Here is a 71,800-nt window from a genome sequence, read left to right as displayed (position 1 = left end):
CTGAGACACCACTGAGATTGCCTTCTGCTGACCCCATAGATCATGCCTGGATCCTTGCATCTCCCTCTCCCCTCCCCATTTTAGACCAATGGGAATTTCTTCACAGTTTTCCTGGACTTTCTTTCCCAGAATCATCCATGCCACACATTGAGGAAAATCCTTCCTTTGTGTTCCTCTATAGTGGCTTCAAGTTTTTCAGATTAATTCTTCTCCTGGAATAGGCTTACTCTAATTCTCCAAAGGTAGGAGCTCTGGTTATATCATGAGGCTAGAACCTACAGATATTAGGTAATCTATGGATAATCTGGCATAAACAAGAGGAAGAGAAAATCACAGACTTTTGTGCCACCTTTATAAAGTGGAAAGCAAACACACCAAAATGATTGGAATGCTGGTCAGAAACAAATCTTCCCTACTGAATCTCCCATTAGAAATAGTGTTCAGCAATGATACACGTATAACCCAGTTCAGGGAGTGGGAAAAATCATGAAACATGTAACCATGGGAAAATAGTATAAATAAATCATTTTTAAATAAAGTGTTCAGAAATCCTAATATTCAGAATCTTCATACCACTGGATTCTTCCAGACAAGAGACTTTGTCTCAAAATGGTACCCTGCTCTCCTCCAGCTTGGAGAGAAAACAAAAGTGTGCAAGAAAAACTCCTCATCCATTGGCACAGTTTCTAATCCTCTGGTCTCAGTTTGGTCCCTCAGACCCCTATTGAAATAAATTGTCTCCTGCCCACCTCCCCTTCAACTGTCAAAAAGAGTGGCCTTACCAGAGAAAACATGTTCAAAGCCACTGGAGTCGCCCTCATCATGGCCCCGGGAATACAACCCAAACCACATCTTCTTCAGGTCACTGACAAATTCTTGCTCTGAGCTGTATCTGTCTGGGGAAATGGAAATAAACATCTGGGAACTGATAGGGGCAGATTTAGTTGTCAAAAAATAGGATCTAGATTCAAAAAATAGGATAGATTCAAACCATTAAGATGTTAATCAAGCAGCAAATATGAATTGAAGGTATCCTATATAGCCAATATTATTTTAATTTACAGAAAGTAGGAAAGATGTATCTAAGAGGATTCTGCACTCAAGAGAGAAGATGAATATATGTAATACAATTATGAAACTATATCATATTATTCTAATTTATATTTATATGGGGTAGTATAGTGGGAGGGTGTCATAAAGGAGGTGGGACATGGGACGGCCTTTGAAGAATATAGTAGAATTTGGCCTGGGGTGGGGTGGGGGATTTAGTAAATATTCCAAGCAAAAGAAAACCTGAACAATGTCAAGAAGATGCATGAGCTGAGAAGTATGTATGTGGGACTAACCTCTTCCTAGAAATTATAGCTTCACTGTGTTTGAAAATCTTGCAATTTAAAAGTCATGAAGGCTATGGAACACATATTCTACCTGTGTAGGGACCAGCAAATGGTCAGAAAGGCTCCCAGTACAGGAATTTAGTGGAGTTCTTAACTTCACAGTGATTGTCTCAGAGGCAACTCAAACCACTGGTATGAAAACAAACTGAAAACCCCAGGCTATACTTGGTCATAGAACAAGCAAGATTAAAGGAACTCTGGGATTCTAGAGGAGCAAAGAGATTCAGATTCAATATTCAGCAAGAATGTGGAATGATAAGCATAGCATCATAGATTTAGAACTGAAAGGGATTATAGACACCACTGAATCCAACTCCCTCATAATTACAGATGGAGAAACAGAGGCACAGGAAGGTTAAGTGATTTATATAAGATTATATAGCTAGTAAATGTCTGTGGTGAGAGTTGAAGGTCTTTTAATGTCCATCACTATCCACAAATTAATCTGCCTCATCATAACAATTACAAGGACAAGTAGGGTCCTATAATGAGTAGACAAAGAAAGGCCCAACCTCAGAATCCAGATGATCTGGGTTCAAGTTTTGCCTCTAACATGTACAAGCTGTGTGATCCTGGGTTCAGTTAAGGAAACTTTTTAAGACTGCAAATTACAGGGGAAGCTGGGTAGCACAGTAGATAGAGCTCCAGGTCTGGAGTTGGGAGGACCTGGATTCAAATCTGACCTCAGACACTTCCTACTTATGTGACCCTGGGCAAATTACTTAACCCCATTTGCCTAGCCCTTGCCTCTTTTTTTTTTTTGTCTTAGATTTGATACTAAGACAGAAAGTAAGGTTTTTTTTTTTATAAATGACTGTAAATTACAAATTCCCAATATGCCTCAGTAAAAAGAGTTGTCCTATTAAGAGTTCCAAACACAAATGAACTCACAAGTCCAGATCAATAATAATAACTGATATTTAATAGCATTTTAAGGTTGACATACTATTTTTTTTTGTAACAACCCCATATGACAGGTAGTTTACTTTAATCCCTATTTTTACAGATGAGAAAAACAGTCTAAAAAAAAAAAGTACATGACCAAAGCCATGAAGTGGCTGGTGAATAGACTGCTGCACCAAGACTCAGAAAAAAAAAAAAAACATGAGTTCATATTCAGTCTCAGATACTTACCTAATACTTGCCTCAATCTCCTCAACTATAAAATAGGGATAATTATAGCATCTACCTCACAGAATAGTTGTGAAAATCAAATGAGATAATATTGGTAAAGTGTTTAGTATAGTGTCTGGCACACAGTAGGTGCCATATAAATGCTTATTCCCATCCTTTTTCTTCTTCCATGCAGTTAATAAGTGAATGAATTGGTACTCAAATGTAGGTCCCCTTACTCCAAATCTGATATTTATTCCATTGCCCAATGCTGAAAGAAGAGGATATTATTTGGCAGACCTTAAAAATGGAACCCATCAAAGTGGAAGGAAAAGTTGTCCTGATGGTAACCACTCAGAGTGGGCTTGTGTACTACCTTACCATAACAGTTGAGGAGACAACTCTCGGAGGCAGGAGTATCAAGATAAGTAATGGCTAATGAGTTTGTTATTTTGAAACAAAAAAAAAACCCAGGAAGGACAGGGAAATGGAAATAGACTTCTGATTTAAAGTAAGACGACAGTCTACCAAGCCAAGAAGTTGTGCCAACCAAAAATACCTTTGGCTTGATTAGGCTTAGTTTGTATCAGGAACCTGTACTGTGGAGGAGTTTCCTTCCTGTGTCTTTGTTGCTTTTTGAAATTGCTGCCCCCACCCCCACCCCACCCCAGTTTCCCAGTAAAAGCTTTCGCAAATTAGAACATCTCTTGTAGAAGGGCTTCCTGGCGGGTTAGTAAGGGAGGTTAGTAAGTCAAGGATAAGCTGGCGGAATGTGGTGTTGGCAGTCAACAAGTCAGTGTCAGTTCCAAGTCAGTTAAAGGATTCCTCAAAAAGAGTAGAAAGGAAGGAGGGAACCTGAGACGAAAAAAAGATATCCTTTTCTTCATCAGATTCTTTGGGATTTAGTTAAACATTCCACCTCCAGACTATTCTCATTTGATAAGGCTATAGAAATTCATGAATATGCTTGGAGGGGAAGAGTTTAGGAGAGAGAGAGAGAGAGAGAGAGAGAGAGAGAGAGAGAGAGAGAGAGAGAGAGAGAGAGAAGAAGGAGAAGAGGAGAGAGACCTTTTAAGCATTTGTTATGTTCCAGGCACTGTTCTAAATCCTAAGAATACATATATAAGCACACACCAAAAAGACAATCTCTAGCTCAAATAGCTTACATTCTAATGGAGGAAGAACATACTGATCATTGAAGATTCTGAAAAACAGACAATTTTCTCGGCTCTCTAGGATGTAGTTATTATTGCATTCTCCATCTTCTCTTAGGCCCTGTCCCTTAGATCTTTGCTAGAGTTCAGGTGCTTTGAGGATCCCCATGCTCTCTCATAATCCTTCCCCATTCCCTCTCCAAATACTCTCTCCCATCTAACAAAGGGACTCACTCACTTTTTTGATGGAGGAAGCCATAGAGTTCTTTCATGACTGCTGTCTTCATTATCTCTCGAAGAAAAGTGTCCTGTTCCTCAAGTTGCTGAGAACTGAAGTGTTCCCCCTGACCTGTTACCCGGTGGTAGTTATTGAGTAGACTGATGAATGCAGCATAGGTTGGTTTGGAGAAGAGTTCTTCGTTTACATAGCTGTAGAGCCTGAGTAACAAGAGAAATTGGAATTGGGTCCCTTGGCAGAACAAAAATAATGGTCCTAAGGCAGAGAAAGAAGGGGCTTAGTACTGTCAGTATGGAATCCAGAAGTCCCCAGTTTATTTAGTGGGGAGGTAGAAACCCCAGGTTTTGACCTTGTCACCAGAGAGTTTTCTCCCAGAGGGAAGGTCCTACTTCACCGGTCTCAGGCTGAAGAGCCAGCTCCCAAACCCCTTCTTTCCCCTCCCTGACCCCTAACCCCAGAAGTTCCTGTCCCTCCCCCTCCTGACATATGCCAGGAGCCATAAAGACCCTAACCCCAGGAGTTCTTGTCTCTCCTCCTCCTGACATATGCCAGGAACTGATAACACCTCAGCCCTAGGAGTTCCTGTCTCCCTCCACCCCAGGAATTCCTCTGCACTCCCTCTACCATAAAAGTGTATAAAAAGCCTGCAAACCCCAGACTCAATGCCAGCCATTTTTGAGGCTGAGCCCAAAGAGCAGTTTGCTTTAATAAAATCCCTCTTGTGTGTTACATTGTTGTTCTGGTTTCATACTTGGGATCATAAACGGGAACTTCATATAGGGGCTCATCCGAGATCCCATGAAGGAAACAGAGTATGACCAACAGAGGGAGGGGACCCCTGTCCCAAGGCAACTTGGGTCAGTGGGATCCAGAACACATCACATCTTGGTGGAGGGCCCAGGGAGTAGCCTCTGGAGGTGTTGAATGAATGTGTGGAGAATGTTGTGTGAGAGTGTGAGGGTACGGTCTCCTGAGTCATCGACATATGGCTAAGTGGCTAACCACTGTCACCAACCTGTGAGTTATTTGGGATGGCCTATTGCCAACTCGGACTAATTCAGGAGAACTGCCCACCTATTTCTGAGTGTGGACCGGGAAAGTATGCAGTTTCTATTTCCTGCAAGGGGATAGGTCAGAAATCCTGGGAAGCGTGTGGACAAAGACTGTGACACCCCTCTTGGCTATCTTCACCTAAGGATACCTGACTCCCTCTCCCTTGGATGGGCTATGGGAAGGATCTGTTGTACTCGACTCCCTTAAGCAGGGTATTCTGGCCAGCTGATTTTAGTCGACTTTATTTTTGGGGTTTGAGTCCCTACTGCAGGGGTTAGAGTCCCCAGTTCCAGATGGTTGGAGGCCCCCTATTGGAATTCAGGGTGGTGAGAGGCCCCCTGGTTGGAACTTGGGGTGGTTAGAGGACCCCCAGTTGGAAGTAGGAAACCCAGTGGACACACTGAAGGAAGAGGGTGTGGCCCCGGGGGAAACGTAGCCACACCACTTTATTTTTGGAACCACTCACCCCTAGCTCCTTGGGGTGAGTAGAGGAGCACATCCAGCCCAACGTTCATATTTGTTGTGTCAGTCTTGACTATCCATTCCATCATGTATTGCCCTGTCTGTTTTTGTGTTGGGAAAAATTGACTCTAAATAGCTTGAAAAAAACTCATTTCTTTTAATGTTGAATGCATGTTACACCTTTGATAAGCAAAAGGCATGGTCTATCCATGGCACCCTAAAATTGTAATGCCATCCCCTACTTGGGTAGTAGCTGTGCTAGACTTCTCCCTTTTCAGTCTGGGAAGACTCAGGTGTGGAGTGGCTACCAAGCCTGAGGTCTGAGCCAGATAGGGACTAGCCAACCCAATTAAGACAAAGGGAAAAGTTTCCTCACAGGCCCTTCCTGTTGGGAAGAGATCAAATCTAAGCAGCCTGAGCGAAAATTCAGTTGGGTTTTTTGTTTGTTTGTCTGTTTTCTCTATTATTAAATAGCTGAGCACCATCAAGGGAAAATATGAGGAAATTGGCTTTTTGATACCCTAAATTATAACATCAGGTGGCAATTGGACATATTTTGCTGGAAAGAGGGCATAATATGGACAGAAGTCCCTTATTCTTTGCTTAGATTTTTAAGGCAAGGCCCCACCAAGAAATCCAGGCAGAGATGATAAAAAAGAAAGGAAACCAGGAAGCTATCAGTTAATTGATCAGATCTGCCTCCCTCTTCTGCTGCAGAGAGGAAGAGGTTTGATTCTGAACAGAAAGACAAATACTAAGACCCCAGTCTTGTCTCTTACTCCACAGTTAGAGGCACTTTTCACTTAAGATTAATTCTAAGGGTTGATGCATGCAACTTGGAAGGATTACTAATGATTTTGATATGGTACAAATGTAATTTCATGTATTGTGGTAACTGTTTGTCAGTTAAATGTAAAATGTTAGCCAGATTTTATTGAGCACAACAAAACTCACGGTTAGAAGTTTGTTTTTTTAGACCTTGCAATGAATAATGGTTTCAGTGAATTTGAGAATTGTCTAAATGTGATTGATAGCCAGTCTGAAACAGAAAGGAATGTTTTATTCTATAAGGACAGAAATTGTAATGGCTACTTTATAGATGTAAAAGTCATCCAGAAAAAGTTGTTATGTTGTTGAGAAGAACTTATTCTAGAATTTAAACTTGGGCTTTCTTCTAATCAAATGTTATTTTAATGTATGTGCTGTCAGAACTAGAAACAAGAAATCATATGACACACAAGAAGTTTTTAAAGTGGTTAATCTGTGCATGGGATGTAATAATACAAGTACTAAGAATTCGGTATTTTGCAAAAGAGGGAATTTCTAAACAGTGTTGTCTTTGACTATGGTTATATGAATTGTTTTTTTTAAAATGTGTACAATGTATAAGAAGGAATTTGTGATCTAGAGATGAACATGTATTCAGATGGTAGAACAACCTATTACTTATTCTGTTTTGGGGGTAAACAGGGTTATTCCTATAAGAAGACCTGACAAATCGCCTTTCTCTGTCTGTTAGCCAGAAGGAAGTAATGCTTAAATCTCTCTATTAGAGGTATTTATTGGTATTTTATTTCAAAATTGTGATCATGTACATATGTGGGTTTAGAAAATAACATCCTGATTTTAATTTTGTCAGACAGTGAAATTTCAGTCTGTATAGAAAAGCCACAGATAAGTTTTGTAAAACAGTTTTTTAGCAGTATAGCCTCAAGAAGACTGTGTTCCATCATTATCTAATCTTTCCATCATAAGAGATTTAAAGAAAAAAAATGGGTTTAAGTGTTTAAACTTACCAAAAATGGATTTTTGTTTAAAATTATCAAATGGTTTTCATCTCAATGGTTTTGGACTAACTTTATTATTACATTTAACTTCTTGGTCTCAAAAATAGATAATCAGCCTACTTGTCAAAAGGCTTGCTTTAAGGTCCTTAAACTTTAAAAGTTTCAAATCTCTAAATTTAAAACAGATCCCATAATACTAAATGCTTTATAAAATTTTCTGAAATATGTTATGTGAGTTGCTGCTAAAATATGTGTTTTAAGTATTGTTTGGATTTAAATAAAAGCTCATTGTAAACCTGACTGTACCATAGATTCTGTTCAATACTCAATGGTTACCTCAGTTTACCAATTTGTACTATGAACTGAAATTTATAATTAATGAAAACTATGCTAAATATGCAGTGGTTCAATGATGTAATTCTTTAAATCAGAATTCTTTTGGGTTACTGATTAGCAATTGAAGTGATACCAACAGTATGTTTGTTTGACTTAAGCAAGTCAGAGAAGGTGGGAAGGTGTGTTGGATTTGAATTTGGAAGAAAGGAACTTTGATCTAAAGATCTAAAGATCAAAGCTTGAGTATGCAGATTTGTAAAGGGAGAATGGAAATTGTTTTCTGCTTTTTAAGCAGAGGGTTTTGAAGAAAGAGAGTGAAAGAGAGAGAGAGAAAGAGAGAGAGAGAGAGAAAGAGAGAGAGAGGGAGAAGGTGAAAGAGAAAAAATAGATATTCTGCTCTCATAATTGGATCTTTAACTTAGGGATAATTCTAGAATTGATGTATGTGGTTTTGGAAAATCACAAATAATTCTGGAATTTTTTCTGAAATTCTTAGAGAGATTCCTGGTTGATCTTGTCTTAGTTCGTTCAGATGACCTGAGGCCAAGATTTGATCTAGCCTTTTTTGTATTTACTGTAGAGCTAATGAATTCAACATTCCTGTTCAGGTTTTGTGACTAAATAGTGATAAATTAATTATTACCAAAATATGTAAGAATAACTGCTATAATGTAGACTCATAGGCTTTAAGGAATACTTAGAGAGGATAAATAATCAGAAAAGCTTGTTTGAGGTATATGGAAATTCTTATTTGCTGATAAGCAGAACTTCTTTCAGCTGAAATGGATGAGACTTGTCTTTTAAGGAAAAAGAATGTTTCTGGGATCTAATGGTGACAAAGTACACAAAGGACAGAGAACATTCTGGGATGGTTACAGAGGCATATTCTGGACTCATCTGAAAATGGACCTTTTCTGACCATCTAGGCTATTAATGATATAATGTGATACAATGATGGCATGAGCCAGTGATAGCTTTGGCCTGTACGTGAAGCCCTCACTATGTGTCCCCTGGGACATGAGGAAATATTTTCCTGTTGGCCTTTTCCTTTGTGACAAATTCCCATAATCAGCACATAATGCCAATTGTAAAATTAAAGTTTCCATTTCCTCAAAGAACCTATTCAGTTAATAATTGAAAATTCTTAAATTGTTAGGGAACATACTTTGAAAAGTAGGTGAAGTTTATTGATAGGTGGCTTGTATTTGTAGCCTTAATTTACCACAGTGGAAGTTTGGATCTTGATCTTGAATGTATAGCTCAACACTTTCTTGAATTTCACCCAGAATCTGGGGTAAAGAAATACATCTGTAAAATATTGTTACTCAAGTGTTTATAAATGTTTATAGTTAATGGGAACTTTGCAAAAGGATATTCTTTAACAGAGACATCGCATACCAACTCTGCAAACAACTCAGGAATCCAATTTCCTAAAGGGATCATGTATTCCTGTCAGAAGCTAAGATACCCAAATGCAAATGTGTAATGTCAATTACTATTGTACAATGTTCTCTGTTTCTATCTGGTGTTCTAGTTTTTGCCCCAGTCCTGGTTTCTACACTTCTGTCTTAGGGGCTGACTCTCCCCCTTGTGACCTGTCTACCAATCAGGGGAAGCAGTTGCTAGATATCCTTCAGATCTCCAAGGAGGTTCCCACCTACATAGAACTCAGGATGCCCCTAAAGGCCTTGTGTCCACAGCCTTTCCCTCCCTGTTCAAGTTTTGGCTACTCCCCTGTGGGATATGTGAACCTTGCATTTGTAACCTTGTCACTTCTCTGGTTGCTTCATGGGAATCACCCAAATGCCACTGTAACCTTGGCAACTATTCCAGCCTGAAGCCCTGGACATTGCCTACAGACAATGCCTCTCTCCTGACAATAAGCTGGGACAGCTCTACAACCATTCTCAGCTCTGAAGAAGCTACAGAAAACTGAGACCATCACCCCTTTCCCTTAGATATTTGGAGAGAGGGGGAGATGACATGGGCATTGTACCCCCAGAAACTCAAGCAAACTATTATCAGGGAAATTCTTCTGCTCCCTTGCATCCTTCACCGGCAATATCAAACTCTGACTACTACTGAATTCCCATATGAGGATACGGTCTCATGAGGAAGATTCCTCATGTACAATAGAAGAAGTGGAGAATGAATAGCCAGCTCCCAAACCCCTTCTTTCCCCTCCCTGACCCCTAACCCCAGGAGTTCCTGTCCCTCCCCCCCTTGACATATACCATGAACTAATAACACCTCAGCCCTAGGAGTTCCTGTTCACTCCCTCCACCCCAGGAATTCCTCTGCACTCCCCCTACCATAAAAGTGTATAAAAGTCTGCAAACCCCAGACTCAGGGCCAGCCATTTTGGGGGCTGAGCCCAAAGAGCAGTTTGCTTTAATAAAATTCCTCTTGTGTGTTACATTGTTGGTCTGGTTTCATACTTTGGATCATAACTGGGCACTTCAAGGCTAACAATAGATAATCCACTTCAGGTGGGGGCTAAACCCAAGCCGAAGTTGAGCGACTCTTCATCAAGAACCTTTCCCAGTATATCACATATCACACCCTTCTTCCAAGGATTGAACTAGGGACCTTCAGCTTGTGAGACTGATGCGCTGCCTATAGCACCAAAGAGTCTTGTTGACAGGAGTTGTGGTCCTAACCCAGACTTCCAAAAATGTGACTCCTCTCCAGTTCAGTGGCTCAACAAACAGCCAGGGCACACCAGCTCTACACTCCCTAGTTCTCATTGTTTTATAATTATTATTATTATCTCATCCTCACCCAAGAATTCATTCATTCCTCTTAAAGTTCTCTCTGAACGAACTAACAAACTCAAATGCTAGACATAAACACTAGGCTTTGGTTCAGGTTCCTTCCTTCACCACGCCCAGGCTAGTTTCCATCTACTCTGAAACTAACACTACTCCAGAGGCAACTTCCTGAAACTTTTAAATAGATGTGCGGAAGAGCCCCAGGGAATCACTGGACCCTGACTTACTCTCACAGATTCAAGCACTTAAGGCATTCTACCCCTGTCCTTCTGCCTTGGAGTATCTTCATTTTTTGACTAGTATCAGGCTCCCAAAACCCCCGCTATAATAGATTACATACAAAATATGATACACTATATTCAGCCCTATAAAGGAAATCAATCAACATAAATTGTCATTCCCTGAAAGGCTACTTCTCCCTGCTGTAGTATGTTTGCCTGGATACATTGTGTTGTTTACCAGCTTTTACTACCATAAATTCCATTCCTGCCTCCCACCTTTCCCTTTTGGATGCAGTAGTCTGATTAACTAGAGCCTGATCTTACATAGCTAAGGTTTACAAATTGGACATTTATTTTCCCATCTACTTCCTGTCCCCCTCCCTCAAGAATAGGGACTGACAAGCCAAGAACTTTTGAGGACAGCTAGAACTCACCAAATGCAATTATTTTAGTACTGTCTAGAACCCCTGCTCTGGTGCAGTGATTGCCTTCAGACCATTGAAAGGAAGGGCAAAGACCGACTCAGAAGTTACCTAGGAAGGGGAGAGAGGAAATGGAGGAAGAAGCTGAATCCTAAATCCTACATGCTTTTTTCCCATCAGATTTCCTGGGGCTAGTAGCTTCTCCTCTCTCCCCAGGTCATTCATTCTCTTTCACTTAGTCACTAGGAAGGTTCTACACTCACTCCAGACAATCCTACGTCTCTGGTGGTTTCTTCCATCCTGCCCAAGTTATCTTTTATTATGTTTCACCACTCAAGTCAATAAGAAAACCTGTTAGCTATCTAATTACTATCTCTCCAGCTTCAAGACACTCTTAATTTCCTTTACATTCTTCACAACCTCCTTTAGGTCATACATTAAATACCTTCCCCTTCTTTCAAATTCATGTTACTTTTCTGCTTCTTGGGTGAAAGACTTGGAGATTTAAGGACTGGGTTAGACTCTGAAGTAATGGGAATAGGAAAGAAGCAGAAAGAAAAAAAAAGTCTGGAGAAGAAGGGAGAAGACTCACGGCTCAGGGCAACGATCCACTTGGTCATTTGTTTCAGAGGGAGAGACACGGTTCTGGCTATTGAGAATGATGTCTTCCTTTCTGGCTTTGTTGGTGTCTGCCTTGTAGATCTTTTCTGAGATAGTCAGGAGTTCATCCTTGGTGATGGCATCACTCCTTCGGGAGAAACCATCTAGGAGGAATGAAGGATGGAATGTGGAAGAGCTCCAGGGAGGAGTTCAAAGCAGGCAGACCTTTCTGCTCACTCTCCCTGGGGTACCCCCAAAAAGCAAGAAGGAGCAGGCAGGGAAGAGCTGGAATTCCTCTTTTTTTGGGTAGTGGAGTTTTCATGGAGTGGTCATGGAAGGGCTTACCATGAGCACATAGACTTTCATAATCTTCACAACAGTTCCCAAAGTTTTGACACTTTGAATTGCAATGGCATGGGTGGTGTTTGTCAAAAGCTTCGTGACAACGGCCATGGCAAGAATTAGGTGCCATGTACATATCTGAAAGGACAAGGAGGCAACGATTAGCTGTTTACAGGTCATCCCAACAAAACCAAGCTGATTTTGGTCCCGTGAACCTGACTAGAAGTCATTTCATCCCTTCCCTCTTACAATTTGACAGATAAGAAAGAAGAGGGTAAGTGGAATTGTTTCTTCTTAAAGATTTCCAGGAAATAAAACACTACTCAAATTTTGCTCAGACTCTTCACAGTCAGGGCGTTAGTTTTGATATCTAATGGCTTCTACTGATGCTCCTCTCCTTTAAGTAATGCCTTAATAACGAATGCCTCATTGACGCTATATGAAACTTCCTGGAATCTAACCCTAGAATTCTCACTCTGGCTCTGTCCTAGTTGCCTAAAATTTGTTCTATTTCAGGTCTCTGGAGGTCAGGACCCACTAACATTTTGCCCAGGGGCATATCTTTGGTGATCACCTCCAGCTCATTCTGGCCTCTTCCAAATTTGATAATGCTATTACAAATAATACAACCTCCTTTTTTATTACCCTCTTTAATTTCTTACTAGCCCTTAGTTTTCTCTCTCTTCTTTTCTAGTAGGTTTCAACATCCTTAATATCAAGGTTCAGAGATTTGGGATTTCTAAACTTTTAGAGAAATAAAGAAACCTACTGCTGGCTGAGTCTGCCTCTTCTTCCCATTCTGTCTCTGTCTCCATTTCTTTGGGCTCTTCTTGACCTAAAGGACAGAAAGACAAAATGAAAAACCATTCCTATTCCTCACCAAGAATAGTCTAGTTCAGTTATATATAAAAGTAAGGGACTGGGTATGGTTACCAAACATCAAAGAATTAAAAAAGCAGGATGATAGAATAGGAAATATGAGAGTTTAGATTATTGAAATAGCCAAGAAAGTTTTATATGTAACCATTCCCACTAGAAAACAAAATTCCTTACTCTTTGAAATCGTTAAGAGAGTTTTTCTTATTTGCTCTCTTTTTCCGCATAAGTAGCATATTGGTCTCTGGTTTGTATATTCTCTTTGGGGTTGTATATTCTCACACTGGAGCCATAGCTACTCCAAAACTTTTATCAACTTTTCCAAGTTTATCAATTTTTTCCTTTAATGCTTTTATCTCCTTTCTTAATGCATCCACTAAATCACTATCATCAGCATCTTTCATTTCATGCCCATTATAAACATAAACTGCTACTCTCCTTAATTCATCAAGGTCCATATTCAATCAATATGGGCAACTGGTTTTGAAATAGTCCTTGACTACTTTGCAACAGTTTTTTTACAAAGTGTCTTCTCAGTTGTCTAATGTCTCTTTCTCTTGTTAAATCAATGTCTTTGTGTCTTCCTCCCAGTTCTATAAGTTTGTCCATGAACTGAGAAGGATCTTCTCCTATCTCTTGCTTTAACTTTTCAAATTTTGTCCAAATACCAGGTCTATCTGAAATGTTCTCATTGCATTCAGAACTGCCTCTCTAGCATGACATAATCTCTCATACACTTTTTCATCATTAATGTCCCAATGAGGGTCATTCTCAGGCCAGTGAGCTTCACTCCACTCCTCATTGGTAAGCTTGATAACTTTATCCTTTTCTCTTTTAGTTAGTAACTCATCTGGAAGATATTAAAAATCAATCCAGGTTGGATCAAATTGCCTGCATATCATCTCTAGCTTTTTTTTATCATAGCTATGGGCTCCTCCTCAAAAGAAGGAATGCTGCAATTAAATCCCTCCATATCCTGAGGAGTAAATGGTTTGTGGTGCCCAATATTTATGAATGTTCTCTTCTTTGGATTAAAAGTTGGTACTTCTCTTAAAAGGAATAGGCTAGGGTTTGTATTTTCCTTCTTTTGAGTTTTATTTTTTTCAGCCTTGGTGGGAGAATTAGAAACAGTAGGAGTGTTGGTTTGAGTTAAGTGAGAGATAGTTTCATTTTGTTGTATAATAGTTTCAGTCAATTGCAAGATACTATCTTCAACTTTAGAGAGAGTTTCAGTTTGGTGGGCAATAGTTGTAGTCAATTATGAGATGCAATCCTCAAGATATGCAAATCTAGTCTTCATTAATCTCTCTTTTAGTTGTTTCCTTTTCTTAGTAAGGATTAAACTAAGTACTTGATACAGATAGTATCCTTGAAACAATGTGGATAACACAAATACTCCCATAAGTGGTACTAATTGGAGACAATCCAAAACCGTGAGATTTAAAATCTCAGTGAAGGTCCCAGGAATTGGAAGTTGTCTGAGATAAAAAGGCACTACCTTTTTCACTAACTGTACCATGATATCAAGCATCATGGTTACACTCTTATCCTTTTCCTAATATTGGAAAGAATAGAAGATCAATAGATTAATCAAATTCTACCTAGTTCACCAGGCTGTGAAACATTAAATTTTTGGGGTAGGAGTTTGAACAAAAGTCAAGAGAGTAGCTTCTTAAACACAAAACACTTAGTTTATTACTAGGAAAGTATGGATAGGAAATAGGAAGGAGGAAAGTGAGAGTAATCTTATAATAGCTTATAACTATACCTAAGATCCTAATCCTAACTAAAATTTTTCTAGAAAACCCTAAATCTATCTTCCTTTTTGGCCAGTGTCTTCTACCAGAGCCAGGTTCTGGCCTAACTTTGCTACTCTGACTATCTAATAATTTACCCACTATCTATCTACCTATCTATTTAAGATCATCAATAATCAATGAGGATGTTAAGGCTTTAAATATGTCTCTCAGTCTCCAACTTTCAGTCCCAGAGAGAACAAGCCACACACTCCTCTTCCTAGGGGACCCAGAGACCAAAGCCCTTTCTAATTGCCAGTCTCCTACTCAGAAATCTTATTGCTCCCTTGCCTTTTTGTTAAGAGAGTTTTGTTATATTTATAAAAAGGGAGAAAATCAGAAAAACTCTCTTAAAAATGAAATAACAAACATCAACAAATGATAAATTACAGGATGATTATTCATTTTACAAATGGACTATTTTAATTAGAAAAGGAACCACACAACAAAAGTCCTTCATAAAAGGTTTCAAATTCTGTTTACATACAATTCATCAGTCTATTACATTATATAAGAGAGACTGGTTGAAATTCTTACTTGGGAACCTGAGGAGAAATCAAATCTTCACATGAGACCCTTAAAAATTTTTTTTAAACCTTTTACCTTCTGTCTTCGAATTTATACTAAGTATTGGTTCCAAGTCAAAAGAGTGGTAAGGGCTAGGCAATTGGAGTTAAGTGATTTTCCCAGGGTCACACAATTAGTATCTGAGTTTGAACCCAGGACTTCTCACTTCCTGGACTCTCTGAGCCCAGGACACTGAGCCCCTTAGCTGCCCCATGAAATGCTTTTTAATTAAAAAAGAAACAACAACTAAATAAAAGCCGAACATCTAATACATCTACTTCTCAAATGACAAACATATGACCTTCATGCATTTTATGTGTAGCAAAGGAAGGGGTGTCCTAATAAATACTTCTAAATATTTATTATTTGGAACTTTCCAAAGAAAAATGTATGTATGACACACTTTTAAGTTGAATCTGAATTATTAACATTTTATTCATTACTTTGTTAAGTTTAGACAATCAACAAAACATATCCAGCCCCAATTGGTAGTATTTATGGATTTCTAAGTTGAAAATGCTCACACTGAAAATTTAACAATTGGCTTTCACCAGCCAGTTAGAGCTGACTCCAGCACACCACTGCCAAAGTTGTCAGGGGAATCCTTGCTCAATTTGATGAACCCCTAATCAGCTTGTTTGGAGTTCAGGACCTGAACCTTTGTCAGAAAAGGAATCTTCCCAGGAAACTAGATATGTCCTAGGGCCTTGATGGAAAGATTTTTGATTGGTCCTCAATGACTGAGGTTACCTCTTACTGCTTGAGAATTAGGGGATAGACTAATTCCAGAAGAACCTCCTAGTCTGTTGTCAATAAGAGTTTGCTGAGAACCAACAAGGTCCTTATATCTGAGATATACAAGTAACAGAAATACATACAGCCAAAAGCTACATCTCAAAAGAATAATCAAAGGAGATGAATAATAGTTCTCAAAAAAAAAAAGGCAAACTACAAATGGCCATCTGAATTTTAAAAATCATTAATCATAAAAGAAAAGAAAAGCAGAACAACTCGGAGGTTTGACCTTAACAAATTGGCAAAAATGATAGATAAAAGGAGGGAATAATTAATTTTAGAGGTGTTATGGAGACACTAATACATGGTTGGTAGAGCTGTGAAGTGTTCCAATCACTCTGGAAAACAATGATGTGAAGGACTTGACTAAGATATCTCTATCTTATGACTTAGAGATTCCATGGCAAGGCATCCACCCCCAAGGAAACCAAGGACAGAAGAATCCTGTAATCCACATTTAGGAAAACCTTAGCCATGAGACAGACCTAAGCTTTGCTTGTAAGTTTTCCTGAAGGGATCCAGGTAGGAGCAACCTTGGGATAAGGTTCTAGTTTCCTGTGAATTCAGAGGGTTGGACAGTGAACAGGAGCCTGGATCACAGGCATATTTATATATAATAATAATGATAGCTAATATTAAATATATATACTATGTGGCAGGCACTGTGCTGAGCATTTTATAATTATTATCTCATTTGATCATCCCAATAACCCTGGGAGTAGGTGATATTATCCCCATTTTACAGATGAGGAAATTGAGACAAGTGTTGTCTATATATATATACACACACACACACACATATATATATATATATATATATATATATATATATATATATATGTACTTGGTCTTTGGCCTTTTGGTTCATTGTCTTTCCACTCTGCCCTGTTCACCCAACACAGAGAGTTGTAGCCTCAGAGAGCCAGATGTAAGTAGCAATTAATGATAATAATAATAATAATATCAATTATATAGTGCTTTAAAGTATTATCTCATGTTATCCTCCCAACCATCCTTGGAAATAGATGCTATTATTATACCCATTTATTTATAAATAAACTGAGGCACAGAGATGTGAAGTGAATTGTTTAATGTTACACAGTTAATAAACACCTGAAGAGAGATTTTTCTTTTAAGTATTTACCTTCCGTCTTAGAAGCTATAATGTGTATTGATTCCAAGGCAGAAGATCAATAAAGGCTCAGCAAACTCTATTAAGTGGCTTGTGCAGCCACGCAGCAAGGAAGTTGTGAATATGCAACCCCAACCCCCTTATGTATATTGTATTTTATATATTCTAGAATCTTGTAACATTTTATAACCACTCTATTCTGATATTTCTCCCCCCGTCCTCCCTTTAAAACTTCTGACCTTCTGTATATCCTCAGTCATCTTGTTCTATTCTTGTACGGCACATTGCTATGCTGTGAAATTATTAAGTGTGGGCACACAGGTTTTATTGCGTGCACTTTGCTGACTCCTCCTGTGTGACTTCCACCCTGTATGTAAAACCCCGGGATATGCAGATCTGCTGATTTACGCTCATGTCATCATTTCATTCTTAAGGAGTCTGCTCGCAAGGCTCTGGGTCTTCAGGGGCTAACCAGAGTCCAGCTTTCTGGTGAGATCAGCTCTCTGTCAATAAACCTATTTCCCTTTGGCTTGGAGACTTGGTTTTATTTTTGATGTCTTGTAGCTAATCAATTTCTGCCACAAAATGTCTGAGGCCACATTTGAACTTGGGACGGCCGTCTCTGAGCCTGCCTCTCAATCCATCAAGCTACCTAGACAGACTTTGAACTCAGGTCTTCTGCTTCCAGGTCTAGCACTGTAGCCACTGTGGCACCCAATTGTCTCAGCCATGAACTACACATTAATGAGCTGTTAAACTAATGCAAAATTAGTTTTCTTTTCATGAAGTGCAAAAGAATTCCTTAATTTAATTGGAAGAGGCTTTTTTGGTTGTCTGGCTAAAAACTGGCCCCATCCTTGGTGGCCTATAATTCGTTCTAAGCCATAGGATGAGTTTGAAACCAAGAGAGGCCAAGCAAGGAGTAAGTAGGGAGCCCCAGAGAGGCACTTCCTCTCTCCTTTGGCTCCAGTAGCCAAGGGCATCTTGCAGCTGAGGTCCTTGCCCCAGGAGACACCACCTCCAGGAAGGAGTGGAGATGCAGTCACAGAGGAAGGGTTCACAAAGCTCTGAGGAAAATGACAGTAAAGAGCCAGCTAAGGGCTCAAGAGAGAGCTAAGCCAGCCCTGGTAATTGAGAGTCAGAAGGGAGTAGACCCTGGAAAATCAGCTGAGTAAACTGTCCTGGGTGGGGACCTTCATGGGGATTTCACAAGGAAAGAAAGGAAGAGATGTGTAATCCTGGTCACATGTTTGGGGGAATGCTTTGTAGCTACGATTGTGGTGCTGTTTTAGTAAATGCCATTACTTTGGGCTAACTGAGTCTTTTAGCTGCTTGTTAAGGGAGGATTTATGAGCTATGCCAGTAGGAATGGGTCGCCTCAGGGTACCTTGAACCCAAGATAGTAGTTATTCCTCAAGGATCTCAACCTGAGAGTGTAGGTTGGAGGTAGCCAGCCTACCTGGGTAAACATGTGCCATGTTCAGAGTATCTGAAAAAAAAAACTATTTTGTATCTGCCTTGACAACTGTTTTTAGACACTTCTCTTGTACAAGAGCACTGTGCTAGGCAGTCGGACACAGATACATAGAGCACAGGTCCTACCAGCAAGGAATTAAGACTACAATAGAGGAGGGAAAATGTTATACTAATGTTACCAGACAAGATTGGACACGCCCAGTCCTAAGGAGCATGCCCCATATGTAGAATTGATGAAGTCCCTCTAACTGGTTCAAAGAGATGGACTTAAACTTGTTGTTGTATTTATAAAGCACTGCGGCAACCTTAAATTTTATATAACTGTTAGTGATCATAAGCACACTTTGGTCTAGATCTGTGATTTCATTAAGGTAGAGAAATAACTGGCCTAGAAATTATCCTCTAATGAATGTATGCAACTTCTTCTGTTGTCCAAGTTATGGTCTATAAGAAGTTACTGGAGACACCGAAAGGTTAAATGATTGCCTATAAACACACACACAGAGAAAACAAAGTTATATTTTTCCCTCTATAAAAGAATGATGAAAGAATGCCTTTTGGACCACGAGAAGAGATAGACTTTTGATTGGCTGCTGAACCAGAACAAGGGCCCATTCAAAAGGCACTAGCTGGCAAAAACAAGCCTTTCATGCCTGGCTGCTGTTCTGATGAAAGAAATATGCTGGAATGACATATGTCCCGTAAAGATAAGCATCTGTCCTTTGCTTTGATCTTCCCCGCTTTTAGGTGAAGAAGTATATGAGACAACTTTGTGAGCTTTGAAAGGTCAGAAAGCAGGCCACCAGAAGTTCAGGATTTGGAGTCCATGCCAGACTTTGTAGCTAGCCATAAGGAATGAAGTCCAGAATGGCCTGTTTGGCCCAGAGCTGATCAAAGGCAATCAAGAGTCACCCATCCATCCATCCATCCATCCATCCATCCATCCATCCATTGACTGGCTAGTCTACTTTTTGACTTTGATTTTGATTTTTTTGATTTTGATGAGACAAAATTGTCTATCAACTGCATTAACTTTGATCTTACTCCCTCCAGGGTCCAGGTGGTATAAAGGAGGGTGTTTCCTCAAGTGTTAGGGTAAAAGCAATGTCTTTACTTCTGTTTTGGCTATATCTTCTAAGCAGAAATTCCCCCTACCCCTTCCTTTCTTAAACCCTTACCTTCCATCTTAGAATCAATACTATATATTGGTTCTAAGGCAGAAGGGCAACAAGGGCTAGGCAATGGGGTTAAACTTCCTGCCCAGATTCACACAGCTAGGAAGTATCTGAGGACAGATTTGAATCCAGGACCTCCCTTCTCCAGGCCTGGCTATTTATCCACTGAGTTGTTCTCAATAGATATCCTTTTGTTGTTCATTATTTAACTGAAACCAGGTCTCCACGTTGATGGGAATTGATATCAGGGAGAAGACCTAGGAATAAGGGCTGGAGCCAAAGGCATTGGAGAAGATCCACCCCACACCCACTCTCAAACTCTGAGGAACAGGGGTAAGAACCCTGAGAGGAGATTTAGCCAGCTTTACTCTGGGGAACCTGCTTTGTCTGTGAGAATGGGGTTGGGATGAGAATTGGGATGAAGGGTCTTAGAGTCTGTAGGCTATATCTAACTATAATATGAAGGAGATTATGGTAAGAACAAAGTAAAGGTCTTGGTTTTCTAAGTGCTAGGAGACAGTCGTGGGAGAAATTTGAGGAGGTAAAGATCCCTTTTTACCTGGGAGTGGAGGGAGGAGAGAAAGGGAAAGATTCTTGGAAGATGGAGCATCTGGGTTGGTCTTCATGAAAGACCAAAGCTTCAAATTGCAGAGAGGAAAGAAAGGTACATCCCAGAAATGATGCACTGTGTGAACCAAAGCCGAATGAAAACAAGAAATGGAGAGTTGTCCGGTCTGACTAGGCCCCCGTTCTCCATGAAGGGGATTAGTAGGAGATAAGACTGGAAAAAAGAATGGAGACATTTTGCAGAATTATCAATAACATATTTTAAAAACATTTTTTCATTTGAGCCTCACATAAACCTCATAAGTAGGTATTACAAGATGTGTTATCCCCATTTTACAGATAGGAAACTTGAAGCTAGAGGTACCTTTGTTCATGGTCACTCAGCTATCCATCCAAAGTCTTCCTGACTCCAAGTCTAATTCTGTGTGCAGTAGACCATGCTGAAAGGCTTTTAACACCATGGTACTGTTAAGTCTCTTTGATCTAGTTAGGGGAAGCTAAAGAGGCAAAATGCTGGTCTAGTATCAAGAAGGCCTGAGTTCAAATTTGATTCCAGATACTCACTGGCTGTGTGACTCTGGACTTAATCTCTGTTTGGTTGATTTTCCTCATCTGTAACATGAGGGTAATAATAGCACCTCCCTCCCAGGATTGTTGTGAGGCTCCAGTGAGATCAGATGTGTAAATCACTTAGCATAGAACCTGACGCAAGTAAAAGCTGTATAGATATTAGTTATTATCATTATTAAATGGTATGACAATGCAGAATTATTGAACATTTTTGGATGGAGGGGTGCCATGATCAGAGAAATGAAGAGCTTTGGAAATGTTTTGCATATCTGCACATGTTATTACTTATGTCAAAATGTTTGTCTTCACAGTGAGGGAGGAGAGGAAGAGAAAGAATTTGGAACTCAAAAATAAACAAATGTTTAAATTGTTTTTACATGTAATTGGGAAAAATTAAATATTTAAAAGGAGGAATGAAAAAGAATATAACAGAATAGATTATGAAAGATGGTCTGGAGAGAGCATAGGGAAGCAGGAGGACCAGTTACAGGGCTACTATAATAGCTTAGGCAAACAAAAATAAAAACACATCACATCATTTGAAATTGTTTCCTCTTTACATTTACAATTAAATAATTCCACAGGTGCATCTTGCTTTATGCAACAGACATTCTTAAAAAGTTGTTCATAGCTATAGTTTAGCTAGATTTGGGGATACAAGGACTTTTGGGGGCTGCCCTGGCAACCCAACCTACATGTTAACTTACTTCTATAAGAAATGTGTCCCAACTTCCAAATAACTGATCTACCACTGAATTTTTGGAACAAAATGAAAGGGTACTGCCTATACTTTAAAATACTAGCCTGATGGAGAATGGGAGGGGAAATCAAGAGCATGATCCCATTTCATTTTCTGCCTAGTAAATCAAAGATGGGACACTTGACACAAAGCGGGTGGAAGCTGAGCTCTTGACTCTGGACCAGAATAGAGGGAAGTGACTCTGATTTTTATGTATCTGGGTTAGACAGAGAGCCTCCTCCCATGATCATCACATTCCTGTTCCTGACGGCACATATTCTGACTCAGTGCCTGCCCCCTCCGCCCAGAAGACTAGCAGACTAAACCAGAATGAGTCCCTCTAGACAGGGAGGATATGATAAGACATTGGCACGTGCCCCCGGGCACCCTGAAGAGCAACTCACTTGTACACAGTTTCTCGTAGTCCTCACAGCAGTCCTTGTGCTGCTCACACTGATGGTTGCACTGGCAGTCAGCTGCCTTGTTCAGTTGCTCTCCACAGCGGTGTGCACATGATTCCATTGTCCCTTTTGGCAGCAAGAGACATAAGGTCAGGCTTATGGTATCTCCATTCTCAAAGGAGCAGGATTCCACACCAGCAAGCTCTGGGGGACTCCAAGAAAGGCTCAGAGACAACAAGAAAAGTGGCCCCAACATACAAAAAAAGGCAAATGTCTCTGCTCATAGGACACTTTCCCTCCTCTTTATAACATGGCCCTCCTAGCCATTTTAGGGCTTCATGATATCAGTGCCACCTTAACTGCATCTTCTCCTCAATCCCCTTTATCAAATCCATTCTATTTCATCTCATCATGCCCCCTTTTTGTCTCTATTCCTCTCTCTTCTACCTCTTCCATTCTTTCCACAACCTCCATCCCATCTTCTCTGGATGTAAAATATGAGTCCCATTCCATTTGTCCTTTTCCTATCTCCCATCCCACTCTGGTTTAAGGGTCATAGTAGAGTTGGAGCTAGGATTAATGCTGAAATTGAGTTAGTCCCAGGGAGGAGTTTAGATTAGGATTAGGGTATGGGATAAATCTTAAGGTTTGTAGCTAGGGTTAAGGTTCAAGTCAAGTCTGAGCTAGAGTTTAATGTTGTAGCCAGAGTTTAAATTGCATACAAGCAGTTCAAATCTGGCCTCAGACACTTCCTTTCAGTGTGACTCTCCACAAGCCACTTAAGCGCGTTTATCTAGCCTTTGCCCTTTTGTTTTAGTCATTACTAAGAGGAGAGTAAGGGTTCAAAAAACAAACAAAAAGGGTTTGCATGCAAGCAGCTGTGTTGAAATGGGAAGTCCACTACTTTGGAGTTGGAGGGCATGAGTTTAATTCATATTTCCATTACTTAGGGAAGCCTGTTTTCTTCATCTGCAAATAAGAATGATAATTGTACTACCTAGTTCACAGAGATGTCGTGAGTATAGAGATCATGTTCTTCTTGGAAAGTACATCTCCTACAGAAGTGATGGTGTTTGCATTCAACTAAAATTGGTACTAAGGTGTAAGACTCTATGGCTTACAAGACTCATCCACAGGGTCGGCCAGTCCTGTGACATCCTGTTTGGGGTAACGAAAAATGAAGAGTAACAAAAGAAGAGATGGACACTATATGAAAAGAGAGAAATGGTGCCAATTTTATTTGCTTCACACAGAACTTTTATAGGCAAAGACTACTTAGACAAAACCCACAGGAATTTATGATTCTTCATTCCAGAAACCCTAACCTTGGTCCAGGGATAGGCAGGTGTTCAAAGGTTAACCTACATTCTTCGTTTATTACAAATACAAACAAGGGGAAGAGGGGCAGACATGGGGATAGGCGCCCACCTAATCGCAATTTGCCTCTCATAAATGTTATCCTGCATCCTTCATGTTTACTGTTCCATCCTTGGTCCCAGGATGGGTGAAGGTCAATCCTCATCTTTGTCTGAAGCAAAGACAAGCAAGTCCACAACTTTATCTTAAGCAAATACAAATAAAGAAAAGAGGAGGTATTCCTCGACTACACTAAGGTAGCATTATCAATTTTAGGATTTCTTATTAGTCTGTGTGGGATATAGTCCCAAAAGAGAACAAGTCTTCTCTTTTTGTTCTTTATTCATATCAGTTGTGTCCAAGTCTTCGTGAACTTATTTGGGATTTTCTTGGCAAAGATACTGGAGGGCTTTGCTATTTCCTCCTCCAGATCAATTCTACAGATGAGGAAGCTGAGGCAAAAAGGGTTAAGTAATTTGCCCAGGGTCACGCAGATCATTTTTGTCTGAAGTCACTTTAGAACTTTGAATTTAGGAAGATGAGGGGCAATGGATATGCCAGGCCAGGAGTCAGGAAAACCTGGGATCACATCTGATCTCAGATACTTCCTAGCTGTGTGACTCTGGATAAGTCACTTAATTCCAATTGCCTAGCCCTTGCCACTTCTGTCTTGGAATCAATACTTAGTAGCAATTCTCCAACAGAAAGTAAGAGTTAAAAACAAAAGTAGTGTATAGACATACAAGTTCATGACCACATCTGGAAAAAAGGAACTAATCAGGATTCACTAAGGAAGATGGGTCACCACTGTCATCTTCATATAAAAGAGTCAGCACATACTATCCAGTCAGGGCTATAGTTAAACTGGTGGTTTAATTTTAATTCCCTCTATGCTTAGGGATAGCACAAATATCAGTGAAGTTTAGAATTAGGGTTAAGATTATCAGTGAAGCTAGGATTAAGAGTTAGGCTCTTGGATTTTTATTCTTGTTCTTGTGAAAGTGAGGACTATAGGTTAAGGCTGATATGAAAAGTTACTGTTGGTATGGAGATTAACTAAGCTTAGTGACTCAGATGTGAATTTTGATGATGATTTGAGTTAGAACTGGATTTGATATAAAGACAGTTATTAGAATTGGAGTTTGCTTTAAATGTTTAAATATGGTAGTGTTGTGGGGTGGGCCAGCCTCCCACAGGGGATGGAGTCTTGGAGGTGGGACGTGTTTGGCAGAATGATGGATGGGACACAGCTTTTGCATTCAACCCGGATGCGCGCAGGTTTCACAGAATAAACTGCTCCACCTTGGCTGACACCTGGCTTTATTTTATACCCTCATGATCACACATCTACTTGGCACACAGTTTCATTCTCAACATACATTTTTCCATAGACCCTAACAATAGACTGTAGCCTAAGGAAATAATCAATAAAACATTGTTGCTATAGATGAATGACATAAACAGGGTGATCTAGAGGTTAGTTCTCCCTGACCTAGGAGAATCATTGTTACTTTTGGTCAGCCTTCACAATCAATCACAATTACTTAGGAGATGGATAACAAAACATTTTGTAGCTAAGTACAAGGTTAGAAGGTAATTTGAGACAGACCAGATTTGGGGTTTTCCTCAATTTGCAAATTCTATTTTTCTTGTGTTACTTTAAAGCACCTGGCAGTGTTGCCTGGTTTCTGTCTGCAGTGGAGTGTGTCTTGAAGGTGATTTATGTTCTTGGCTTGCCTGACTTGTAATGGGAGTGAATGTAACTCTGTGGAGAGGGAAATGGGGAAGGCGGGGAGGGGGTGGGCAAATGGGTAATGATCTTTAGGTTTTAATTCTGTGAATGTAATCTTTTAGGGTAATAATCTGGGGGGGATTAAGGTAGGATATATGTGTGTTAACCCTATAAATCTTTGCTTTCATATTATTTCTCCTGTGTTGGGGAGGGAATAATAATCATAACAATTCCATTAGAGAGAGAAGCCACACAGGGAGGGTTCCGGGGGTGCCTTATTTTTCCAGGAACTCACTTTGCAACTCTGGAACTCACGTGTGACCATGTCAGACAGTGTAGACTTGATGACTTCCCACATGGTAGAGATTGGAACTTCTTTTTAACTCTTACCTTCTGTCTTAAAATCAATACTAAGTACCAATTGCCTTCGGTCTTAGAATCAATAATAATTATAGATTCTAAGGCAAAAGACAAGGCAAATAGGGTTAAGTGACTTGCCCAGGGTCACACAGTTAGGAAGTATCTGAGTTGAGATTTGAATTTAAGTCCTCCCCATTCCAAGTCTAGTGCTGTATCCCCTATGCTACCTAGCTGTCCCAGGACTAATGTTAATAACGTGATATATGGTGTAGTTTAAGATCACCTTTAAAATCAATCATGAAAACAGAATATATAATGTATTCTAGAAGGATTGAACAGGTAGTTCCCAGTTTCTGAACACAATGTTGAAATGAGGTTTGGATTATGTTTAGGGTCAGGGTATGGGGTAAATCTTAGCTATTGAAGCCAGGTTCAAGGTTAAAGTTCAGTTGTGGGCTGCAAAGTCCTTGGGGAACTTCAGGATCATTGCAAGGGGTCCAGGAATTCATATGTGCTCTGAGCATCATCCTTTTGGTTTCCATTTAGCTTTAACAATATATGTGGCATTAATCCAACCACTTTCTTGTAAAATTGTTTAAAATCAGTGTTCAAAAAGGTCAGGAACCACTAGCCTTAGATCAGGCCAAGTGTTGGAGGTTATTGATATGGCTAGAAATTTGAATAAAATCTGTTTTGCATTTTTTTGGATTGGGAGTTACTTAACAGCAAGGTTTGCGTGAGGAGTTAGCTTTGGTATCTAATTTGAAATCTGTTTTAGGTTAGGGATTACAGTTCAAATTCCAGCTAGGTTAAACTGTTTAATGTTTTAGTGGCACTTGGATACTCCATGCCATTGATAATGTATAAAACAAGCAAATTGTCTGGAAATGTTTTATCAATTAGAGATCCCATTTAATACCCCCAATCCAGTAGCCTCACTTTGTATTCTTCAGACCCATTTTTAAACATGTTTATCTATCAGAAAACCAAAAAAAAAAAGGGGGGGGGCAACTTTTACTTCTCTGTCCAGGGATGTCCTGGAGCCTGCTCATCCTGGTTCGGGAGAGCTGATTGTTAAATTTTCAGTATGAGCGTTAACCCCAAAGAAATCAGCAAACACTATAAAGTCAAGGCTGCTTATTATTTTGTTGATTGTCTAAACTTAAGAAGATGATGGAAAAAATGTTATTCATGAAGATTAAACTTAGAGGAGTCATGAGTAATCCCTCCCCCTCTTTCTTCAGAGTCCTGGTTGTCAAACACTGACCAGCACACCACCATCTATATCCCAGAATTGTTGGGTCCAGGATCCCAAGAATCTATTTTATATTTTGTAAAGAAATATTAGAATATAAGGGAAGACAGAATTGATAAAGGATCTGTGAAAGCAGCCTAATGATACAAGTGACTTTTCCCTAGAACGTGATTTGGACCTCAAATAATTTCTCCCTTGGGAGGTTCATGTCTGGAAGACACTCCCTGATCTTTAAAATTGGTAATCGCTTTTGGCCCAAATCCAGAAACCAGAAGGGGGAATATTTAAGAACAGGTAAAGCCTGCCAATCAGCTTAGCACCAGGCTCAGGAAGGAGCATAACCAGAACCCAAGGAAGAGAGAAATGGGAAAAATTAGGTGTCCAGGATAAGCTAGTTCAATGGAGAAATGAAACCATTCAATTCCAGCTGTCAGAGCCAGTTTGAGAAGAATTTGAAACCCCATTGGTTAGCGAGGTGACAGGAAAAAGAAAGTCAAGAAGAACCAAGTTTATAATTCTGCCTCAGACACTTACTACTTGTGTGAGTCTGGATAATGTAGTTAAACCACTATCTGCTTCACTTTTCCCCATCTGTTGAATGGCTCCCTCATAGGATTGTTGAATGATAAAATGCAATTAAAGACTTTGCAAACTTTAAAGTATAATATAAATGCTAGCTATTCAATTGGCATATTTTAGGGAGGCCTCCATTGGAGCAAATGGAATTGTTTTTTGGTCTTTCTAGAAACACAATTTTGTTTGGTGCCCAGGAGGATCCTCTGTATCAGCTGGCTCTTCACAATTTTTGGTGGGACCTTTGACTTTAAAGTTAGCCAGTCTTTGGGGGGCAGCTGGGTAGCACAGTGGATTGAGAACCAGTCCTAGAGATGGGAGGTCCTAGGTTCAAATCTGGCTTCAGCCACTTCCCAGCTGTGTGACCCTGGGCAAGTCACTTGACCCCCATTGCCTAGCCCTTACCACTCTTCTGCCTTGGAGCCAATACACAGTATTGACTCCAAGACGGAAGGTAAGGGTTTAAAAAAAAAAAAAAAGTTAGCCAGTCTTTGGCAAGGGTTGAGGGACCCTCCCCTTGCCATGCTAGGGAACATGGATTATAGGCACTAATCAGTCTGACTAATCCATTCTTAATTCTTTCACTCAGCATCTACCTCATTCTGTTTCTGCCAGACTTATTAGATGAGACACATGGATCAGTGCCCCACCTTCCTCCTTTTTTCCATCTGTCATCCTCTTTCTTTGGCTGTATATATGTGTCGGTCTGTCTCTCTTTCTTTTGGTCTCAATTCTTCTTCCCTCCTTTCTCTGATGACACATTTAATCTTATTATCTTTCCTATTTCCTTAGGCTGACGCTATAATATGTTTGAGGCAGCTGTGGTTCAGTGGTTAAGAGCACTGGGCCTGGAGTCAGGAAGACCCAAGTTCAAGTCCAACTTCAGACACTTACTAGTTGTGTGACTTTTGAAAAGTCACGCTTACCCTCTGATTGCCTGATAAATAGAGCCACTGCTGGAGATCCTGGTTACAGGAACACAGGATCCTACACAGGAACAACTGATCAATTTCTCTAAGGCCTTAAGTTTCCATCCAAATTCCCTCAAAAATAGTTTCTCAAAAATTTCTTCAAAACCAGAAAACACACAGGTTGGCAGTGTAGACATTGCTGGGATAGTACAGCCATTCCCCCTCAGTTCTGATGCTTTGGCATAGTGAATAGTATAAACAGAGATAGTCTTTCTTTTCCCAGTGACATATGGGAAGTCCTTGAGATGCTCATATAAATCTCCCAACAGGAGCACATTGATTCACTCAATTCTCATAGGAAAAGCAGCTCAGGCTTTACATCTGGAGCTCTGCTTTTTTCTTCTGTCTACAGGAGACTGAACAAGATCCATGGGCTAAAGGGAAGAAAAGCTGCTACCCCCTTCCTTTATACAGGGAGACTCCATCCTTTCTCTACAGAAGGTTCCAACCTCCTCTCCTTATACTTCAAAGTATTAGTTTCTTAGCCAAGCATTGTCTACACACTTTCTACCCAGGTGGACATGAACATTTCTGTATCTTAGAGCTTCAGTCAGGCTTGAGAGATGCTTGATTCCCAGCAGTGGGAAGAGAAGGGAGACCAAGAATCCCCTCCAGTGTTGGGTTGATCAGGGTCTTTGTCCACATCCTGGGGGAACAAAGCCCTTCTCCTTAAAGAGAAAGGCAAATTGGGGAGCAATTGGAAGAAGTAAGCAATAGTTGTTCTCTCTTTAGGAGAAAACAGCATCCCAAATTTGGAAGAGGGAGCTCCTCCTCAGCATTCTGCCTGTGGTCCCTTGATTAGCATTTATTGCTCTCTACCAATCAGACAACCTTCTGTACTGTGGGAGATTCAAAGAGTGCCCAGGGCTCTTAAGCTTCTTTTTCAAGCACCCTCCCCTCTAACTGGGGACTTGAGGCAGGTTCTTCGGTCTGTTTGCTCCTCCTGGCCCAGCCACCTTTAGCTTTACTAAGGAGACACTCTACACAGAAACTGCCTGTCTAGCTGAGACTAATCTGGAGAGATTTTCAGGCTCCCTGCCCCACCATGCCATAAAAGTCAATGTGGGGTAATTACCAAGATTGACCAAACATCTCAAATACAGGAGTCACAGCATCACACTGCCCAACTCGTAATGACAGAAGATATGTCATTCTGGGTCACTAATAATTCAATGGAAGCAAAGCATTTTGTTTTGCAATAGTGCAACTCTCCTTTATGATAATTCAATTCACAGAAGCATCCAGTACCTTGAGACCAACAAAGGAGTTTGAAAAAGATAATCAGAGGGAGGAGGCTGGCTTTAGATCAGAACTATGTCCTCTCTTGCCCTCAATATTTCCCCAAGCTCGCCTGTGCTTTTCTTCTTCTAATATACCACTTTATCCATGGCACTACCTCCCCTTTCCCCATATACTCACCAGCCCAGGCTAGCCGGCAGATGAGGGCCAAGAAGAGGAGGTCTCTGGTCCCCATGATGCAAAGGCAGAGGTAGGCTTTTCTTGTTCCAGAGGAAATTCCACAAATTCTAAACGAGCCTATCTTCTGGACTGCGCCTTTTAAAGGCTCAGGGCTTGTGGAGCTGGTGCTTCCAGATCTTTTCAGGAAGGGAAAAAAAGGGGAGGGAAACACTAGTGGGCAGGAGGCAGAAATGAAGGTGGGGCCCTGCAGCTGTTTGAAGCCAGAAGGAAGGAGCCTAGGCAGGCAGGTAATTCCAGCTGTTTGTGGCTTCCCTCTGCCTAGAAAATAGGTCATCCACAAACAGGATTGGGGTTGACTCCTAGAGAAAAGAGATGCCTGAACTCACACCTGGACCAGTTAAGGTATAAGAGAAATGGACAACCCTGAGTTTTTTTTTTTTAAGTTATATTTTATTTGATCATTTCCAAGCATTATTCATTAAAGACATAGATCATTTTCTTTTCCTCCCCCCTACCCCCCCAGCCCTCATAGCCGACGTGCAAATCCACTGGGCATTAGATGTTTTCTTGATTTGAACCCATTGCTTTGTTGATAGTATTTGCATTAGAGTGTTCATTTAGAGTCTCTCCTCTGTCATGTCCCCTCAACCGCTGTATTCAGGCAGTTGCTTTTCCTCGGTGTTTCCACTCCCATAGTTTATCCTTTCCTTATGAATTGTGTTTTTTTTTTCTCCTAGATCCCTGCAAATTGTTCAACCCTGAGTTTTTTAATGTCATCAAATACCTCTTGTGCTTTGGGTTGGGAATCCACCCATCGCTTTCTCCAGGTCTGGCCAAACTAAGTTGGAGTTGGGGTGTTGTGGAGAAAAGAGTAGGAGTTGAGGCCTGAGAGTGAACTGGTCAGGAAGCGTTTATTAGTCACCTGTTATGTGCTAAGCACTGTACAAAGAGTTTAGAACACAAAGGAAGGCAGAAACAGGAGAAAGGGATAATGACTGTATTAGTAGCAAATTCAAGCTGTATGAATTACACAAGAGACCTTAGAAATGTGTCTGCTCTTGGAGTCAACCTCTCAGCTATTTCCCATATGCCAGACTTAAGGGATAGGCATTCCAATGACCATATCCTGGGCTCAGTCATTGTGGAGGGAGGTGGGACTGCGCCCACTCATCTGAACTTTTCACAGACTGCTCATGACCTTCCTAGTGCTGTCACACCTTGTTATTGACGTTTCTGTGTTGCGGTTCATTTGCTTCTCTCCTCAACTGACTAAATTCCTTGAGAACAGGGACAAAAGGTTCTTTGGACGGTTTCCCTCTAGAGCACCTTACACAGCGCTGTGCATGAGATGTCTGAATTCACAGGTACATTGCATTCAGCTAAGTGTGTTTAAGGGTCTTGAAGTGAGTAAGGAGAAGGGATGTGGCTGGCAGGACACCATAAGAAAATCCTGTCTTCGGATTATTGTTCTTTTTTTTTTTTTTAATAAATCAGGTCTTTTCTTAGTCAGTGTCGGGTTCCTACCTACCCTTCCAGTCTTTCTCTTGACCCTACCCAGAATGATCTCCTTTAACTTTAGACCCATCAAACTAAAACTCAGACAATGATTTTCAAGCCCACATTTCTGATTCTGTTAGTTTGGGGATCTCTGGTTTGGATTTTGACAGTGATTTGTCCATGATTCTGCTGATTCCTGGGGGGAAAGTACTGTATTTCACTGAGTTTACCCCTATTTCTAAGCTTATTGACTTTATGCCTTGTTAACTACTTAATAATATGGGTCCCTTTTCACACATCCCTGACTTCGAATCTCTTGAACCTGGGAACAAAACAAACACATACTAAGTGTTACAGATTAGATAGATAGAATTATAGACACATATTTATCCATCCATCCATATATATTCTAATATATAAGAATTATCTAATATATATCATATGTATAGTTGTTGTTTAGTTGTTTCAGCCATGGCTGACTCTTTATGATTCTATTTGGGACTTTTTGGCAAAAATATTGGAGTGGGTTACCATTGAGTTAATTTTTTTAACCCTTCCCTTCCATCTTAAAATCAATACTGTGTATTGGTACCAAGGAGAAGAATAGTAAGGGCTAGGCAATAGGGATTAAATAACTTGCTTATAGTTACACAGCTAAGAAGTGTCTGAGGGCAGATTTGAACCTAGGACCTCTAGGCCTGGCTCTCAATCCACCGAGCCACCTACTTTCCCTCTCTTTGCCATTTCCTTCTCCAATGTATCCCCATTTTATGATGAGGAACTGAGGCAGGTGGGGGTTAAATTTTGCCCAGGGTCACACATCCAATTAGTGTCTGGGTCCATATTTGAACTCAGACTCCAGACCCATTGCACCAGCCAGCTGCATATGTACATAAAAACATTTAATAGAACAGGAATTATTTAAATATAATTATAAAATATAGTCTTAAGTACAATGTAATTATATTTATATTATTGATTACATATGAAAGGCCTATGATGTAACATATAATTATATTTTATATACTTTATATTTATATAATTTATATTACACACATGCCAAATGAGTTTTCCAGTCCAATCTACTCCAAATAATTTATAGGAGTAAGGATTTAGAACTGGAAGAGAACTTAGTGGAGGAGAGACTTGACTGTAAGGCTTTTAATTCCAAGTCTAGCTGTCTTTCCACTCTATCATCTCATCTTTGAAGAGAAGTGAATGTGACTAATAGTACCGAGTAACTCTCCCAGGAGGGTTATCCATCATCATATCATCCCTCTTCCTGATGAGCATTGGAATTCCATGAGTTTCAATACCCACAATAGTATCCTAGAAGAGTCCTTGAAGCTAAACTCTCCTTTTCCCATTCTCATAGCACAGTTTCTGTCTGCTTTATCGAATATCCTACTTTCCCGATTCTTGTCTCACTGTTCCCACAAAATTAATTGGAAAGCAAAGCCATTATTTAGTGTCTAGTGTCCACAGCAGGAGATAGAGAGCCAGATAGGCAGGAGTACAATAAAAGCAGAGACAAGCCAACAAAAGAGACAGACAGATAAAGATAGAGAATCTGGAGACAGGTCATTAGAAGAACCTCTAGCATGCTGGTAGCATCTTGACATCCTCAGTGTTCTCCTGCCTACCTAAAGGTGACTGCAATAGCAGACAGTCAGGGTTACTGGCCCCAAATCAGAAGAATATATTCTCAGAGTTGTTTGTCCAATAGTGAGTATAAGTTTGCACAAAGCCATTCACACCTCAGCCTACCTGCCTTTAGGACCAAGGGCACACGCTTTTAGGGTTGTCCTAGTCTGTAGCATTGCTTTCTTTGTCAGAAAACAATGGCCTGGCTCTGAAGAAAACTGTGGTCCCACACGTTTACCTCCAGATGGAAATTTGGGCTGTGAATGCAGGAGTTGATGACTAGACCATTCCTCCCCACTCCCCACCTGCCATTGGTTTATTATCTTCCTAACTTGTGTCCCGGGTTCTAAAAAATAAAAAAATTCAGAATATCATGTATCCTCATAAATTAAGAAGAAAGTATAATTTCTCTCATTAACTCCTCAGTTGGCTCTGAATCCTCACCCTGTGCATGAATAAACTAAAAAAGCCTCTTTTCTCATAAACCTTCACTCATCTCTCTCAGGATCAAACTCCTGTCTCAGGAGATTAGGTAAAATCAAGGTTGCTGACTATATAATTAAATAAAAACTAGAGTCACTGCAACCTCTGTGTCTTCCACAACTTCAGAAACAAATTCCACCATTCTCTCTCAGGATGACAATCAAAGTCTCTGCAGAATTCTTTAAAGATTATTTTTTCTATGGCATACCTTGCCCACAGGATACCATTGAATTAACTCACTCACTTCTCTCAAAAAAAATTTTAGGGGCCTGCTAGGTGGCTCAGTGTCTAGAGAGCCAGGCCTGGAAAGGAGAGGTCCTGGGTTAAAATTTGACCCTGGGCAAGTCACTAAAAAACTGCTTTTTTTTGCCTTGGAAGCAACACTTAATAGTGATTCTAATACAGAAAATAAGGTGTGGGGTTTTTTTTTAAATGTCTCTTTAGTCTTTCTCAAAGACAACAGTTATTTCATTTATTTATTTATTTATTTTTAGGAAAGAAAGTTGTCTTACTCCTTTCTCTCTGGGTCCCACACAGTCTCTCAGCCTTGACAACTAACTCTTTCCAGATGATAATAAAATTCTAAGCTTCTATTCCTTCCTAAATGTTGAGTAGTAACTCTATTTCTTTGAAAGAGATCTTTGGAGCTAAGTGTTATAATAATAATTAGAAGCTGATATTAATAATGACTAATAACATATGTACTTGGAGCTTTAAGGCTTAGAAAGTGTTTTCCTCTTAAAAAAACACTATAAATCAGGTTGTGTGACTACTATGATCCTCATTCTATAGGCAAGTGTAATAAAGTTACTTGTTGAGGATCATGAAGCCAAGAAAAATGGTAGCTGGGATTTGAACCCTGATCTTCTGAAGTCAACATCTCTGTATGACCTCCTCTGTCCACAGAGATCTGTCTAGGGATCCTGGAGACCTCAAGCTGTCAGAATAGAATAAGTTGGCTTTCTTGCATCCACTGAAGAAGTACCTAGTATTCATCAAGGCACTTAAGTACACCATACAGCTTTATCTCCTAGACTAGTACCCAATGTTCTGAATCTTTCCTATATTCTAAACCTTCAGGACCTTCATCTCTAATTTCTACAGTGATGACTAGCTAATCTGACCATTAATCTATGCCAAGGTATTGATGTAATGAATCTAGCTTGCTCTCTAACATGTTTGCATTTCATAGGGCCTTCTAAAACCCATGCCTAAACCCAAAGGACTGACTCTGAGTGGGGATTTCAGACACTGTAGAAGGCTTCCATGGAAAATAGTGTTAAGGGTCTTCCTATGCCTCAGATCATAGCATGTAGGCAGCTTCCTCTTCTACATAGGGGTAGGACTGGCTTGGGTTTACCCTAAGAAACATTGCCATGTGGTGGACAGAACACTGACCTGGGAATCAGGACACCTAGGCTCTAGTCCTGACTCTGTTCCTAAGTTTCTCAGAGACCATGAGCTAATGCCTCAGGACCTCAAATTCCTTGTCTATAAAATAGGGCTGAGTGGGTTTCTAAGACCCATTCCAGTTGTGAAATTCTATTTTTCTGTCACATGCTTCTACTCAAAGAGTTGTTTAAAGACCAGCAAAGTATATTCCCTCACTTTGACCCTTTTTCTAATGTTTCTACTGCCCCCCTCCCCCTCCCAAATTTTGGAGGTAGGAGAGCTGAGGACACAGGTTACTTGATAAAATGGTAGAAAGGCTAACATTTTCTTGATACTTACACGGTGGCCTCAGCACATTGGTGAGATACAATCACTCTTGCTACATGGCCTCTGAGCCATGTATCCTTGTTGTCTGAGACCACCCAATTTGGCCTGTGTAATCTTTGAAGCCCATCCCCAAGACCTATCACTTATTTGGGTAATACTAAGCTAAGGAGCCAGGAATCCTTTCTTGCATTTTTTAGACTTGTTCAGACTCTTACTCCAAGAGCCAAGATATTGACTATACTTATTTCTTGCCAGTCCTCATCTCTTCAGCAAACCATAGTAGATTCTTAGACTTTACTTTTGCTAAGAATTGTGATTGCGCCTTTCTCACACCTATATTTCTCGCTCATCATTTGGCCAACCCAAATAGTATTCTTTGTCTCTTTTCCATAAAAATATCTTCTCTAGGAAGCCCCTTAAGGTTGGAAAAGAAGATATTCTCAGGATTGGGATGAACCAATCTTGGGCTCTGAAGACCATTTTACTTCTCCCTGTTAATAACTGTAGACATATATTCAGGTCAGGTCAGTTGAGGCCAAGGTTTCCTCAAGTGAGGAGTCTTGGTTCTTGAGTCTGAAGCTCCAGGTTGTCTCCCTCCCTCAGATCAGAGGCAGCCAGAAAGACCAGGAATGAGTACTTTTTCAATCCAGGCCTAACGCTCTGGAAAAAGAACTTATCAGGTTAGGTGTTTCAGGGAGACTAGAACTTTTCAGAAATTATAGGGAGGTATATTAATTCATTGCTGGGCCATAGTGAAGTCAGAAAAAGGATGTGTAAAGAGGTCTATGGAGAACAAAGGGATGGTGATGGTGCATGGTAGAGGCATGGCTATAAACAGTGAGCAGCCATTTATTTCATTCATATAACCTCTTATTAACTGTCTTTGTGCCCTTGGGCTAGTGTGTTTCACTGCATCTCAGTTTTCTCATCTGGAATATGGGGGGGGAAATATCTTCCCTATATAACTTGTAAAGATAAAGTAAGATAATGTATCAGAAAGTACTTTGGAAAGTAAAATGTACTATGTAAATAAAAATTTATTACCATACATATGTTATAAAAATAATATCTCCTCCAGAAAGGGCTTAGAACTAAAAGGCAGCCAAAGGTTGAGAATTTCTAGAGATCAAAGAACTAAGCATTAACATGAGTATTGTTCCCTGTCTCTTTCCCACCCCCACCCCTTCCATGACAGAAATCCAGGAAAAATGTTGAAACAAGGCTCCATGACTGGTTGAAGAGTTGATGTAGGAAGAGTTAAATATCCAAGAAGTACAAGGCTGTTACCCCAGAACTTCCAGCTCCCCAGCCTTACCAGCTGTTCCCTACTACATACATCCTGCTCAACCTGTTGGGGAGGTCATGACTCCTCCCTATTACACCCTGCAATTACAACCCAGACTGCCTCATACTAACAGGCCATTCACACGTGTTCCATGACTGAGGAGTAGGAGCATGCCATCACAGACTTGTAGGTGGACGGGATCTTAGAAGTCATTTAGTCCAACTCCTCATTTTACAGATGAGATAATTGAAACTCAGGAAGGTTGTGCCTTGCCCAAGGTTACACAGGGAGTAAGTGGCAAAACTGGAAACAGAACTGAGGTCTTTCAACTCCATATCCAGCATACTTTCCATTACAATTTTTTTTGGAGGGGTCAAGAGGGAAGGGGATGCAGATTGGCAGTCCCTTCACTTTCCTTAAGACACATAGATAAGCAACACATACATGGCCCACGTTGTATCCAAGGCAAGAATTTAAAGGATTTCACTTCAGATAAGGTTTTCTCCCCACTCTCTTCCATCTCTAGATCTCCTTCAAGCTTCTTTGATAGCAAAATGGAGTATGTATTTGCATGCCCATTAGGTATGCATGGTGGTGAGATATTAGAAGAATGAATAACAATCATATCCGAGAATACTTTGGGTTCCATACTGCCATTGGAATGATGAGAGATTTACCAGGTGGCTGAGATTAGACTGGGCATTATAGAGCAAGAAGCTGTTCCCATGACTTCCAATAATGTCCTGCCCTCCTCCAGACTCCCCCCCACCAAGTCATTTAACCTGTGAGCTCTCTCTTTCTTCTCTAACCCCCTGATGCATTTTGTTGCCACAGAAAATATAAAACTAATATTATCTTTTGGATGGAGAAATGACGCATTGGAAATGTGCAGAAAGACCTTTGTTGCCTTTTAGAAGTTGTTCCCAATGTAGATGTAGAAGAAATTGGTGGTTGTCAATAAGAAGCAATAGGACACACATAATAAGGGTGGGAATGAATGAAGAATACAAAGAAAGTCTGAGCTTAGAGGCTTAAATCAGCCAGTGCAACCAGGGGCTCAGCAAGTCCCTGAAACTCCTACTTCATTACATCCCAGGAAAATTTTGCCCCAAACTAAGACATTTGGAGTGAAGATGCTGCAGATACTCACTGCTGCCCTAAACTAAGGGACACATGGCTGGACATGCCTTAGAAAGACTCTCCCCAGTTTGGGGAGGAAGTGCTCCCAAGAGAAAGCAAAGGCAGCATTTTATTTCCACAGAAGTCAAGATTAAACTCATTATCTTTTGGATGGAGAAATGAGGCATGGAAATGTTCAATTACTTTCCCAGGGTTACAAAAGAACTTAAGACATTTATCTAGGTATCTTCTCCCAGCCACAAGGAAACCTAGCTTGGAAGCAAAATGTACATTAGGGGAGAGGAAACCAGAAGACAGGTGATAAGAAATAAGATGTGTTTGGAGGGCGTAGGGACAAAGGGTCAAAGGCCTCTGGGAGCACTCACTGAATAAGGAGAGTACACAGGGTAAAAACTCATTCCTTATCAATCTTTCCTTCTTTAGAGGTTCTCTTCTTCAGGGCTATTAAGTCCTGGTTACTGCTACTTCTCACTCAGCACTGGAAAATGCTTTTCAGCTCAGGACACAAGCAGTGTCCTGTGTTCTAATTTTCTCCAACTCTCCAATTCAGCAACCAGGGACATGATCCTTCCCAGGCACATGGGAAGTGAGAAGTCTTTCGCAGCTGTAAATGGTCATGGGATGAGCTGGAGGGAGATAGGGGAAATCTCTTCAGGTGCTGACAATTGGGGCTCATTAGGAAGATGCTGGTAATCGATGATGAATTGTGATTTATTGTCTCTTGCTCCTTTTCTAGACCATACCACCTTCTCCCTTGCCAGGTTTCAGAGTTCACAAAACAGTTTCCCCTTTTTGTGCCTTCGCTTCTCTGGCCCAGTTTCACGGAGGAAATATATGGGAGCCACTCCCTAGGGTTTCTGCTTACCCTGGTCACAAGCTACAGCCCTAGGTCACACCCCTAGAAGCTGCTGAGTAGCACCTTACCAGGTCTTAGGCATTGGGTACCCTGAGAAAGGAAAAATCTAGGCACACCTAGCAGCCAAAACAGGACAAGAAAGAGAACAGGGACTGAAAGACTGAAAAGGGACAGAGAGGAAAGGGCTGGGGCTGAATTTTGTGCACTGGGGCATATCAATCCTATGCAATTGTTGAGAAAGCCAAAGGAAGCATCTTTAGAAAGTAGAACAAAGGCCAAAAGCCTTCTGGAGAGTCATGATTAATCCATCTCCTGTGATTCAGCCTGGGAGCTCGAGGGTACCAGGGCTAGGGGGTTCATTCAACCAAGCATTACGCATCTATGATGTATATATAATTAGACTAATACTGTGAGTTGTATGCATCCTTACATCACACACCTCAGTCCTTTCCAAATTTGCCTAACAACAATCTTCTCAGGAACAGGAATCCTATAAGTGAAGACAAGCATAGACCTTTGGTCTCTCCAGTGGTACCATAAGTTTTTTGAAGTTGGAAATGGTCCAACTTCTTTGCAGCACCTGCTACTCATGGACACAGTGCCCTAGACATGGCAGATATACAACTGTTTGCTGATTTACTGGGCATCTGGAGTCCCAGGGATTCTCTCTCTTTTCTGTGCAGCAGTTCGTGTAAAAAAGTCAGTGGAAACAGGAAACAGAACCTCTTTTCCTCCAAGAATGTTTCCTGGCTCCAGCATCCTCCTCCTTCTTCTTACTTCTCTTACTGGCGCAAATTATAGGAAACTTTCCTGTGATAAGCTTCCCAAGGACTTAGAAAAGGCTAGTATAGAGAACTGTCTCTTGAACATGAGTTTGCTGTCCATGTTCCCATTCCACTACTCTTCCATATCTTCCCATCCTTCTTCACTCTGGAGTTTTAAGTCATCTCCATTTTCTCTTTGGCTGCCAGTCATCACCGAATGGGTTAGCTGGATCCATGCTACCTATTCCAGCTCTTCAAGTCCACATTCTCAGTGAAGAATCCATCCAGCTCTTAGACCTATTGGTCCAGGGATCCTTTCCAACTTTCCTCAGCTATGCCTCTCTGGGTTTAGGGAAGGCACATCAGTCCTATCAAGGCTCCAGTTGTCTGGAGAGCCGAGAAAGTTCTTGCTGGTTGTCAATGACCTTCAGCTGCTGGATATATGCCCGAGCACTGGCCAGGTTCCGGGCACTCAACGATTGCTCTGAACCTATTGTATAAAGATGGGTCAAGAGGCAGGTAGTGTTTAGTCAGATCTTCCAGCCCCTCCAAATTTCCCTACCACCTTTGTCTTTGACTCAGCTTCACCCAAACTCCTCTCCAACTTCAACCCCATCAGAAACATTATTTCCCTTCCCTTTACCCCAAGTTTCTAGTATCTTGCCTAGTCTCATCCTCCCAAACTTCTCCCTTCCCTACATCTGGATGCATCTATCATGTGTCCACAGCCATCTTACAAGTAGAAATCCTCACGGTCTGACTATCTTCATGTACATGGGAGACTCGACTCCGGAGTGGTGAGAGAGGCACTGGATAGGGATAAGAAAAGGGAATCAAAGAAATTATGTCAGAGATTGAGATCTTGAAGAGAAAGGATTAGCTGACAAAGGAAAATGCTAGAACAGGGGACAGAAGATCTCACTCCAAGATAAAAAGATTGAGGAGTAGAGAATATTAGCTCTGGAATCAAAAGACCTAGGTTCAAAGCCCATCTCTGACTCTTATGACCTTGGGTAAGACATTTAATTTCCCTGAGCCTCAATTTCCTAATATATAAAGTAAGCTTGGATTAGAGCAGGGGTTCTCAAACTCTCTTGTGTCCTGGATCCCTACTGCAGTCTAGTGAAACTTGTGGAGCCCTTCTCAGAATGATGCAGAGTATGTAGAATTAAGAAGGAAAGCAATTATATTGAAATGTGCCTATAAAAATATTTTAAGAAACAAATTCAAAAACCCAAGGTTAAGAATTCCTGGACTATCAGGCTAGTTTCTATCATATTTAAACTTATATGAACTCATGAAGGTAGATTGATTCAGGTTTTTGTTTTGTTTTGTTTTGGTTTGTTTTGGTTTGTTTTGGTTTGTTTTGTTTTGGTTTGGTTTGGTTTGGTTTGGTTGAGTATCTAGGCTGGAAGAAAAGACCTCTGCTGGTAACCTATGGGTTCTGCATATTTACCAGGGGTTCCTTTCCTTTTGAATTATCTCACCATCAGTATCCCTATATGAAGTCAAAGTCCTCTGTAACATTTAATATCTGGAGAGAAAAGGAAAAGAGAAAAGAGAAAGGTGAAGCTATCCTAATCCTTTCTTACCAGAGCCATGGCTTCGACAGTGATGCAGCATCCTTACAGTTCTGGCCATCATACGCTGGGAGAAATAAAACAGGAGTAAGGACCTTAAGCAACCCAACTACCATAAACCTCATTCCCCAGACAGGAAGCTGGAATAGTGGTTAGCTTTGCTGGGCATCCTGGGGAGAAATTTGCCCTATCTCAAGTCACTTGTGATCAGAAAGACAGAAGAGACTCCAGCACATTTTCTCCCAGCTTAGGAAAATGGGGCAGGTGAGAGAAGAGATAAGACTGAGGCAGGTATTTAATAATTAGGACATATATACTTAAAAAAAACAACAACCTGATCTGTGTTTTCACTGATATACAGAAGTTGCTAAAGCAATACAGATTGGCATTCACTCTGGAAAGTTATCCTCTGAAAGAGCTGCATGAGGCACTGAGTGGTTAAGTGATAGGTAGGTTATAACCATATTTGTTACAGGTAGAACCTCGCTTAAGCCAGAACTCTATTCACTCTGCCATGACTTTCAATCTTTCACAATTTACACACTATATGCCTGTGCATCTAACATAATTAGATTATCACACACACACACACACACACACACACACACACATCATGATGGAACAAAGATGACCTAGGTAGGTTCTTGCAGGGCGTTATGTCTAAAAAGCTCACATTCTGGTTTTACCACTAACCTGAGGCTCTGCCAGCAAGACCAAGTGCAAAAAGACTCATCACTACAAGTCAGGCTATGAGGTAATGAATGATGCTGGCCTCAGTGATACAGCAAAGAGTCTACTAAAATGTGAAGGGAGGGTGATCCCCATTAATAGAGGAGATACCCACATCAGTGCACAAAATTATTCCATTACATAATAATAATAAATACAATTTTCATTTTGTTGATAAATGATAAATATTTCAAGTATTTATATTATTAAAAATAAGAAATTGGAAATAATTGGAAACTAAGGGGGAAATGACAGAAAAAACAATGGCTTGTGCATACAATGGTATAACTTTGTGATTATTGTCCTATAAGAAATGCCAAGTAAAAAGCATTCAGAGAAACTTGAGAAGACTTATAAGAAATGATACAGAGCAAAGCAAGCACAATTAGATTAATGTGCCCAATAATTATAATAACATGAAGGAAGTAATATTTAATGGCTTCAGAATTCTAAATAGCAAATTAACGGATAAAGATTTCAGAAAACAGAGTGAAACTCAGTGCAAACATCAACAACATGGAAATGGGTTCTGATCAAGGACACACGTAATACCCAGAGGAATTGCACATGGGCTACAGGAAGAGTGGGAGGAGAGGAGGGAGGGATAGAATATGATTCTTATAACAAAGGAATAATGTTCTAAAATGACTAAATAAAATTAAAAAAAAAAAGAAAACAGAGTGAAATATGTCTCCCACTTTCTTGGCAGACATTTGGTAGATCTGAGGTATAGAGTGAAGTATGCTTCATATCTATATTTTTGGATTTGGCCAGTATGTTGACTTGTTTTGTTTGACTATATTTACTTGTTACCAAGGAAGGGTTTTTGGGGGGAGTCAAGCATCAATGGCAATTTGACTCCTTTCCCAAGTCCATAGCGCCCATTGCATCTACCTTAATGCTACCCCTCCAATGTCATTCTTCAGATCTGCCTGTCTCTTATCCTGTATACTTGGGAACTCCTAGTCCGAAAGTAACAAAATTCTTCCTTTCATTTTAGTTTTCTTCTTTTCATGCTCCTTCAATCATCTGACACTCAAAGAAACCTGGCTATCTCTCCACCACCACCCCAATCCTTCATGACACCAGATTTCTGGACAGCCTTTCCAGTGCTGGTTATACATTTGTTTATATTATAGAATTGCTGGTTCCAAAGGAGGGGTCAAAATATCTTTTGTTCCTCTTTGCTAAATTCATATTCTTCTACCTCAAAAACTCAGTCACCTCTCCTTCTTTGAGGTGCACTCTAATTTATCATCCAATCCATATCCTCATGGTTCTAACAGTCTCTATTCTAATTCTTTCCTTTATACTAGGAGACTAACATATATTTGGCATTCAATCAAATAGGCTTAGACACTTAGTTCTTCAATTGACTAAATTATTTTGTCTCACTCTACCTGTGTTACACATATTGAAGATGTGTGACATCCTTAGCTTGCTGTCATCTTCAGGTGTTCTACCTCCATAATTTTCTTTATCCAGTCATAATCTCCTATAATTATATATCTTCTTATATTTTACTCCTATACCTATTCTTCACCCAACCTGTGACCTCCAGTGTTTCTCCCAAACTATCCACATTATAACCTTCAATGAACTCCATGCCCATTAACTGTGGATACACCTCAAAGTTCTCTTTGGTACATTCCTTGGCCATTATCCCTACTCTGGCTTTATTCTTGTATCTTCCCTTGGACTGTCAATACCATAAAGCTATCCTTTGACTTCTCCAAATCTCTTCTCTTCTCTCCTCAAGATTACTTTCCTCTCATAGCTCCAAATCCTAAATTGAGAAAATCATGACCATTAGTCACTAGTTTCCTCTTTTCTCCTTTCATCTACCCCTTGACATCACTTCCCACCACTACTACTTCTTCCTTTACACTAATTTTATGATAAAGAGGTCCTTGGATATCATCTGCTCCTTCTTTCTCCAGCAGACTGCTATCATCTACTATTATTCCTCTCTACCATTTATCAGTCTTCACTATCCAGGGGAGGCACCTTAGTGTGGTGCATAAAGTGTTGGATCTGAAATCAAAAAGGCTTGGTTTCACAACTTGCTTCAGATACTTCCTAGCTTTGTGACCTTGGGCAAGTTATTTCCCCTTTATAGCCTTAGTTTCCTGATCTGTAAAATGATAGAGCTGTACTAGATGGTTATTAAGGTGAATCTAAGTCTAAGATACTATCTATTAGATCCTTCTCTGTTGCCTAAAAATATGCCCAAATTTCCCTATCCTTAAAAAACTCTCACAAGATCCTATCATTTCCACTAGCTATCATTTTACAGCTCTCCTCCCTGTCCTCAATAAACTCATATTCTAAGGTGGAGGGGGGGGACATATAAGATAGAGTATATAATATGTAAGATAGAAGGTAACGGTCTAGTCTTCTATTACTATGTAATGGACATTTTGAATTGGATGTCCTCTAGGTATTTCAAACTCAAAAAGAACTCATCTCTTCTCCCAAACCTATCTTTCTTCCCACCATCCTTACTAATGATGAATATCACCATCCTACCAATCACCCTACAATCATCCCTGATACTTTATTTCCACTCACCCTACATATCCAAATCAGTCATGAAATCTTGTCATTTCTGCCTTCACGAGGTAGCTCATACATGACATTCCATCTCTTTTCTCTTTGCCTTCATAGAGGCTTGTCCCCATGCTTTAGTGCTTTTCCTTCTCCGCAATTCCTGGTTTCCTTCATGATTCAGTTCAAGGGCCTTTTTCATAAGGCTTTTCCTGTTCTCCCCAACTTCTAGCACCTTTTTCTCCAAGGTTACCTTGTACTTGTGACATTTTTTGCATTTTATCTCCCCATTACAAGGTCCTCGAAGGCAGGGATGGTTTGTTTTTGTCTTTGTATTGTCATGACTAGCACAGTGCCAAGCCCTTAATAAATACTTGTTGACTGATTAATAATAAAGGGGGGAAAAGAGAAGGGCACAAATAAAACCATTTAAAAAGAATAGTAATGTGCAATGAGAAATTATGTGAGGAAGTCAAAGAAATGTGGGAAGATTTGTATGAGGAAAATGAGTAGAACTAAGAGAAAAATTGATTCAGAATAACTATATAATTGAGGCCTCAGGGGCAGAGGCAAGATGACTGTGAAAACCAAACCACTCAGACAATCCTTCCAAACAAATATTTAAAAATCACCTCAAAATGACAGGAGTCAAAAACCAACAGCAAGATGGAGTGAAGGGAGTCTCTGAACACAACTTGAAAGGAAGGCAGAGAGGATTGATCTTCACAGGATAAGGGGGAATAAGAAGCAAAATTGCACATAGAGGAGTGCTAGTCAATGAACCTTCCCCTCCTACCACCTATTGTGTTAGATTCTGAACCTGGGCATCGGCCAACCTCAGGATCTCAGGTCCTGGGCTATATCAACAAAAGAGCACCTCAGAGCCACCACTTGAAGTCCCAATCCCTAGCACAAGCCTGCAGTGAGGCCTGGAAGTCCATAATATTGCACCTTTTCAAGCCTGCACTGCTGTGGTGAAGACCTAATGCCAGGGCAAGATAGCTCACAGTACTGAGCCCTGCAAGCCAGCAGCAGAGGAGACAGTATCATTAGCTTTCAGAATTTCCAGTCTATAGGTTAAAAAAAGCTAGGAAAATGAGCAAACAGTAAAAAAAAAAATCCTAACTTAAAAATGTCTATGGTGGCAAAGATCAAAGCATAGAATCAACACGGGATGGTGAGATCCAAGCAACCACATGCAAAACTTCAAAGATAAATGGAAATTGGTCTCAAGCACTGGAAGAACTCAAAAAAGAATTTAAAAATCAAATAATACAGATTAACGAAAAATTGGAAAAAAGAAAAGAAAATAATAGCTCAAAAAGCAAAATTCGTCAACTGGAAAAAGAGGCAATGAAGAAAACAGGAAAGAAGCAGGGGAACACCAGGACAAAATAGTACATACATTATCAAAGTGACCACTGAATTGGATGTTTTTGTTTAAATGTTTTTAGTACAAGGTTGAGTGTGGGTAAATGGTTGTGACATAAAGACAAAGGTTAATTGATTAATTAAAATGTATTCTAACAGGGCAGCTAAGTGGTTTAGTGGATAGAGACCCAGGCCTGGAGACCCTAGGTTCAAATCTGGCCTTGGGTATTATCTAGCTGTATAACCCTAGTCAATTACCTAACCCTTCTTTCTCTTTTGGTTTGGAACCAATATTTGGTATTTGTGTGTGTATGTGTGTGTGTGTGTGTGTGTGTGAGAGAGAGAGAGAGAGAGAGAGAGAGAGAGAGAGAGAGAGAGAGAGAGAGAGAGAGAGAAATTTGAAACATTTTATTTAATTTTGCGTATTTTTCCATGGTTACATGATTCATGTTCTTTCCCTTTCCTCTTCCCACCCTGCCTCCCGTAGCCAATGAGCAATTGGTATTCTTTAAAATGTATTTTAACAACAAAAAAATTTGGTTCAGGCCCTTTTTCACTTCTAATATCTGATTTCTGAGTTCCTTTCCTATCTCAAACCCAAACTCCAAGTCTAGATCCCAACCTTTTTACACTTACCATCTTTTCAAAGTTGATGAGACTCTCTACCAGTGTACGGTTTCCTTCATGGATGAAAGTCATATCTGCAAGGATCTACAGATCAGTACTCAAAAGCCACCCCCCTCCCCACTCCCTCACCTGACCATTTTAAAGTTTCTCTTGTTTATTCCAAGAAAAGTGAAGGAAAAAGAATTTTCCCCAAACCTATTCCCCACCACCTTCTTTCCCATCTCCCCTCCCACTGTAGCAAAGTTAGATCCTGATGCCATTTACCTTTGAGGAGGAGAGGCATAAAGGGAATGATGGGTGGGGACAGCTTGGTAAGTGCCAATCGGTACACACGATGATTCCAGGAGGGGTCCTGGCAGGGAGATTCACAAAAGGGATAAAGAACCTGTATACATTTCACCCTTACATTTTTAGCACTCTTTGATGTTATATATTGCATACCACCACATGGTATAACACTATATAATTAACTTGGTAGGAGGATATTAAAAACCAACAGAGATCTTCACCCAAATTATAGAACCAGACAGCCCTCTTAGAGACAGCTTATTGTTTAGAGCTAGAGAGGAGAAAACCAGAGGTTTCCCAATTCCCTCAGGATGATCTCCTTGACAGTTCCTAGGATTGGAGATTATAACAGTAGTTCTGCATCAGTCCACAATGGAGCAATGGCAAGGAACTTCACATTTCTGATTCTTTTTCTATAACTTGCCCTTGCTCCCTACACGTTTTTTGTTTTGCTTTAGAATCTATTAGTCGAGCTCCATGAATATCTATATCAATCTCTTTAAATAAAGGATTTTTTAAAAAAATCATCAAAATTTTTATCTGTGAGATTTCAGGATTTTATTTTTGAGAGCTTCCCATTCCTTCTGGCTTGACTTCCCTTCTGGAACTTTAATATGACATAAACTTTCTCGGAATCCTTTGATATCTGCCTGTCATAAACCTCTGGGGCATGTTGGACTATGCCCAGATTTCCTCTCCCTCCCTTTCACAAAATCCAAAATGGAGTGATCATTTTCTTTCATGAACCCTTCCTTTTCTATTTCACTTCTTTAGGGATATTTTAGAATATGGAATTACTTTGGGGATATGTTTCATTTAGAGCAGTAGCCCTGGAGTCAGGAAGACCTGAATTCAAATATAACTTCACTTACTAGCTGTGTGACCTTGGGCAAGTCATTTACCTTATTTGCCTAGTTTCCTCATCTATAAGATGAACAGGAGAAGGAAATAGGAAACCAGTCCAGTATCTTTGCCAAGAAAACCCCAAATGGAGTCATGAAGAGTTGGACATGATTGAAATGACTGGACAACATTTCCTAATATCTCTCCTCGCATGTTTCTATTAGAAAGAAAACACCTCGAGGGCAGAGACTCTCTGGTTTTTATCTTTGTGAAAGGGAGGGAGAGGAAATCTGGGCATAGTCCAACATGCCCCAGAGGTTTTTTTATCTTTGCCAGTCTCTATATAATACTTAGCTCTTAATAAATATTTGAAGAATTGCTTTGAATTCCATATTTCAAGAATCTCTAGGAAATGGCTGGGATTACCAAACCCACCCACCTCCTCTGATCTCATCTGATACACAGGTTCCTCATACCCATTGTCTGAATGGCCTGTTCACAAGCCAGGTATTTGGTGTCCAGGTTTGGTTCTTGAATTTTTAAGCAATAAACTGAGGTCATTTTCCCCCTTGGGCCTTCTTTGTTCCCTCAGACCACAGAGATGTTTATCCTAAGACACTGTTCCGAACATATATCACGTATCACAAAATGGCAGTGGATGCCGTATATCAAAAAATGTGACATGACCCAACATCGCATAATATATACCATAATACATACAACCTATCCTGCTGCCAATCAAAAACTTATGTCCATCTCTGCCCAGAGCCCCATCATCCTGAATGCATAGAATAGTGTTAAAAGCAAGGACTTTTCTTCCACAGACCATAAGAGCAAGCCCTATGCCAGGTTTGGTCAATCTAGAGGGCTATAAGGGGACAGAGAGTAAAAGAACCCTAACTTTAATTCCAGGAGTGATCGGTCTGAAGGGAGCAGGAGTTGGTCAGCAAAGGCAATGGACTCACCAGTAGCCGTTCAAGTGCAGAATATAGCTTCCGAACTTTGTGGGGCAGCCGCTAAAAGAATCAGAGACAATAAGACAGAATTGGGGTTTTTCTGTTACAGGTCTTCCTGAAGCAGAAACTATGCCCTTTCTAGGAAATGGCATCTGGCCCCTTTTTAGGACAGGGTTCTAAACCTCCTACCTTCCACCTGGACTTAAAGGAAGTACCTACCTCCCAGGTGTGGGCAAGACGGCTGATAGCAGAGTTGCTGAGGCCAAACATGACAGCAAAGAAAGAGTTGAGATTCTTCTGCTCTTTGAGGCTAAGAAACAGCAGCCAAGACCGTAGTCACAATTAGCCAACACGGTACACTGAACAGGGGAAGAAACTAAAACTAGACTATACTGCCAAAGAGATAGATCTTTCTGGTTGGGACTAAGAACAGGAAGAAGATAATGGTGAAAGAGATAAAGGCATTCGATACAGGAATGAGATCAAGGCAGATGCAAAATGGATACAACTACTCCAGGGCTTTGTTCCCTGGTCCAAAGATTTTCCACCATGCCCAGAATTTTCCCACTCACTGAGAAGCCAACTTGATGAATTTTCGGAGCAGCTGAGTCCGAAGACCAGGCATGGAACATAAGCAGAGTTCTGTAGCCACCCAGTACTGCAGTTCATTGAAACGCCTCATGAAGCGCTCCAGGTTGGCAGTGGTGGTGTTTTGGAGTTGCTGTGGTCCCAGCACATAGTGGATCAACTCCACCTCGGGGGTTGGGGGAAGGTAGAGTTAAGGTGTGTTAAACTAGACCCCAACCCTCTCCTATACTATCAATCTCCCCAAGCCCTCCTTCTCTGCCATGATATTACCCCAATCCTACTCTTTCCAACTGTTCCCCTCTTCCATGTCCATCCCATCTAGCTGAGGTCTCCTCCACACCTGGTGGATGCTGTTGAAGAGATTCCAGTCATGGTCAGTCAGTTGGCTGGCTAAGTCCTTGGCACTCACTAGGTCCAGCAACTCAGCTGACCCTGTACTGGGGCCAAGTTGATCTGGGTGTGGAGTCTGCAGGTAGGAAAGAATTCATTGAGATGCCATCAAAGTTCAGGGAGAAGGCAAAGGGGACTCTAGGAGAAGTTGTAAATGTTTGTGTGTGTGCCTTGGAAGGAGAAGAAATGGGACAAGAAAGGAGTTGAGACAAAAGCATTTCTGGGAATGATAAGGATTGCCTATGAGTATTGGAAATAGTTGTAAGGATGAGAAGTATATATGGTTCCCCCATTATCCTCAGGTGTTTAATTCACTTTTCCCCACTCAGGCATCCTATCTAGAATTGTGTCCCTGTTCTCTACTCTGGCTTTCTTCCAAACTCCTTACCAGTTTGTGCATTTCCCGTGGGTTAACAAGGAAGAGCCGCTCATTGAGTCCCAGAGATGTTGCTACACCACGAGCATCTGGTTGTAGATCAATGGTGTCTGTGGGAGAAGCTATGGCTAAGATGGTGGGAAGTGACAAGGAGATAAAGGGTTCAGGATATGTGAGACCTACATTTCAGTTTAGTTAAATGGCTGGGAAGGAATGGTCCTTCTCCATAAGGAGTGAAGGAATCTCTGCTTCCAAATAAAGGGAGAAGGAAACATTGGCTCTTGCCTTTTTAAATGGAAACCTTTACCATCCAAGTCTTCTTCCCCACAATCCTTGCCTCCACCCAAAGGGTGGGAAAGGTACGATAAAACCTAAGGAAATAATCTCTTAGACAGCATCTATCACTGGAATATCTTTAAAATGCCACCAGAAAGCTTTGGTTTCAGCTTTAGAACTTGAAGAACTTGAACAAGAACTTGACATGGGCAGTCTTTCTGTCTTGCCACCTCTTTACCCATCAATATTTTAGGGAAGCCCCTATTGCTCTAGAACTTCAACACCTGGACCCAACCTCATTGACTGACTCATTGATGAGTACCTTCTTATGCTGTCAAAGACTCTCAGGATACTTAGCCTCACTTCACTATATTCCTGGCTTCAGAGGAAACTGTCAGTCTGAAGTCTGGGAAAGCTTTGCTTGGGAAGGATGGGCAACTTACCTCCAGAAGAGGTGACCTTCACCAGCACCTGGCCTTGTACCCAGCCATCTTCCTGTTCTAGTGCAGTCATTACTTCTCTCACAGAGGCTGTCACTGGCAGATTCAGTGTCAGGACTGAGTGGTCTGGCAGGCAGATGTCATAGGGGACTGGAAAAGAGGAGGCGGCATGAATCAAATAGGTTAATACCCTCTTTTCGTGGATGGGAAACAATAAGGGGAAAAAACTACCTACCATTTTGCCTGACAACTATGGCCAAGATAAAAAGTGGATTCCTTCTCCTCTGGTGACTAATTTTGCTGTTTGGGAAGGGAGAATGGAGAGCCCTTTTGGATCCCAATCCTCTCCCACCTAGTGCCCCTGTCAGCAGTCAGATGAAGTGGAAATGGAAAAGGGGATATAGACTATTTCCTACTCCCTTGTCTTACATGATTGATTAAAATGGTGATATGACATGTACAAAAATATTTATAGTGGTGTTCTTTGTAGTGGTAAAAAATTAGAAAATGAAGGAATGGCTGAAAAAATTGTATTATCTGATAGTAATGGAATATTATTTTGCTCAAAGGAATAATGAATTGGAGAAATTCCATGTGAACTGGAAGAACCTCCATAAATTGATGCAGAGCAAAAGGAACAGAACCAGGAGAACGTTGTACACAGAGACTGAGACATTGTGGCAAAATCAAATGTAATGGACTTCTTTACTAGTAGCAATGCAATGATCCAGAACAATCCTGAGAGATTTATGAGAAAGAATGCTATCTGCATCCAGAGAAAGAACTGTGGGAGTAGAAACACATAAGAAAAACTTATAATCATGTGGTTCAATGGGGATATGATTGGGGATTTTAATTTTAAATGATCACTCTATTGCAAATATTAATAATATGGAAATAGGTTTTGAACAATGATACATGTATGACCCAGTGGAATTGCTTGTTAGCTCAGGGAGGGGAAAGGAAAGAGGGGAAGGAAAGAACATGAACCATGTAACATGAATCATGTAACCATGGAAAAAATATTCTAAATAAATTAATTTTTAAGAAAGTGGTCATCTGATCTTTCCAAAAACACTTCAGGAAACAAAGCAAAAACAAAAACAAAGGAAAAGCAACAAAAGTAAACTCCTCCTTGCAATCAAAATTTCAACAAAATATAGCTAGAATCTAGTGAAACCTGGGAGGGAGTTTATACCAGAGAAGCTGGTGAACCCACAGAAAATTAACCTGCAAGCTTAGAAAAAGGAATAAACAAAAGGAAATGCTAAACAAATTGAAGAAGTACCACAGACTAAGAAAAATCCAAAAGAGAATTGCTAATATAAAACTTTTCAATAGCAATAAAGAACCATAGAATTGGGGGGGGGGGGAGAGCTGGCTACAAGAACTACAAGGATGACTGGAAGAAATAAAGCTAAAGATCAAAAAATGAAAACTGTCAAAAGGATAAGTAATTTAAAATTGAATACAGAAAACTTTACATAAGTAAAAGATTCCCTGAAAAACAGAATTAAACAATTACAGTTCAATGACTCCATGAGACAACAAGAAGTATTAGAACAAAGTCAAATACCTTTCATAGTTAAGGGAAGGAGATGTATTTTTTTAACCCTTACTTTCTGTCTTAGAATTGATACTAAATATCAGTTCTTGGCAGAGCAGTAAGGGCTAGGCAATTGGGGTAGGTCTGGCTTTCTCTCCACTCAGCTACCTAGCAGCCCCAAGGAAATGTATTCTTAACCAAACAAGAAACAAAAGTAATTGCAAAAGATAAAATAGATAAGTTTAAAAAGTGAAACTGAAAAGCTTCTGTGAAGACAACATTAATACACCTAGAATAGGAAAAGAGGTCATTAGGAAAACCTTTCCCTGATAAGGGTTTGATATCCAATATGTTTCATACATACACACACCACACACACACACACACATATATATACACAGAGACATACATATACAACTAACAGGTGTGTTAGTGTGTGTGTGTGTGTGTGTGTGTGTGTGTATACCATTCCCAATAGATAAATGGTCAAAGGAAATGAACAAGTAATTCTCAAAAGAATGGAAAACTATGAATGATCATATGAAAGAATGCTTCAAATTAACAATGAAAGTATGTAATTGTGCCAATATAGTGACTAAAATGCCTGTACCCTTCCATAATTAGAATTCTATAACTAAGATTAGACCCCAAGAAGGCCACTGATAGGCAGAAAGTCCTCATATATACCAAAATATATTTATTGCAGCACTTTTGTGATAGCAAAAGAATTGCAAACAAAATAGATAAGAATTGATTTGAGGAATGGCTAGGCAAATTGTAGTATACCAATATAACAGTGCTGTAAGAAATGACAAGGAATTTAGGTGTCCTGGAGCCAGAAAAACTCATTTTCCTGAATTTATATCTGACCTTGGAAATTTAACCAGTTGTAGGTCCCTGGGTAAATCACTTAACCCTATTTGCCTCAGTTTTCTCATCTGTAAAATGAGGTGGAGAAGGAAATGACAAACCACTCCAGTATCTCTGGCCAAGAAAACCCCAAATGAAGTGATGAAGAGTCTGACACAACTGCAAAATGACTAAACAACAGCAAACAAAAGAAAACATAAATGGGAATCAGGTAAAGATCTATATCAACTGATGCACAATGAAGCAGAGACAAGGAAATGATATACTCATTGACTATGAGGTAACTGAAAAGAACCACACACACAAATAACACACGTACCCCCAAATCAAAAGTATTTCAAAAGAATTCATATGATTCAAAAGAAGGGATACAAAAAGATACTTTCAAATAGTCCTAATTACCACCACTTTACAGAAGCAGGAGATCAAAAAGTGTCATATGTAGAATATATTTTTGGACTTTTTTGATGTACTATTTGCAATTATACTGATTTTTCATTTTTTTTTCTTTAAAGATGCTATTTTTATATGGGTTGTCTCTCTGGGAAGGGAAGAAAGCAGAATGATAGAGGAAATTATGTTATGTAAAAAAGCAAAATACATCAATAAAAACTTATTTGAAATATGCTTTTAAGTGAATTGTATCAAGCATTCAAAGAATAATTAATTCCAATATTCAATAAAATGCTTACAAAAATGGGTTATGATTATATTAATATATACAAAATGCTTTTGACAAAACACAATACTTCTTTATGTTAAAGCATTTAAAAGCATAGGGGTCTTATTGTAGAATATGGTAAATATTATCTAATTAAAATAAGTCTTTCCAATAAGATCGGAAGTAAAACAAGGATTATCGCTGTCAATAATGTTGTTTGATATAATACTATAAATCTTAATCATAATAAGAAAAGAAAAAAATTGAGACAAGCATAGGAAAGGAGGAGACAAAATAATCACTTTTTTGAAGATAGCATTATGGTTTCATTGGAGAATCCTAATGACAACTAAAAATTAGTTGGAATTATAACTTTAATAATGTAGCAAAATATAAAATAAGTCCACAAAGTTGTCATCCTTTCTTAAAAGCCCAGCAGGAAGAGATAAAAAATTCCACCCAATAGAAATATAGAATATAAAATATTTGAGAGTCTACACATAAGGGACAACACAAGAATTTTATGAATACAATTACAGAACACTTTATAGAAATAGACAAATAACATGGTTTTAAAACATCAATACTATTTGATTATTTAGCACCATACCATTCAATCCAAAGGTTATTTTATAGTATAATTACCAAGAGGTTACTTTATAGAATGAGCCAAGTAAGAGCAGTTCATTTGTAGAAACATACGTCCAAGAATTTCAAGAGAAGTAATGGAGAAAAAATGAATTTGGAAGTACTGGGTCTCAAAACATACTACAAATCAACAGTCATCAAAACTATTTGGTACTAGAGGGTGGCTAGGTAGATGGAGAGCCAGGCCCTGACACTAGAGTTCCTGGTTTCAAATCTTATCTCAGATACTTCCTAGTTGTGTGACCCTGGGAAAATCATCCTTTGCTTAGTCCTTATTACTCTTCTGCCTTGGAACCAATACATAGTATTGATTCTAAGAAGGAAGGTAAGAGTTAAAAAAAAAAAACAACCCCAACCTGTTTGGTACTAACTAAAAACAGAAGTTGATTAGAGAACAGATTAAGTACAAAAGATTCAGAAGTAAATAGCCATAGTATAGCACATAGTGCTTGATAAACCCAAGGACCCCAATTACTAGAGTTCAACAAAAATTGCTTAGACAACTAGAATACAGTATGTCAGAAAGGAGGCTTCACACTATCTACTACAATAAGCTCCAAATGCCAAATAATCTAGCTATAAAGGGTAATATCATAAACAAATTAGAAGATTCAGGAAAGAAATAACCTTTGCAATTGCTGATATGAGAAAAATTCTTGACAAAAGAATAGAATTACTAAAGGTAAAATGGACAGTATGATATGCAAAATTTAAAGGTTTTTATACAAACAAAATCAATGAAATTAAAATTAGAAGGAAACAACTAACTGGGGGAAAAAACTTTGCAACAAATTTTTTTTCATGAAAGCCTGATAACCAACATATTAATTCAAATATATAAGAAAGAGGATCATTCTTCAATAGGTAAATTATTAAAAAAGTTTTAAAATCCAGCTATCAAAAGAAGAAATTTAACTATCAACAACCATGTAAAAATGCCATAACAAATAAAAATAATAAAGAAAAATTCAAAATAAGATGACTTTGAAGTTCCATCTTAGAATTTCATTCAGAAAATTGACAAAGATAAAAAAAGGGAAGTACAATTATTGGAGGAGAAATGAAAGAACAGGCATACCAATAAACTGTTCATGGAGCTGGGATTTGAACGAACTGTTCTAGAAAGTGATTAGGAACTAAATAACTAGTCACTAAACTGTTCAGTAAGACCCTTTGTTCCAAACATAGCATTATTAGGATTATACCTCAAAGAGATCAAATGAAGAAGGACTCATATATACAAAAATATTTGTAACAGTCCTTTTCAATGTAATGAAGAACTGGAAGTGAAGGGGGGTACCCAGCAACTGGAGAATGGTGGAACAAATTATGGCATATGAATATAATGAATATTACTGAGCTGTAAGAAACAAGGAAAGACTGATTTAGAGAAACCTGTAAAACTAATATGAACTGTTGGAGAGTAAAATAAGTAGAATAAATATAATTACAATGTTGTAAAGGTAAATAACTTTGAAAGGCTTTTAAGAACTATCAGTGCAATGAGTAGTCATACCATCTCTCACATCTGGGGGAGAGGAAATAGAAGAAAATTGATAGATTAGAGATACAGTGAGACCTATATTTTCTGCTAAGACCAATGTGTGAACCTTTTGTTTAATTGTTACAAGGGAAGAAATTTATTAACTAATTTATTTGAAGGGAGTAATTAAAGAAATAAGAGAAAGAAAAGAACTTTAAGGAAATATTTGTAAAGCACACAGAAAATAGCAGAAGGAATTGTCAGAGATTCACAATATAGACCATCAGAACAGGGTGGGAAATTCTTGTAAAATTTATAATAATTTTAAAAAAACCCAAACTGTACATAATTGCAATTTGTGGTTTTATATGCAATTCTCTTTGTCTATTTATTATATATGTGAAAGATTGTGTTCATCAAATTCTTAGTGAAAAAAAGATATTTAAATTAAAAAGAAACAGAATGGCAAGCACTACAGGGAAAAGAAACTGTCCAATTTGGAAGGGAAAAATAAAGAGATGTCCAGAGAATAGCATTAGAAGGATACATATAGAGGCTGAGGGTAACAGGGAGATCCCCACAGGAGAAAAGAGGTAGGAGGCAACAGTAATCCAGATCAGACTACTAACCTTTGTCTAGAGCTTGGATAGCATATCTGTTGCTGAGGATGAGTTCATCATAGCTGGGGAACCAGATAGGAACTGCTCGAACCTAAAAGAGAAAGAAATGGAGGTAAGACTCAGACAGTCTAAGGGAGGATCCTAGAAGACAGAAAGCTTGAGGGAATACTAACAGGAGATCTCACCTCCTGGGCAGTTTAGACCAGAGTATGATGTTGTCACAGCACAAAAAACAGCTCATGCTCATACTCCACCCCCTCAGTCTCCCTCAATGTCCTCAGGGGAGTGATAGGGTCCCAGTAAGGGGACAGGGCCAAATGGTGAAGCAAACAAAGGAGATTTGTAAGTTTGTGAGTCTACATGGCTTCTTCTCACTCCCTCCTTAAATAAACACATCTCTCCCATATATTAAAGTCATATCCACTTGATCTCTCATCCTTTTTCTCCCTTTCACTGCCAAAACAGTAGAATGACTATGCTTCCTCTTTGCCTTTTCCTTCTTAAACCATGCAATTTGTTTTCTGTTTCTACCACGCTATGAAACATTCTTTCAGAGATCACCAATGAGTCCAGACAACGGCCATCTATGGCTTTTTCTTAGTCTGTATTTTGCTTAACTTTGTAGCTTTTGATGTAACTGACCACCTCCTCCTCAAGGCTTTTTCCTTTTCCCTTTTCAAAAAGGTAGGGTGTCCCCCTACCTCTCTGGCTCCTTTCTTGTCTCCTTTGCCGATTCTCCTCCTGCTCTCCAATTTTTTGTCTTCCAGTAGTTTTCCTCTCAGATCTCAATCATTCTGATAGCTCCAAATATCACCTCTATGCTACTAAATCCTTAAAGAAGCCCCCTCCTCTTTTGACCTCCATCATCAGTCACCAAGTTCTGTTGACTCTTCATTCAAAATATCTCTTGTATTCCAATCCCAATCTCCTCCTAACTGATCTCCTTAAATTCATAATCATTTCCTACACATCAGGGCCAAAAGGATCTTCTCAAAATACTCTTTTCATCATGTCACACTGTGTGTGATGTGTGTTTGTGTGTGTGTGTACATGGAGTGGGAGAGAGGGAGAAAGGGAGAGGAAGAAAGAGTGGAGAGAGACAGAGAGAGAGAGAGAGAGAGAGAGAGAGAGAGAGAGAGAGAGAGAGAGAGAGAGAGAGAGAGAGCATTCTTTTTTTTTTTAACCCTTCCCTTCCATCTTAGAATCAATACTGTGTATTGGTTTTAAGGCAGAAGAACAGTAAGGGCTAGGCAATGGAAGTAAAGGGACTTGCCCAGGATCACAGCTAGGAAGCATCTGAGGTCATATTTGAACTCAGAACCTCCCATCTCTGCGCCTGGCTCAAGAGAGAACATTCTTATAAGAACAAATTGCCTTTAGGAGAACATCTTCATCTCTTTTATAATCAGGCCTCCAAATCACCTTTTCTAGGTTATTGTCTTTTCCTTTCCCATATGGACTCTGTGCTCCTTTTAGGCTGGGCTACTTTACCAGCTTCCAAAACAAGCCTTAATTACTCCCCCGGTCCTATTTAAGGCCCAACTCAACTCCCACCTTCTCCATGAAGTCATAACTGGCCTCTCCCTTCTGTGAACTGGTGTAATACTTAACAGTGGCACCATTGACTTGGCATGCATTACATCCAGTCAACCAGCACATCAACAAACACCTACTATGGATCAGACACCAGGGAAACAAATGCAAAGAACTAAACAATCCTTGTATTCATAATACGTTTTTCAGGATATACACCTTGTTTTCAGTTTAATTTTTCAGTACTGTATATAACACCTCATTTTCAGATTATAAACTCGAGCAGCGATAGCTTGTACTTTTTAATATCCCCATAATTGCTTGCATTATCCTCACGGTAGGTACTCAGCAAATGTTAACTGATTGAACACACTAGTCTGTGTCTGTAAGAATCTTTGTATAGACAAGAATATAAAGGTGAGAATCTTACTGCTTGAAGTCTGTGAGCTAGTAAGCAATGAAAGAAGAATATCAAGACTTTTTTTATGTGCAGAAGCTAAGCCAAGCAGAGCCTTTTATGATAGGGATGAGGATGGGTAGCACAACTCTGTAAAGCAGGAGGAGCTCCGTGGAGCAAGGGACAGGGTACAGGAGAGAGGAGCTAGTACACAGTTAGCACCTTTAATTGTGGTGACATATTTCCACTTCCATTTTCCAACCTGTAGAGCAAATGAGAAGAATGGTGAGTTTGAGGGGGCAGGAATGGATGGGGCAGGAAGCATGTGCCACGGAGGGACCACCTAAATACCTTGATATTGTCACAAAAAGATTAGGGAGGGGAGGGGATCTAGTCCGGATTTCTCAAATTACATTTCCAATATTCAGTTAGTCTATCTGCTCATTATGCTGAATTTCTCTCATTTAGAATGGATGGCAATGGGTAGAACAGGCAATGTGCCCTTGGGGCAATTAGGGAAAGAAAGAGGTCTAGAGTAGAGCATTTAGACATAGAGCTTCCATTCAAGTTCAGAAATGACTCCAAGGGAGCCCCCTTCTTCCCCAAACTTCAGTTGCTCCTCCACCAGATTTCCCAAGTAAACTAGCAGTCCCTGGGAGGATCACTTACCCATGGTGTCGCCGCCTCTCTGGTCCCTGCTCCCTTAGCAGGTTGCTGAGCTGAGCATCCCTGCTTACCAGTTCTGAGAGTTTCTGTGGGGAAGATATCCCAAGGCAGCTAGACATGGAATCCCTGCTCATGGTACCATTTGGACTCCCTCCTCCAGCCCTTGGCTGCTGCAGATAGCCTTCCCTGTTACCTGTAGGAAGCTGGGGGCTACAGGGTCTATGTGGAGCATGGGGCCATAGAGGGTCACCCACTGGTTGACGAGCCTTAGGATCTTCTGCCGCTTGTTACAGACATAGATGCCGCGTTCCTGCTCAGTGCCACCAGCTGGCTCCGCATGGAAGGTAACAGTTGGTCAAAGAAAGTCACAGCCCAAAGCTTATATTGCCCACTGGGCAATGGAGGCACTTGATAGCCATAGCCCAGAAAAACCAATCTGTGCCTGGCACCTTGACCAACCTACAGAAAGTGCCTGCCATATACTCTCGGAATGGTGAATATTTTCTTTGCTCTTCCACACCGTATCCCAACTTCTAATACTTTCCCAGCATAAAAGTTACCTACAAGTAATCATTTGGAATCCTATGTAGCCACTGCTAGCAAGAACCTTCTAGCAAGGTCTTCTAGGTCCTAAATGGCACTCTACTTGCCCGGCTATCCTGACTAGCACTTTTTCTATTCCATCATGTTTCCCATCAGGCTTAAAGGATATTGATGCAGGAGTGCAGCACAGAGATGGGCACTAGGCATGAAGACACTGTGGGTCAGGAGAAAGTCACCTAGGAATGTCTCTGCAAGGGAGGGAGGAAGCACCAGGTTATAGGAGCAGAAGCACCCACAGCCCTAGAGTATGGACTCTTAGCCTTTGTGGTATCCTAGACCCCTCTGGCAGTTAGGCAAAGCCAACAGACCCCCGTCTCAGAGTAATGTTTTTAAATGAATAAAATATAATACATGGGATTATAAAATAACTTTTTTTAAAAGTTCATGGACCCCAAGTTAAGAACCCCTGCCCTAGAGCCTCCTCTTGCTTTAACTAATCCTAAATGACCAGGGAATTGGCAATACTCCCTTGGCCCCTCCCTCACCACCCCCCTCCCTGCCAAGGGAATCTAGGCTACAAAGTCCTAGCTATGTAGCCTGAAGGGGGCAGTGTTCACTCAGTGACAAGGGAAGCTAGCTAGCACCCAGGGAATGCCATGGGAAAAGGCAATCTAAAGGAAGGAGTGGTGACGGGATGGATCCTGGCTCCCCCACCTCAGTTCTGTACCTGTGGGATCATGGGCACTTGAGTCCGGCCGCACAGCCTCCAGCAGTAGTTCTAAGATCTTTTCTGGAGTGCCTGACATCACTGTGTACCTAAGGGAACCAGCTCAATGTACATCCATACACATGATGCTCACTGCCAGACAGCCTTTCTAGGGCTCCAGGCTTAGCAGTAAGCTTGGCTGAGATGATATAAATAGGCAGCTCTAGCCTGGGTTTGACCAAACCCTTGCCAACATTCTGGTGCATGGAGCAATATAGAGCAAAAGAGACCCGCATAGACAGTCACCATAATAAGGATAGAAGGGGAGAAAAACCCAGGTCCCCGTAACCCAAGTACCCCGGCTCTCCCAAGGGTCTCCCCCCTTGCATTCTCAACTGTCCTATCACAAGCTCTACTCACCGCCTCATCTAAGCTGGTTTGATCTGAGAAACGCTAGCATCCTTCCCATTATTTAGCTCCCTTCAATATCCTGGTGCATGTGCCAGCCCAATCAAGCTTCCATGTGCTTCAAGGGACACTACTGTTTATTCATCGGGAAGAGCTCTAGTCTCTCTACTATACTGCCACAGATAGGAAGAAGCTCAATAAGGAAGGGGAAGTAACTGAGAAGTTGAGAACAGAAGTGGAGATGGAGTACATAAAGAAGAATTCAGGGAATAAAATAAGAATAGGCACATTACCGGTTCCTGCCTGGGCTCAGGGGACAGTCAGGGCCACTGCCCTGAGGGGTCCTCTCCAGTACCAGCACCACTTTTCCATGTTCTTCCAAACGCATTGTATTTGCCTCCACATCCTGGGAGCCAAACCAACCCAATGACTATTTAGCATAGGTGCAACAGTTTCCCTGATCTCACCTGACCCATTACTTCTTTCCTTTTCCTTTTCCTTTTCCTTCCTTTCCTTTCCTTTCCTTCCTTCCTTCCATCTTTACTCCTTCTCTCCTCCATTCTTTCTTTCTCTCTTCCTTCCTTTCTTCCTTCTTTTCTCCCTCTCTACATTCTATCTCTTCTTCTTCTTCTTTTTCTTCTTCTTCTTCTCTCTTCCTTTCATAAACACTTGCCTTCTATTTTAGAATCGATACTGAGAATGGGTCCAAAAGCTGAAGAGATGTAAGGGCTAGGCAATTAGGGCTAAATGACTTGCTAGGGTCCCATAGCTAAGACGTGTCTGAGACAGATTTGAAGCCAGGACTTCCTGCCTCTAGGTCTGACTATGCACCGAGTCACTTAGCTGTCCCCTGATCCATTACCTCTAGACTTAGTCTATCTCCACACTGACCTTCAGCTCTTCTCTCTCCTCTCTGTACCATCCTTGCCCAATATCCCAGTCTTACCCAGAATCACTGGACTTACTCTTCCAGTTCCTTTACCCCCATCTATGTTTAGCTTCTCTCCTCTTTGACCTGATTATCCTTTTTGTTCCACTCCCGTTGAAATCCTTTCCTTTTGATTCCCATCGTTATATAATATTTGCTCCTTAGTCCCTTTTTTCCTCCAAGCCTCCCATCTCTCCTCTAAAATTCCTTTGACCCTTTTAGTTTCCCTTCACTAGTTTTCCTCCAATTCTCCTATCTCCCCTTGATACTGACCTCAGTTCAATTCTGATCCCTCTCCCCCATCACCCACCCCCATCTCTTTCTACCCTCCCTAGGCTTCTAGGCTTTCCTAAGCTTGGGTGACCTTGATGATACGGTTGAAATCCTGTTTGTCCACCCGCAAAAAATGACAGTTGTCTTCTCGCAGAATGATGGTGGCTGCCCGGGGTGAGTCATTCACCAAAGCTAGCTGTCCAAAGTCATCTCCCTCATGCAAGGTTGTCACCAGGCCCTATCAATAAGATTAATCAGATAATCAGTTTTTTCCCTGCCCATTCATATCCAAGCCTTACCTAAATATATCAGAAAATGAGCTAAAAGCTTTGGGCCTAACCCATGCATTGACCACAGAGAAAAGGGGTACCGGAGAGGGCAATGGATTCCTAACAGGTAGAAGGGAGAGGTGAGAGAGTGATAGATGAAGAGAAAAAGAAGAACACACCTTGCCATGGGTCACCACATTAACAGATCCCTTCCAGATAATGTACCAAGATGTCCCCTTATCTCCTTGGCTGAACACTGAGAAAAGTAAAGATTAGATAGAAACTGGCCCCAGCTCCATCACCATTGACCACCTGCTCGGCTGTCCTTTGGGACTAGAAATCCAGTGTGCCACAGCCCAGTCTCCATAAGCTCTAGGTTCCCGCTACTCTGCTTTGTCCCCTGCCCTGCCCCCCCCACCAGTCTTAGCCCCTACTCACACACAGTGCCTGCTTTGCTGCTTGGCTCAAACAACAACACAGCAGCCAACTCCCTCTTCACCTGTAGGAAGGGATATAAGGGGACAGTCATCAGGAAGGAAGCCAAGAAAGGGAAGACTAATTCATGGGACTAATGGGGTCAGGAGGCTCTTCGTGGATCTTGTGGCAAGCAGCAGAGCCCAGAATGGGAAGACTGGAGAGAGAGGGACACTAGAGGGGTGAAAGTACCTAGCACAGCAGAAACAGGTCTGAAGGGCCCCCTCTAGAAAAATTCATTAGAATTATGCTCCAGAAGTTACTAAACTGAATACCCTTTAACCGTAACACTACAAATAGATCAAAGAAAGATGAAAAGATCCCAGAGGTACAAAAATGCTTATAGCAGTCCAAAGAACTGGAAGCTAAGGAAGTACCCATCACTTGGGGAATGGCTGAACAAATTATAGTACATACATGTTATGGAATGTTATTGTGCTATAAAGATGAAAGGGAGAGCTCCAGAAAAATCTGGTGAGATTTTTAAGAGTAGATGCAGAGAGAAGTGAGCAGAGCCAGAACAATAATTTATCCTATAGCAATAGGAACAATGGTAAAGACTTAAGAACTCTGATCAATGCAATGGTCAAACGTGATTCCAGAGGACCCATAATGGCAGAGATCATCCCATCAGCTGACAGAGAAGTTATAGACTAAATATGCCAAAGGAGACACATTTTTTGGATGTGGCTGCTTTGGGAATTGGTTTTGCTCAACTGCACATCCATTATAAAAATTTTGTTTTTCTTCTTAATTTTAGAGTGGGAGGCAGAGAAAATGAATGTTTAATAATTGCAGAAAAAGAATTGACAACAAAAACAACAAAGAAAGTCAATGCTAGAAACGGGGGAGGCCAAGGGGATGTTTGAGATCATAACTGACCGAGTTAGACAGATGAGCCACAGCCTTGATATGGAGCAGCTCCTCAAAGATTAGGTCTAGCTCCTCCTCCGTGCGCTGCCCAGGGCTATAGGCACAGGGAAACAATGGGGGGGGGGGGGGAAGTGTTTCATATCCAATGTTAAACCTAGATGGGCCCCATTCACCTTCTTCATTTTATAGACCCAGAAAGAAGAGATCTAAAACCACTAAGTGGTGGAATAAGGACTCGAGTCCAGGTATTCAAACTCCCAGTTTGGTGTTCTTCTTCACTCTACTTGAAGGAGGGAGAGAGTTCTACTATAGGCGGGGGACAATGAGGGATGGGTATCACAGCCTCACAGAGTTTCAGAGTTACAAGGGACCTTGGTTTTACATCCTAGGGAGATAGTGGGACCTGAATAAATGGCTTGTGACTCACGGCTTACGTAGCGCCACAGTAAGCAGAGCATCAGGCCCTCGCTGAGACAGCAGGGTCACAGCCTCGACCAGCTCCTCCATCTCTTGAATGCTGTCCAGGTCTGGCTCTGGCCCAGGGAATCGATAGAAATGAGCATCTCTGTCATGGAAAGCCCACTCGTGTTTCACTGTTGGGTCAAGAACCAAATGCAGAAGAGGAGAGAACAAGGAACAAGGAAAAGAGAGGATTTAATCAGTTTTAGGAATGGGGTGCCCACTTCCATATCATTGGCCAAAATCCACTGCAGTCTGCTCCAATGTCTATTTGTATGATAAATCTAATGCTCTTCCAAGTTTTTCTAACAGCTTTTGGAAAAACCCAATATATCCACTTCCCTTGCTCACCATGGCAGAGGGCTCCCTCATTCAGGAGAACTTGACAGATACCCAAAGCTTGACTTCTGGATTGGACTCCAAGCCCCAAGGCCAAGACTCCATCAACCAGCTCTTTCCCGGAGCAGCATTGCCTGGGAAACGGGAAACACAACTGTTTGATAGCATGGGGGCAATGAAAAGAAATCTGGGGCAATAGAAGATTCATCCTTAGAAGGTATCCCACACGTCTCCCATTCCTTATCTAATTCTACCCTCCGTGAGAGGCAGGACTGGGTCCTCATAGAGCAGAGAAGAGGAGAGAAGAGAAGGGGGGGAGGCTGTCCACCCACCGGTACAATCTGAGGTGGTATTTCCGATCTCGCACGAGGGTGGGGCAAGTAGCCAGAAGATGCCTGTGCAGCAGCTTTCCAGCCCGAAGCACCTGCTCTGAAGTGGCCTGGAGTGTGATTGGAGAGAAGAGACTCACCATTAAGGAACACTTTGATCCCCACCTCTTCCTCCATGAGTCCTTGCCTTGACTCTGTATCTAAGTCCAGTAGGTACCTGTTCCAGGCTCACATTAAAGTCCAGTGTCTCTTTACTATTGGTAAGTGGTGTCTGTAGAGGAAGAAGAACAGGGAGATAAAGGCTGTCAGTGGAAGGTCCTCAAACTGGACCATTTAGAGTCAATTCTTTTCCAAAAATTTCCAGGTTCTTAGACCCAAGCTTAATACGGTTCAATCAGACATGCATGGAACTGGGAAGGGTTGATACACTGAAAAAACAATTCTTGCCCTCAAGGAACTTACATTTTCCTTATTTATCTACTCAATCAGCCCAGCTGCTTTCCCCCTTCTAGAGCTTCAGAACTCTAGGGAAGTCATGATTACCGTTCAAAGGACCACTATGCCCCCAGTTCCCCAGACGAACAACATAGGTATCAACCACGACTCCTCGGTCCTCCCATCCCACCATATTGAATCTACTGTTTCTATTTTCTCAACATTTCTTATGTCACCTAAATTACTACCACCATCCTGGTACAAGCCTCATCACTTATTTCAATCATCTTCTTGAGGCCTCTCTGGCACATGTCTGTCTCTACATCTTCTACTCAGATTAAAAAAAAAATCCTTCTCTTCTGTCTTAGTAAGGCAGAAGAGTAGTACAGGCTAGGCAATTGGAATTAAGTGACCTGTCCGGAATCACACAGCTAGGATGTGTCTGAGTCCAGATTTGAACCCAGGACCTCCTGACTCCAGGCCTGGCACTCCATCCATCACATTACCTAGCTCTTCCTTTCCCCTCAGATTTTAAAAAATGCATATTTGACCATATTACTTTCTCCCATCCCATTCGATGCCCTCGGCGATCATATATAAAATCCTTTGTTTTGCTTTGAAAGTACTTCATAACCCATCCCTCTCTAATTTTTCCAGACTTCACACAACTCACTCCCTTGCACTAAGAATTGGCACTAAGACAGAAGGTAAGGGGTTTACAAAATGAATAAATAAAATAAAATAAATGCTACTTGAAGAATAAGATATTGAGTTGACAACTAGGAAGGGACCTCAGAGGACATGAAATCAAAATACCTCATTTTTTGGATGAGGAAACAGCCTAAGGGAAGTTGGAGCAGAACCAGAAATAGAACTCAGGCTCTCTGAGTCTCCATCCTTCCACATTCTTTCCACTGAACCATGCGGTCTTCCCAGTACAAGATGGCCAGGGTGTAATGAGAAAAAGCAGCTTACCAGTTGCCCTTTCCCCTTCTCTGTCCTCCCCTCCCTCACGATTACTCTGTGAGTCAGCATTCATTACAGTTAAGAACATATCTGAAGGCAGGTGGGGGTGAGATGACAGAAATTATTGTGGGAAGGCAGAGAAAGAATAAGAAAATGGAAGGCCCAGAGAAGCAAGGACAGCAGAAAGCCCAGAGAATTGGGGGGCTGAGGGCTGAGTTCTTGTGTTGTCTGGCTGGGAGTCAGGAGGCCTGGCTCTGTGATCTTGGGAGTCATTTCACTCTCTGAACCTCAATACCTTCCATTATAAAATGAACAGGTTGGATTAGATGACTTTTAAGATCCTTCCTGGTGCAAATATCCTATAGCCTTTGCAAGGGAATGAGGTCTCTTTATCTGGGAAATAATAGGAGTGGTGGGGGTTGTCGTTTGGCTAAAGAACATCAAGACCACAGTGGTGTTCTTGGCTCTTAGGGTCTCGCTGGTGGTCCTGAGAGGGATGGAATGCCAGCAACGAGTGCCTCAAAAACTTCATGTTGCAGGTATGAGCTACTGCCTGAGTGGAGGGTGGGTGGATGGAACTAAAACTATGCTAGAGACAATCCTGAGGAATTAATTACAGGAAATGAAGAGGAGGGGCTGAAGGGAGGGAGGAAGAAGAGGAACCCTCCCCCTCCTCCATCTCTTGGGACAAACAGTGCCTGAGTTGTTGATTCAAAGCTCCTAATGAACATGTTTTCATTTCAAAAGGTCCAGAAGGCCAGAAGAACTACAATCTCTGCCCCAGTGAATTCCAGACCTTTTCTCTTCTCTCCCTTCCACATATTCTTTTCTCTGGTGTGGTTCTGACCCAGGAGCACACATCACAGACTACAGGATCAGTTAATATGACCTGTCTAGTCCCAATGCCCTACCCTAGTGGTAGAGCTTTATTCAAACCCTTTCTTGGTCTCTCCTGTTAGCTCTGGTTGAAATCAATCGGGTCATCCCACTATGGGATGGGATGTAGCCACCAGAGGATTACATTTCCCCGGAGGAAGGCAATTCCCATCCTTTATCTGAATAAAAACGTTTGTTTTTTTCATTTCACAGAATTTCTAGTGGTCCAAGTTCAGACAATACATACCTGGCTATGGCCACATGGGAAACTATCTCCTATTCCCCAACTTCCAAGGTGGCCCAGGCTCAGCGATTAGGACCCACCGTTCTAGACGGCTAGTCTTTCCCTTAGTTTAGATGATCCTCAGGGGGTGGTTCATGAGTGCCACCCTCAGATGCCAGGAGATTCTCATGTCAGGAATGGATTGGATGAACACAAGAGACAGATGTTCCACCAAACTTTGTGCACTAACATTTCAGCAATCATGAGTTGGCAATGGGGAGAGATAGAAGAGCTGGCACATGCTGGCATCTGTACTATTGCTAGTTTCCCATGTGATGCCGTCAGAGCACAGGATACAGGGGTAAGCACTGAGCCAAGTAGTCTTGTGCCGACCCGTCAGACCTGTTCCTTATAGCTCCTGGCAAGGGCTCTCTGCCAGGACTGCCCATGGTAATAGTGGGGGTAGGGGAGTCAAGCATGCAGAAGAACTGGTGTCTTCTGCCCAAAGATTTGGGGGGTGAGTCCATTCTGGAGTTTGGGAGAAAGGCCACCTCCCTAGAGTTCTTGTGGTACAGAATGTTCGACTTGGGATAAGGAGAAGAGTTAGAATCCTGCCTCTGCCATTTACTGACTGGAGTGGCCATGCCGAGCAAGCCATTTAAACTCTCACAGACTCAGTTTCCATGCCTGGACAAGGGAGACAAGACTACCTTCAGTGCTTACCTCACAGGGTTGATGGGAGGGTCAAATGAGATCCTATCAGCAGAGCACTTTGTTAACCTTAAAGCCTTAGATAAATGCCAGCTACCATTGGAAAGCTGCCACTTTAACTCTGGTGTTCCAAATTCCCTGGGGCTGGTAGAGCCCAGGATATGTCCCCAGTCAGTCTTCCAGGCAACACAATTTCCAGGAAATACCCTTTAATTACCTTTCTAGTATCTCCTCTCCCTGATGGCCAGGATGTTCCTTCTGATATCTAACCTGGAATCTCTCCTATTGTAATCTAATTCTATCCTGTTCTAGAGAGAAGTAGAAACAGCTCTTTGCTTCTTTGGCTTCTGAGAGAGGCATTTGCTTTGATTAGTCCTCAGGTACTCCCTTTTCAAGGTCTCCAGATCCCCCTATTCCTCCTCATTTATACAAATACTCTCTGGCCCGGGCTGGCTAATCTCTCCCTAGACTAGATGGGTCTTTCATACTCTGAACACCGGAGGGAGGGAGAAGCAATAGGAGCAACTACATCTCTACACAAGGGCTCCCTCTCTAGCCCAGACACAGAGGGGTAGATCCTCCCAGGACATTCCCCTGGAGAGAGCAGAGAGATGAGGGTGGCAGTGGGATCGGTTCTCTGCCCCTTCTCCACTCAGCCCCAGGAAGCCAAAATGTCTGCTTATCCATCACCTTTGGGGAAAGGCCACATTTCCATGTCATTAATACGACTCACATTCCAATATGTTCCTTTCAACAACCCCCATGCAAACACAGACAGACACTGGGACACAGACACACCCCTTTCAAACTTCCTTGGTTACTCTCTGCCCTTGGATTTTGAAGGCACTAGTGGGTGTGGAAAAGCCTGGCTGCCTCCCCACAGGTCTGGGGTCCCAGGAGAAATACCTTGTGACCTCATTGTCCTAGCTCTTGACTCACCCCCACCTTCCCTCCCAGGGTTGGGGAGGGGACAGGAAGCACACATGTAATTATAGCCCTGGGAGGGCCAAAGGGAAGGAGGGAGGGTTCCAGCCCACTGGCTCTAGGCAGCAGCTACAGTGGCTGACCAGGGAAGTGGGGGTGGGGAGAAGTGCCACTAAAAGCCTAGGAGGAATGAGGCGCCTTATCCTCCCCCAGAGTCCAAGCAAAGCCAAACTTAAAATCTAGAGGTCTCTGACATTATGAGAAGAGCCGCCAACTGGGTCAAGGGTGGGATATAGTAGACACCCAAGTCCTTCCTCATGATGAATATCTTAGACCCTTGAGAGGCAGGTGATACAGTGGAAAAAAAGCAAAGGGCCAAGAGTCAGAAGATCCTGATTCAAATCCTACCTCTGCCACTCTAATGACCTTGGGCAACTCCATCCCTCTGGATTTCAATTTTCTCATTTTTCAAAAGAGGGGATTGGGCTAAAAAAATGTCTAACTCTAAAATCCTGTAATCCCTCCTCTCATGCTTTACAAGGGATGTTGTTAGAGTTTATCCTCAGAAGAATATGAAGGTGGTTAAGAAGTGAGTTTTGGGGCTGCCCAGAATACTACATCTAGTCAGCAAGATGCTGGGAAAATTTCTATTCCTCTCAGAGTTAGGGAAAGAGATACCCTAAGATTGGAGGCCAACTATTTTCTTTATCTCTGAAATGAGTTACCTCTGATCCTCACAGACTCAGAAAAACTTTGTACCATTCTCATCACCTTGCTCCAGCACCCCATTTAGTTTCTTCCTCTGTGCCACCCTCACCCCATTTAATAACCTTTCTTCTCACTGTCTTTTTCTCTCTTTTCAAGTCTGTTTTTTGTTGTTGTTGTTGTTGTTGTTGTTTTTAATTTTCTAGCCATAAGGGAACAACCAAGGAGATTTTGGTCACTGGGAGTGACAGGTTGGAGAGGGGATTCCAGCTATCTTTGCTCAGTTTCTCTTTTCCTCACCTGGAATTACTCCATTCTCCTTACTAGTCCCAAATGCCAATATGGCCTTATCACTTTAGCAGTGTTTCTTAGACTCCCTTTGCCTGAGTATTCAGGCATTCAACAAAGAATAAACCAAGTCCAGTTGCTCAGATCATTAGACAGAAAAATGAGAATTGCCTAAAGACAGTCAAAAGGCTAATCCAACCCAGTGACCTGGTCCCCATATTTCACGGTCATACCACCCAGACACTACAAAGTCACTCTCAAAATAGTGCGGTCCTGGCCTCACTAACCCTCCCCCCACCCTGGTACTCGAACCCTAACCCTCCCCCCACTAGATCCTCTAACCTGCTTGGCAGCCTCCTCTTTCTTTATCCCCTTTCCCCATCTACATCCTCCTCACTCAATGTCCTCATCCCTAAGCAGAGTTAGTACTCACCCAACGAAGACCCTGGATCCGGCTGGGGGATGTCCTGTGTTCTAGTTGCAGCTGGTAGGAACAACTCCGGGGCCTATGGATCTTCCTCAGCACCATATTGAACAATGTCCCCTCCGGCACAACATCGGGGAGCCCTCCTGCGGGTAGTCCTGCCAGAGCTGGGCGCTCCTCACCTGCTAGCCCCACCTGCCATCGGCCCTCACCTGGCCAACCCACCTGTGACCCGGGTAGCAAGGAGAACAGAGATGGGGGTGGGAGGGGAGAGGGAAATCAGGCGAACGAGTCAGACTCTGGTGGTTTGGCTTAAGGGCAGAATCCCCTTCTTTGGAGACCTCTTAGATCTCTGTGGGAGAGAAGCCTGCAGTTCTGTAAGAAGGTGGGAGGAGAGACAAAAAGACCTCCTGTAGAACCTGCTAGCTTGAGGCGTCTAGGTGTCTCCTACTGGGCTCGCTTGGAAAATGCTTCTTTCCCCTCTAGCCCTCTCTACACTCCCCCTGGGGAAGAATTCCCTGGCTAATCTAAAGGCTGCCAACCTCTGACAGCCCCTCGGAGAAGCTTTGAACTTCCTGACCATCCTCATTCCCCTCTAGATGCCCCGGAAAAGTAGCTTTAGTCTGCCCCTCCCCTCTGGTTTCAAAGCAGAACACCCCTGGCCCAGTTCCCTCCCCTCTCACCCACCTTCATGTCCCTACGCAGAGACACCCCCACCCCTGTTGCTGCAGTCTCCTTGCAAAAGGTTGGGGGTGCCGCCAACCCCCTTTGCCAGGAGGAGTTAGTGCGGTGTCAAGAGAAAGGTTTCAGGAGGGCAGGTCCGGGGTCCGCTGTACGGAGCTAGTTTCCAGTGCCCTGAAACAGGGTCTCAGGGAGCGAGCAGGGGAGAGAAGGGTCCCGAGGCGTCGGGGGAGCCCTCCAGTGACACGCAGCCCTAACACCTAGCACCTCCGCCGCTGTATCAGATGCAGCGCCAGCTGGCACTGGGCGCTGAAGCGCGTCCGCAGTTGGCAAAGAGCACAACGGAGCTGCCACACCCCCAGCCCGGCTGCCTGTACCCATCCCCCCACCCCAAGGGCCTACAGGATTGGATGGAAGTGGGGCGGGGGGAGGAGGCGTCCGTTCGGGCTCTAAAACCTAGACTCTGAGGGCCAAGGGGGCGGGAACTGGATAGGAAAAAGGTGGAACTCGGGAACAAATCGGGAGAAGATCTACAGGGGGGCCGGAGAGATCTGGGGGTGAGTTGTGAGGCTGGAGGGTACGGGGGCATAGGCTGTTATGGGTGGGGGCCATTTAGTAGAGGTACCAGCAGCCACGTGTTCAGGACGAGAAGTGCAAACAAGGAAACCGGGAAGCTGGGAGGGGGGGGTGCAAATGAGTCATTGCGGTCCCACCCGGGAGGGAAATCCGGACTGGGGCCGCTTCCCGGCTGGTGGGGGGGGGGGCGGGGGTGGTGGTGCTGGTGGTTGGGGGCATGTCCTGCCTCAGGTCTCAGTCCTCTACCTCAGGTCTCCGTCTGCATAGGGCTCAGCTCAGTGGTTTTCTAAGGGGCAATGCCGGTGCCAGCACTTCTCCCATCATGGGATGCAGCTGAGGAAACTGAGGCGGGCGGCTTTGACTCCTGGCACGACGGGGATGGGGGTCGACAGAACATGCCCACAGCCTTGAAACTTGATTACACATCTAGTTAGTATGAGCTCAGTTAGGGAACAACGAACCCTGACGCCTTTTCCTATAGAGCAGTGAGCTGCTTTGCTCCAGATGCCTGAGGAAGACATCTAGACGTTGTTTAGGGCCGGAGCTACTGAAATAGCTGGTCAAAATGGCTCAGTTGAGGGCATGAACCGAAGACACCTTGGTTTTCAAAATGCAGCCTCTCCCAACCGGCCTTCATCCTCCCCACCTCCAAGTTCTCAATTCAAGCAAATTCAACAGGCATTTATTTTATTTTATTTAGTCAATCAGAACATTATTCCTTGGTTACAAGAATCATATTCTTTCCCTCCCCTCCCCCTACCATTCCCATAGCGGACTTGCAATTCATTGGGTATTACATGTGTCCTTGATCAGAACCCATTTCCATGTTGTTGTTATTTTCACTAGGATGTACATTCAGAGTCTACATCCCCAACCATATCCCCTGGACCCATGTATTCAATCAGTTGCTC

At 41.4% G+C, this 71,800-nt stretch overlaps 2 protein-coding genes across 6 annotated transcripts in view; both read right to left on the bottom strand.

Annotated features, from left to right (window-relative positions):
- ENDOU (endonuclease, poly(U) specific) overlaps positions 1 to 29,828 on the bottom strand; it is a 34,508-nt gene extending 4,680 nt beyond the window's left edge. The window contains exons 1-7 of the mRNA XM_001376085.5: positions 29,657 to 29,828; positions 21,994 to 22,116; positions 12,666 to 12,731; positions 11,900 to 12,034; positions 11,547 to 11,718; positions 3,903 to 4,102; positions 783 to 896 (exon numbers count right to left, since the gene is read on the bottom strand). Coding sequence (XP_001376122.2) covers positions 783 to 896; positions 3,903 to 4,102; positions 11,547 to 11,718; positions 11,900 to 12,034; positions 12,666 to 12,731; positions 21,994 to 22,116; positions 29,657 to 29,711 — 865 coding nt within the window. The 5' untranslated portion in view covers positions 29,712 to 29,828. The remainder of the gene's footprint in view (positions 1 to 782; positions 897 to 3,902; positions 4,103 to 11,546; positions 11,719 to 11,899; positions 12,035 to 12,665; positions 12,732 to 21,993; positions 22,117 to 29,656) is intronic.
- A 6,190-nt stretch (positions 29,829 to 36,018) lies between these two features.
- On the bottom strand, positions 36,019 to 70,767 carry RAPGEF3 (Rap guanine nucleotide exchange factor 3). 5 transcript variants are annotated; one of them, XM_056798384.1, is made up of 28 exons: positions 70,320 to 70,767; positions 69,642 to 69,857; positions 64,298 to 64,351; positions 64,084 to 64,190; positions 63,764 to 63,885; positions 63,381 to 63,546; positions 62,963 to 63,047; positions 62,045 to 62,105; positions 61,786 to 61,862; positions 61,429 to 61,575; positions 60,430 to 60,542; positions 59,750 to 59,838; positions 59,192 to 59,270; positions 58,673 to 58,823; positions 58,483 to 58,565; positions 58,036 to 58,075; positions 55,893 to 55,974; positions 50,059 to 50,205; positions 49,352 to 49,467; positions 48,914 to 49,039; positions 48,558 to 48,706; positions 48,205 to 48,295; positions 47,995 to 48,045; positions 46,163 to 46,250; positions 45,908 to 45,972; positions 40,637 to 40,691; positions 39,782 to 39,853; positions 36,019 to 39,534 (listed from the first exon to the last, which is right to left on the bottom strand). In XM_056798384.1, exons 1-28 carry the CDS (start codon positions 70,323 to 70,325, stop codon positions 39,416 to 39,418), a joined length of 2,757 nt encoding a protein of 918 aa, XP_056654362.1. In that variant the 5' UTR covers positions 70,326 to 70,767; the 3' UTR covers positions 36,019 to 39,415. The 5 variants fall into 5 exon arrangements, with proteins under 5 accessions (XP_056654362.1, XP_056654364.1, XP_056654360.1 ...); XM_056798386.1 differs by having other exon boundaries at positions 48,558 to 48,739; positions 69,642 to 70,007; positions 70,320 to 70,766; XM_056798382.1 differs by having other exon boundaries at positions 48,558 to 48,739; positions 70,320 to 70,766.
- Between the last annotated feature and the right edge of the window lie 1,033 nt (positions 70,768 to 71,800).

The sequence above is a fragment of the Monodelphis domestica genome, chromosome 5 (genome assembly GCF_027887165.1).
Source record: "Monodelphis domestica isolate mMonDom1 chromosome 5, mMonDom1.pri, whole genome shotgun sequence".
Taxonomy (NCBI): domain Eukaryota; kingdom Metazoa; phylum Chordata; class Mammalia; order Didelphimorphia; family Didelphidae; genus Monodelphis; species Monodelphis domestica.
Note: the sequence above shows the minus strand (reverse complement) of the source record. Positions and strands in the feature narration are given on the sequence as shown.

Coding starts and splice junctions, on each gene's coding strand:
- RAPGEF3 (XM_056798382.1), bottom strand. Junction 64,191..64,297: donor TTAATGTGAGCCTGGAACAG/GTACCTACTGGA, acceptor ATCACACTCCAG/GCCACTTCAGAGCAGGTGCT. Junction 63,547..63,763: donor TGAGGGAGCCCTCTGCCATG/GTGAGCAAGGGA, acceptor TTGACCCAACAG/TGAAACACGAGTGGGCTTTC.